Genomic DNA, 72,089 nt, shown 5'->3' on the forward strand with positions numbered 1-72,089 from the left:
ACTGCAAATAGTCAAATGGTAGAAATGGAGGCCTCTGGGACCTTTCAGGGTGTAAGGTAGAAGAATAACAATAAAACATATTATATAATAAAAAATTGCTTTATACCTGAATCAAAACTCTCACATAAAATTAAAATGAACTGAAGTTAATATGAATAATAAAATAGGTGGGATCTGTGTATGCAGTACACAGCTGATTTCAACAGCTTTCCTTCCACATGCAGTGCCACCACTGTGCTGCAAAGAGACAGACACCAGCAGTGACAGCGGAATTTCTTACCTGTCTGGCAGAAGATACTCTGAACTTGGATGAGCTTTACCAACATCAAGAAACAAGTTCTTCTATTCTTAGAGAGTAAGTTGACAGATGCCTTTTCAAAGTAAAATACATAGTTATGGCAGAAGGGAATGCATTAGTAAAGGGATAAATGAAAAGGAGCCTTTCAACATGAACAAAACAATAGTTGCTGGTATGCTTCTGTGTGTGTAGTATCTTTAAATCAAAGTTAGTCCAGAAGTCTTCAATATTTGTAAAACACATGTAAAAATGTCAGTAGAGGTTCATAAAGGTTGCCAGATCTGAGGTTCCCAAAGAGACACAACTTCAGGAGCCCAGCTCTGACCAGTGATGAGGCTGGAATGTATTCCCAGTAGGCAGGTGCCCAAAATGTGTGTACAGTACATGTGTATAAATAAACATATCTGTCCTACCACACAGATCAACGCAGGTGGACACACATAAATACAAATGGCATTTGTGACTTCATCCTGTTCTCTGTCTGATCAAGATGAAGGCTTGCTTGTGGGAAAATTACAGATATGTATGTAACATGAATCTCCAGTAGCTGGGCTTGGGCATGCCAGTAAATTGCCCCTGGATCCTCTTTTCTCCAGGTCTCTCATGTACACCCACACTCTCAGCCAGCCTGCAAGATCTGTCCAGCAGTTGGATAGGACTCTTGTGGTGTTTCTAGCTTTTCCCATGGTCTTATCCTTAGATACCCCTTGGATCCTGGCCCACTCTGCCTACTCACAAGCTGGTTCCTACCCCGACCATCCCACAGCAGGTTCTGAGAAATCCCAAACCACTCTTCCTTCGCATCCCATAGCATGCGCCATGTCCCTAGGAAGTGATTTCCCTCAGTCCAAAAGGTGTTCTGGACATCTGCTTCCCTTGACTGGTTGTGATGGTCTTCATCCCTGGAGCTGACATCTCTTCTGTGATGGGGCTGGAGGTTGCTATGCAGGGCTTTAGTTTGGTTACCCCAGCTTACTATTGCTCATTTGTGCACCTTTGTGCCTGTACAGATGTAGCACAGACTAGTACCTTGATGGGCCATATACTTACAGAATTTGAAGATAGAGACAGGACTTATAGGTAAAAATTGTGTGCATCCCAAAAAAAAAGAAAAGGAGACAAAGGATCAAAAATTCTCTTAAAACCATCTTAAAATGTAGTTGCAATCAGAAAGTGATTAATATATTTTTCCCTTTACTGAGGTGTAATGGAATAGATGCCTTCTTGATCTGTACTCTTCCTCCAATATTAGTGACATTTCATTATTTTTTATTCTCTGTTGCAGAAGAAATATAATTGCCAAAATTTGGAGGCAGGTTCTTCATCTTCAGTATCATCCATTGCAATTTAATTTGCATTATTGTTATAGGTACTTCATCTTGTAGCCTTACTCCTCAGATACATGGATCAGGGTATCAGTTCCCTGTGAACCAAAGAAATCAAACCCCAGCTACCTGTTCTTCAATAAGAGAAAGAGTTAATTTTCTTCATAGCAGCTCATGTAGTGCTGTGGTTTAGATTGGTGACCGAAACAGAGTAAATAACTCATTGATTTTTAAGAGGCTGCTGAGCCTCTTAGGCTTCAAAGGCTTTCAGCGTTTCTCACTGTCCCCTTCACCAGTGAGCTGGCTGGGAGTGGGTGAGAGGCTGGGAAGAGGTGATGCCTGAAGAAGGCTACCTGGAACAGAAGCTAGACAGAGTTAAAAGAGTAAGGCAGGTATATATTGCAAGGCCTTCACAGAGTACAGCTTGGGCAATGCAAGAGTCTCGCAGAGACTACACCCAAGATGGATGAGTAAGACTTGCTTTTCAGACAGATACAGGCTTGGTCCATCTGCATATCAGAAGCCAATTGTCCAATTGCAGCTTCAGGTAGCAAAGCCCCATTCTCCTGTTCATCCCCCTCTCTCCTCACTGCTATCCTTGGGTTTTACATTTTTTGGGGCCTAGAAAAACAGGGTGCCCTTGAAGTTAGAGCCTAGAGAGAAGTTTTTTTGTCTGAATAAAATCATAAGACAGTAGCGGACAGGCTATGGAGTTTTAGAATTACACACTAAAGCAGTACTGATCTGGAAAATATCAAAACTAAAATTTAAGGCATCAGAGACACAGCTGAAACAGCTGACCCCAATGGACCAGAGGGGTATTTTTACTGCTAAGCATGACACTAAATGTCATGTTTAGCAGTAAAACTGAGGAGTAATTCAAGGTTCCTCAGAAGCTGGCTGAGCATGGATCTGCTGGTGGAAGGTGATTGCCTTTGCATGACTTGTTTTGTGATTTTTTTCTTTCATTTATTAAACCATCTTTATTTTGAACCATGGTTGTCCTCTAGATTTTGCTTTTCCAATTCTCTCCCCTGTCCCACTTCAGGACAAGTGAATGAGTGAGCAGCTGGTGGATGCTTAGCTGGGCACCAGTAGATATGGCACACGCAATGTGTATATATATATATAAAGTAATATATGTATGTATGTATGTGTATGTGTATATATATATATATATCTGTGTGTGTATAATATATATGTATAATAATAAATATTATAATAATACATATAATGTATATATAATATACTGCCAAAATAAACATAACACTGAAGAATATATCTTAATGGACACATGTAAGTAGTTCTTAGTTTAGTTTTTAAAAAAAGATGAGGCAGTGATTTAACATATTCTACATAAACAGAAAGCCGTTCAAACTATTGGAGTAAATTTTAACAAGGATAATTTAGATAATAATTCATTGTTTTATGGCATTCTTAAATTAAGATTTGATGTCTTCTTAAGAACAAGGCTGAGCCAGTTCTCTCTCCAGTGAATGTCTGTGTCCATGCTTCTCTCTTGCACATTTTCAGCTCCTGAGCCTGCAGCTTTGCAACAACCTGCCTCACTGCCTGTTTTGGATTGAGAACATAAAAGGGCAGGATACATCCTCTTCCTGCAACTCTTTCCTAAGTGCTGCGCTCTAACTCAACCATAAATTACTACACATGATGCAGAAACTACTGACTGAAATTCTACAGCTGGTGTTAATATAGAGGTCAGAATAGATATGCTCATGCCACTCCTTACTAGCTTTGCAAACTCTGAATTTTTTAAAATAGATACTTATGTCTTGTACTGAAATAATAACTGAAGAAAACTGATGGCTGTTATTACCATACAAGTTTAGCTCTAGTTTCTCTATTACTCATGCATTGATATGAGTGCGTGCTTAAATGCATGTTTATTTGAAAAGGTCACACAATAATCATAGCACTAATGCCAGAACAGCCCTTTTGCAGTGAATAAAGATATTGCCTTATTTGTAACTGGCTGCAGCTCTACATTCTGGCTAGATAAAAAATCCATCTGTATACAGAAAATCATGGCTTGAAATTTGAATTTCATCACTGGAAGCAATTACAGTATCAGTGCAGTCTCTGCACGTAATCCCTTATTTAGTAATTTAATTAAAAACAAGTAGTACCATAAGTACCAGAACTAATGAAGCTTAGTTTCCAATAGAACTGTGTCACATGGTTGATGGACTTTCATCTGAGCTATGAGGAAGCTTCTGTGTGAGTGCCTCTTCTATTTCCATAATTCAGAAAAATTTCCTTTTTCTAGTTTAACAGCACTGTACATTTTGTATGTCTATTGCTCCTGATATTGCTCCTGACAGCATTGCAGGAAGGAAGCAAGTTTGGCTGGGGCAGCTGTAGCAAGAAAAGGATTCTCAGAACTGAGCACACAAAACCCAAACAACCACTGCTTCATGTATAACAAGCTTGCTTCCTTCTTGCAACTCTGAACCATGGGTTCTGTACAGCCTAAGCCCAGGCAAGAAAACAATCGGTCATTCAAAAAATTCCATTTAGAAGTGACAATTCTACAGAGCCCATATGCTGGGCTGCATATTCCCAGAGTTCATTAGTTTCCCAGCACTTGTGCACACGGAAGTGGTGAGCATACTTGCCTTATTTGTAAGGTTCTCTGGCTGCAGAAGCTCAGCTCTTTTAGGGAACTCAAATGTGGCTCTAGGAAACTTGGTTTAGGCCCCTGCTTTAAAAATGTATTACCATGCAAAGTTTCAGAGCTGTATTAGAAATGTAACACAAAAAGATTGACTTGCTGAAATGAGTCCAGAAAAAGCTGCTAAGTTTGATCACAAGGCTGGAGCACTTCACCTATGAAGACAGGCTGAGAGACTTGGGGCTTTTCAGCCTGGAGAAGTCTCCAGGGAGAGATGGAGCACATTCCAGTACCTGAATGTGACTTACAAGAAAGCCCAGGAGGGTCTTTACACGGGCACGTAAGTGCCAGAACAAGAGGGAATGGAAGGTGAAAGAGAGCAGGTTTAGACTAGATGTTGGGAAGAAATTCTTTACTGTGAGGGTGGTGAGATACTAAAACTAGTTTTCCAGAAAAACTGTGGATACCCCACCCCTGGAGGTGTTCAAAGCCAGGTTGGATGAGGCTTGGAGCAGTCTGGTCTAGTGGAAGGTGTCCCTGCCTATGTCAAGGGAATTGAACTATATGACCTTTAGAGCCCCTTCCAACTCAAAACTTTTTATGATTCTGTGATTCTAAATGTGAGATATGGGCTGTATGCTCAAAAGTTTCAGCAACAAAAGGGTCAGGAGGGGGCAGGTACGATGACCCTGGCTTTACTGCACACCTGAATGAATGTTAGCTAAAAAGTGTGTATTCTTCTCAAAAGTTAAACCAATTAAATAGCAGAACTGGGGCTGGTTCGTTACATTGTTCTTCATGAATTTTATGCAGAACAGGTATAAATTCTGTAGTGAATCCATGTGCAATTTCTTTCAACTCTTCTCCAAGTTCATGACAGTGCTGTGTATGTTCATGCACAATTGCAGCTCAGATAGATCACTATGTTTGACATTTCAAAGACTAAAAATGATCTAAAAAATAAACACACTGCAATAATTTTGAAGGCTGATCAGCCTTTTAATGTGGTGTCAGTTGACTGTATTTTGTAAATTAGGCAGTGATTTGATTTGTTATCAATTTTTAGTGGTGTTTAACATCCCCTAACTCATGAACAAGGCAGCATTTGTAGCCTGAAATGTAATGATGCTTTAATCTACTTGAGAAACAATGACAAGTCTTTTAAAAATTTGGGATGACTTATGAAAGAGATGCTAACACAGATACCATGCCAGGGTGCCTTGTGAGCTTCCAGGTAGTGCTCTGACAAGTCCCCTCCATCTGCCAGCAGCTGTTTTAGTAAGGGGTATCTGCTTGAGCAGTGAATCTTGTTGAATAAGGGGGAATTCAAAACCAAAGAGGTGATACAGATACAGAGTTCCCCTGGATTTGGGACTTACTTGTTTCGTGTCTCCAGCAATGGAAAGTAAGTAAACTCCCAAAACCACTTAACAGAGAAGTGGCTTTGGTGGTTTCAGTAGAGGGAAAGCCCTTAAGCATCAGTTTTGAGAAATTAGTATAGTTTTATTAAGGTGATTCAGCCAATGTTACTGGTAATCAGAATTGAAACAGGTGTTGTTTCATTGGGTTGAGGTTGTTTGTTTTTGGGGGTTTCTTTTGGGTTTTTTTTTTTATGATTTACGCATGCCACAGACTTTTTAGACGATTTTTTATTTTATTTTTGAGGGGTTCCAGATCCTAACACAAAAACATTAGAGGCATCATACTGTAGGATGTATCTACAGAAAGGAATTTTGCTTAGAAGAGATGTCTGGATCACAGAATCATAGGACATCCTGAATAGAAAGGTATCTACAAGGATCACTAAGTCCAGCTCCCAGCCCTCCAAATGACCATCCCAAGAATGACACCATGTGAATGAAAACATTGTCCAAACACTTCTGGAGCTCTGTCAGGTTCATGCTCTGACCACTTTCCTGGGAAGCTGTTCTAGAACCCAACCACTCTGGGTAAAGAATCTTTCCTGATAGCCAGCCTAAACCTCTCCTGACACAACTTCAGGCCATTCCTTTGTGTCCTGTCACTGCTCACCACAGAGAGGAGATCAGTGCCTGCTCCCCCTCTTCTCCTCCTAGGGAAGTTTTAACTTCAGTGAGGTCTCCCCTGAGTCTGATTTTCTCCTGGCTGAACAAACCAAGTGACCTCAGCAACTCCTCATGTGGCTTCCCCTCTAGGCCTTTCACCACCTCTGTAGCCCTCCTTTGCATGACATTACTAAACACAGTAAGAAATTGTAAAATATTCTGCAAAAGACCTTTGCTCACAGAGATATTGAATGCTTCAGTCAAGGCCACCCTTGGAATTATATTGTTTACTTCTAAATGGTTTTGTCAGAGACAAAAACAACTTCATAAATGGCTTTCAGCACAACACATAAACAGTGAAATTGCTGTCCTGGTATTTTTCTTTCCAGTCTTGTTTTCATGGAGGTAAATAGAGTGTTTTGGATTAATTTAATTTACAGTTAAATATGCCATTTAAATTACTTGACCATAAAAGAACAGCACTGTGTGTGGCAGACAGATCTGTGGTAGTGTGGAAACAATTTGAGTTGCCTGTATTGACTATAATTTGAAAGTGAAAAGGTGGATTTGAGGTCTCTGCAGTGGAAAAGCAAATAGAATATGCATTTGATTAGAAGTAAAGTACAGTCTACTCTGCATGTAAGTTACAGGAGATTACATGGCTGGTTATCCTCCAGTAAAATTATTAACACCAGCTATCACCAAGTGAGTTAGATTTTTCTAAAAAGGCAAGCTGACAATCCTCCTTATTTTTACAATATTTTCCAAAAAATAGGGCGTTTAAACTCTTTATACTTATGGCATCAAAATGGCTTCATGACCTGTCTTTCAGCCTTTGAGTTCTACCTTAAGACAGAAAATTTAGTCTTGTGGGAGTTCTTACCATATTAAGTAAGAGAATCAGTCTGACTGAAGAAGTCAGCTGCACCAAAACAGGTTTTATGAACCAAAAGCCTCACAGGTGTTTGATGGAGACATAGGGGCATTTAGGACAAAAATTCTGGCCTCTCTTACTCCTGTGTGAACCCAGAGCAAATGCAATGAGATTCATCATGGGTGAAGAAGCAACGCCATGCAGGCAAGGATCCTTCTGGATTGCAATGCTGAGACAATGGCTGGCTCATTTTGTATACAGCTCCTAAAAGTGATAGCTAATAGTTTCAAATATACTCTCTCTTTAAAATGGTGAAATAATTACCTGTGGGTAGTGACTATTAGGAAGTATATGAGCAGCAAATAATTTACTGCTGGCATTATCTAATAATTATCTCTAGATGAAATTGCAAGACTGCAGTGGGTTTAGAGCCCATTTGTGACCCATAAAATATGGGTTAAAACCTCACATTCCATCACTTGCTTTTGCAATTATTACTGCAAATGGTGGGAAAGTACAAAGCAATCAGCAGTAGAAGAGATCTTTTAACTACTATCATTTCTTAAACTATTAAAAAAGATAGAACTTACTCAAAAACTTGATCACTAATTTCATTATATTCACTAGCAAGACAACATAAATGTAACTTGTAGTATTAGTTTAGATAACTTTCCATATTAATCTTCTTCTAAGTGATAATATAATTTTTCTGTCATAAGAGACAATTAGATAGTCTAAGCCTACATTTAGAATGGAAATTAAGGCAGTAAAGCAAGGTCCAGAAGCCTATCAGGCCACTTATGGGGGAAATCAGAGAGTTTCAACCATGTCATAAAATAAGTTTTTCTCATAATAAACATACATGACAGATGACAATAGTTTCTTCTATTGATTACATCAACAATAAGAAAGTTTTCCCACATGAAAAATGGGGACACAGGCCCTGAAGGAACAGTTTTAATGTAGAGTATGTCAAATTCATGGCAGAGACAATATATTCTACCCAGTCTCATCAGTAATATTGAATTGGAGTTCTAAATTTTTGTAATGAAAATAAAAACTACAGTCAGAGAATATTATGCAAGGTAAACCTTATCACTAGCAGTGCCTCCTACAAGGGATATTCATGCTCTTGGAAAGCTCACAAAATGTAAAATTTAGAGAATGTATCTTGGGACTTGATACAATCAAGAGAAATTTAGGAGCCCAGTTCTTGTGCGCTAGTTCTGAGGCTAATTTTTATTTTATTAGATCAGATTCCACAATCTACATTTCAAGTCCAACTTTAAACACAGAATAGGCTGCAGGCAAAGCATGAGAGAGAGATGTCTGAAATGTTGAAGAGTATGTGTAAATATACAAGTGAAAGGCTCTCACCTTAGAGGCATGTTGACTTCAACCAGTAATAACCTTATAAACTCTGATGACTGGAAGCAAAAAGTTATTTCCAAACTATCTGTGTAAAAAACCAAACCAAACCCAGCTGAAACCAAAACAAATCCCTGTGCTCCCACCCCCAGCAGAGTGAAAATAAAGTTTAGGGCAGATGTCTGCCCTTCCATGGAGCCTGGGTTCCTCTCCCTCGCCATGCTGCATCCCTATCACTGAGTGGCACTGTGTTAAAGGAGATCCACGGCACACCACAAGTGTGTGCTTGCAAAGCTCCACAATCCAAAATGGTTACATGCCAGGGTCGATTTTCCCTGACTCCACACAAGAGTACTGACCTATTGATGTAAGAAAAGTTTCCCATGTCTCCACCTCTTGAGATCAAATGTATGTATAAATAAACTTGCTGTGAAGCACAGTGACTTTGCAAATGAATTCACGCTTCTTTCTTTTCTTTCACAGGAGTGTTTGGAAGAGGTGTTACTGGGAAGTACTGAAACAGTCGAAGCATCAAAATTACTTCTTGGAAGTTACTGTAACTCATACTGACTTCACTGGGAGCATATTTTATGATAGCATCCCAAGCTACTCAGGTAGGATGAGCCAGGCAGACTCAGCAGGGACCAACATAATCTGTGTAGCTGTGGCATCTGCAGAAGAGTCTTGAGCCAACTTGTGGTAGAAACCATCTCCCCAAGACTCTGAAGACAGCATGTTAGCATACAGCCAACGTTTCACTGGTGAGGTGTACTGGGATAGGTACAAGCCAAGGGTTTGGATTTTTTTTTTTTTAAAGGTACCTGACCCTCTCTATTAAGAAAGGAGCCCAGTTCTAATTGAAACATCCTTGAGTTTTCCACAATTTCTCATTTGATCTTTACTGCTGCATCCTTTCTCGAACCTCTTAGCTTTGAGCCATAGCTCAAAGAAAGACACTTTTGTCATACAGTTCAGTGAATGAAAGTTTGAGAGAGTAATGCCCATCTGCAGCATTAGATACCAGAAACAGTGGATACACTGTCTTCAACAAGGAATTTTGCTAGGCAGCAAAGAAGAGGGAAGAAGAAAGGAGAAGGAAGGAACTGGGATTCCACAGTTTTGTCTGAGCTATTGATGAATCATGAACAGGAATCTCCAGTGTGTCACCTCAGCATCACTCATGCTTTACAAAGATCCGTGCTGGGATAGACCTGTCCAAAACACATTACAAAAGACGCCGTCTCTAGTGTCATCAATTACTCAGTTCCTCTTAGAAGCATAAAAGGATTGATATTACCTACTTTAACTCTGTCAAAAGACAGTGAGATGAGTTCAGGTGTCCCTTATCTCTGACACTGTTATGATAAGTGCAATGAAAATACAGTATCATTATTCATGCATCATGGTCCTTGACTGCTGATTCTCAAAAGACAATTTCTGGTAATTTAAAAATTACTTCTTAGTGTCAATTTGCTAGCATTTTTCAACTTTCCTATCCATAAGTTCAATAAGATACTCCCACTTATGCTTTGCGAGCGAAATATAAACATTTAAAAACAACACAACCCAAGGACTGCTGAAACCTAAAACAAATAGAGAAAAAACAGAGAAAACGGGTGCTCTCTCTTTGCAAGTGAAAGTGACACTTGACTAAACCTGTTTCCATGGAGGAGATGGAGAGAGGAAATGACCCTGACATGTATAACAGGGTCTTCATAGACACCTATTCCACCCCCATCTCCTGCAATACTTTTTTGTCTTTCCCTGTCCAATCTAGCTCTCACAGGAGGAATGTGTTCTAGGATCTGAGTAACAGTTGCAGCAGCTCCCACAGCTATCAGGCACAAATTCCCAGAGATGCCGTTTGTCTCCACACTCACTTTGGGGAAGGGAAATGGGGAAAATCCTTTCTCCAGAAATGATGCTGCCTAGTCCATCTAATTGAGAGGACATTGGAAGGTTGCGTCTTCTGTTCCACCTCTCTGACAGAAAGGTATCCTGATCTCCCAGAGACGATAAGTGCCATAGACTGGAATGGGAGAGAGAAAATATTGTCTAGAAACCCACATCCATAGATAATGTTTTTATCTATAGATATTTATCTATAGATAATTTATCTATAGATAATTTATCTATAGATAATTTTTTTTTTCAGTAGGGAGGGTTTGAGTGTGTGGTTTTTTTCAGATTTACGTTTAATTTTTACACTGGAGTTCTGGAATGGGCTGAGAATACAAAGTTGGCACTACTAAGGTAGTCTTGCAAATACTTTGGGGAAAAAGAAAGTCTAAATATATTAAAATATCTAGCTAATTTCCAAAATTCTTCATTTATTACAACATTATTGCTGCTTTTCAAACAGCTAGAACTCTCAGGCTTTTCAAATAACAAACATAATTATTTTCTTTGGAATGAAATACTATAATTCATCTGGTTTCCCAAGGATATGAAACTCACATGATTGTGCTCTATCATTTATGTATGTTGACATTGTCAGATAGGTATGTATGGATACCTATCTGCACTCTTCATGATAATAGTTTACAAATATGTTACCCAATTTTAATGCTATTTGATAAGTTGCTATTTTTTACAAGTGTTGTAGAAAGTGGTTATAGAAATCTGCAGGAGTTCTATTCCTTCTCCAGAGGACTGAAATGCTGCAATGCAAGTGCTGACACTACAGGTAATTCTCACAGGAGTTGAGCCTGTAAATTCTTAACAAATGAGATAGCATCTTCTGTGCTGGTTTTGGAATGACAAGAAAACCAACTGATAGCTTCTTTGAGAAGCAAGTCCCTGTTATAAAGTATATTAAGACAATTCTGTCTTTCCTGAACCTGGCTGTCATTTCCATCCAGAACCCTGAATGGCACTTGGGTTTGGCTTCCTTTTAGAGCTAGTAACACATCCTTTAACATAGGACAAAAAGATCCCATTAGTAATGCTGAAGGGCTCACTCCTTCCATATTCCCCTAAGACCCTGTCTCTTACCCCAGTTCAACCCCCAGATGAACTTCTTAAGGGGCAGGGCTATTCATTTGCCAAGTGGTAGCATCAAAGAACATTAGTTCCTGGTGGAGTTCTATGCTGGAGCTCGGCCTCTTACTTCAGTTCCCCCTTTATCTGTAGCACTGGTTTTATCTGAAGCACTGCGTGCTCTGCAGCAATGTTCCCACACTGTGCATTTGCACGAGCACCGCAACATTGACTGTATTTTTCTGTGGCCACATCTCAGCAGAAAGCAGCTGGTGCTTCAGACTAGGGAGTCCTTGGGGGCAGAAAGGAGATTCATGGTACTGAAATAAATAGTTTATTTGGGGGGTGAGGGACAGTGTTGACCATAGATCTCTGTCTGAAAGGTTTCAGCATACTGTCTAGAGAGAAAAATTTTCTATACTTGTATTTCTGACATTTCTACCAATTCCTTTACTTCACATATTTTTCTCACCTTCCATCAGTTGACCTTTTCCCATTCACCTCCCTATTTAACAAATCTCTCTCCCTCCCTTTTGCCATCGTGGATGTACTGCCACTTGGCAAATTGTTTGACATCAAAGCTGTGCATGTGACTTAGGGAGGTCTGATTTTTGGCTCCATTAGGTCAGCACAGACCCCTTCAATATTCTTCAGATACCAAGCTGGCTCACTCTTCTGCATAGAGCTGGCAAAGAAATGTTCCCTCTCTCTCCTCTCCATTTTATGTGCACATTAAAAGTATCCATGACCAAATCAAAAATTGTGCAGCTGTTTCAATAGCTGCAAAACTGCTTAGAACAGAGAGCCCAGAGTATAGAGAAAGAGACCTTTGTGAATTGAACACTCTCTGAACTAACTTGTTTGTGAAAACCCATGTATAATTAAAGCCTCTCTTGTTAGTGAAATGGAGCCATACTTAAATACACACAATGTATATCTTTATTTCCAGCTCAAATTTTTTTATGGGACATTTTCCAGCAATGTGTATTATGTGGCTTTGGCAACTGCAGTGCATCATCATCATCATCATTCAAACAGTGGAGCTCTCTGCTTCATTATGAGCATCTTTCCCCTAAAATACTTTTTGATGGACTGCAGTATAGGCAGTCTAGACCTGAACTGCATAATAAATGGCTGCTATGATTCCTCTAATGGCAAGGTCCTTTTTCCCACTGCAAATGGAGATGTAATTCAGATGCACACTATCTCACCCTTTGCATGCTGAGAGACAAAATAAACAGCAGCATTCATTTGTCTGTTTCCATTTCCCTTACCAAAAAGTCAACTTCCAAAGAAAATGTTTACCAAAATATTTCCCTGAACAATCTGAATAATATTTTAATGGACCACTTACTTAGTTAGTATCTAATTAAATTTTGCATCATGAAGAGCATAGTCAAATCACTGTGGTATTGTGAATAAGGTTTCAATAAAAAATACAGAATAAAAGAAATCTGCAAAATAACCACCATTAAACTAATGAGTAAAAATTCAGCAGCTATAATAAAATCCACCAGAGAACAAATAAACTGCAAACAACCATATTACCAAACAATATTAGTCAGGTTTCATCTTGTTCCCTCATGCATCCCAGCACAGAACGGGAAAAAAAGAAATACTCAGAGGAGAACGTTTTGATGGAAGGGCCAAACACACGTACACAGGGAGATGCAGTAAACACTAGCAGCTGCATGGCTTAAGGTGCAAAATAGTATAACATCTCTTAATTAAAAAATGAATTAATTGTTGTGAGTATATTTCTCTTGACAAAGCATATTTTCTCTTCTGTAGAATGCAATTGTTAACACATTGAAAAAAATAAACTCAGTTATTTGGACAGTTATACTTGTAATGCAAGGGCATAAAATTAAGGAAGAAAGGAATCAGTCTTCCTCTTTCACTTGGACTTGGGCTTATCACACCCCACCTGGATCCTATAAATATTTTCCTAAAGGTTGCTTGGTTTCTGCTCCTCTCCACAACCCAATTCAGCAACAGACATCCATAATACTAAGCCTGAGCTGCGACACTGAAATCGATCCTCACGTGCCTAAGTGCTTTGCTGTGAAGGGGACTGCTATAAGACCATTGCCCTGTCACTCCACGCAGAGTGATTTCCCTGCTGTGCAGTATAACTCTGTAAATGTAATCTGTTCAGTGCTCCAAATAAATACCTCCACTGGAACATTCACCTAGGGCTTATTTGTGACGTGTGTGGGTGTTATTTATTAGAAAATTTAAACATTATTGCAGCCAATTAGAAAAGCACTTTTTATTACTTGCAGCCTTTGCTGCTGCCAGTGCCCCACGTCCTCCCCCTTGACACCACCATTATATACTGGCTCACTTAAAAGGCACAGCCAGCAAGTGTGCCCAGCTCTGCAGAGGACTTTTGTCACCTGAGCCCCAGGTGTGTTGGTAGCCTGATTTCAGCTGCGCTGCTGGTGATTAAAATCAAGCAGGCAAGAGCGCAGGTATTTGCAGGATCCAAATTTCTACAGATTTGTAAATTAGGAGTTCAACCAGCATAAGAGAGACATTCTCTCCTCTGAGCTGTAGTTCCAAATACAGAAGGTATTTCTGAAAGAGTAACCTGTACTCCATGCTCCCAAATTTTGGGATGCTTTCCAGTGCACTTCCTCTTGGCCAATGTTCGGGCAAAATCCAAACTACAGCTATCAGAAACCCCTTAATGTATATTGGTTTTGTGCATGTAAAGCAGAAAATTCTTCTTCCTGAAGAATTTCACTTTTATTGCTGTTTTCCCTAGTTTTCTTTAAATATCTGCTCATTGAGGAGGTAGGGGAGGCTGCCAGTTTGTAGAAGCACTGTTGCAAAGTCCCATAAAGAATATGGCAGATCATCCCTAAAATTCAAATACATAAAACATATGTTTTCTTTTGCACAGACATCCTTAGTTGTATAAACAAAGTGTATTTACATGGTGGATTTCTGAGAAAAAAAAAATCTCAAAATCAGGTAATTTGGATGAATGTTTGACCTAAAGAAGATAATTTTCATACCATCTTTATGTATATTTGTAGTCTCCTCTGGAAAGCATTGTGATAGCAAAATGCAGACAGCTTTGACTCCAGCTGTCAGCCCACAAAATCAAAAGTAATTATGTGGTAAAACTGTGTATATTTGTATCCTAGACTCTACCTGCAGAAGCTGTAGAGACAAAACATTTAAAAAAATCTGCTTAACATAGACACTTAACTTTGCCTGAAACCATAGTGCGAGCGGCTTAATCCTACAGCGACAGTACCTTCATTTCTCAGTAATGTCAGTGGAGATGCTTTCAAAGGATCCCAAAGGAAAGAACCTTAAATTTACCCAGATTTGGCCATAATCTTCTTTTTGAGACCTTGCAATACACCCACTGCTTTCCTCTGAGGAAACAGCGCACCTACCAGCTCCAACAGGCTGGGAACAGCTGCCTGACTTAAGGGAACTGCTTTCTCTGCACCCTACTATTAAATCAAGGCTAGGTGATTTCTGCCTCAGGATCTGAGTGAGGTTCTGAGCAACTTGCTCCTGTTTGGTTTTGAAGTCTCAGTGTCTGAGACAAAGGAGTCAAATGTAGTTTAGAGAAGTAGGAAGTAGGAGAAGGATTGCTGTGGGTACACTCAAACCAATTGATCACATCTGTTTGTAAGTCTAAATATGTTCATTACAATCCTGCTTGATAATGCAGAGTAGAATATGCTGCATATAAGAGAAAGACATTCTAAAACTAAAAATATTTTCTACTGGTGAAAAACTTATCAGAAAAAGGAAAATAACCATAGCTGAAAGCATATATGGGCCATAAAATAAATAGAAATATATACACACAGGTACACATATTTATACAGAAGAATGGATGAATGCCTATCATTCCTAAATTATGAATTAATAATGCTTTTAGTTATTTTGCCTGTATTCTGTCTAATTGAGTTTTTAAAAGAGATTTATTTAAATTTAACTGAGAGCTTTCCAACCCTTTTCAACTAATTTTCCATGAAACATACAGTACTAATTTGAATCTCAAAGGTGTTATTTTTGTTATAATATGTCTACACATCTCTTAAACATCTCCCTAGCAGTAATGAGCAATGGCAGAGGTAATGTGGTAAACCTTGTATATTATTTTTCATTAATTTTTTGTCAGATGTGTAGGTCTCATTCTTCAAGCATTCCCCTGACCTTTTAGCTTGCAGTAAACAAGGGTGAAGAAAGAGAGTTGGTAAACTTTGGTGGGATATGTCAGCAGAAAAGATGTCCCTCCTTTACTCAGTAACCTGACATTTAGGACCTGCCAGGGTATAAGAGCCCTAGGTTCAACTCACTCTTCTGTGTGGCAATATTTGACTGTCAGTCTCCCATTGCCCCAGGGTCTGTCTTGCCTCTGCAATCGTGCCAGGTTCTTAATTTCTCTTTAGCTGCTTTTTCCTTCTGTATAATTATTAAATATTAATGGAAGAAGGAGCTGGTGTCCAGATCTCTCACACTCTGGATGCGTGCCCTAATCAATAGGTTACCACAAAAAAGGAGACTCTTTCTCTGCAAGTGTATATTTTCATGTCCTTGTTTTTCTCCTAAGGTCCTAAAATCAAGGTATTTTATTGTATTCAGCATAAAATTGAGTTCTTGCAGTATTCTTTAATGGAAAGCTTAAATTAAACTTCAAGCTTAGTTTAATTTAAACTTTTATTCTTGCCACCACAAAGAACCTCACCTTCCCCCATACCTCAAATCAGGGTCAACTCAAGACGAGAGAGTAGACACAAACAGAATGGGAAATGAGGGGCAGCATCATAAATGAAGCACTGTGAACAGAGCTCCTGCCCAGACTTGTGTCTGCATGTATGATATTTCCTAATTAAAAAGTACAGTTTCTATCCTCTGCCACTCACACTAAGAGGAATGTTTCTCTGCCATTGGCTAACAGGAACTGACAGAAGGATTGCTGTCACTGTCACCAGAGCAAGGCATCCTTTGAGGAGTTCTACAGCCTCAGCTGAACACTCTTCTCAAGTAAACTCTGCTCCCAGGCTGGCATATATCCCTTTGACAACATGGCTGTTCCACTTTAATAAAAATCCGCTTACTCTTTAAGGCAAAATCAAGCACAAATAGTATCTGCCAAAAACAGTTGGAAAGAGTCCTGGGCAACAGTAAAAGAGGCAGAACTGCCACCAAACTAACTTTGCCATTATCATGTCAGATTTTCTGTATGCATGTATAACTGTTAGATTTGTGATCTTCTCTGGGTGATTTCCTTATTTGCTGTTCCATTGTTTTATGTTTTCATGTATGCAGCTAAAGAATTTTTCCACAAGGTGTGCCCTTGAGCATGTCACCCATCTTTGCTGGATAATAATCTCTGCAAAGACAAAGTGATAATTACGATATGGATGGTGGAATTCCAGTCATAGAAAATCTGAAATTTTTGAAATGCCAAAGCAAGTGAGTGGTAACAAGAAGATAACTTTAATAGAAATCACACTTACTGTACAGCCACCATTAGAGATTCATCTGTAATTAGGTGTTTGAGATATAAGCTGTTGAGAGGAGGATGTCACACAGTCCAACACAGTTTTTAAGTTCTGTTCATTGTCTTTGTGATGGAGGGGAAACAAAATTTTCAGACTCTCGCAGATTTGACTACACCAGCCCCAGCTGAAATCTTTTCCCCATTCTGAGTAAAACTCTGCCAGCGTCTTTAAGGACTAAGTGGCTTCTTCATCATCCACTTTGCCCCCAGTAGGCTACACAGTCCGACCCAGTAGTGGGAACCCTGCATATCACCAATACTGAAATTGGCAAAAAAGGTATTTGGGGCCTTTTTCTACACTTGCCTAAGTTTTGAAGGCTTAAAATGTATTCACCTATGTCTGAAGATATTTTGGCATGAATTCAAAATCATATAAAGTTTAATTTGCAATGTAAGTTGATATAATACATGAGCAACAGCCAAACTGAGGAGTTAACATAATTTTTGCTCAATACAGTTTTTAGGGACATATATACGGATTGTTTCCTCAGAAAGGTGTTTCAGTGGGAAGACAGAAAATGTAGTGGATCTGTTTAAGCCCTTACAGTTTTTCTCATGCAAGAAAAGAATCTCAGTTTTAAAGTGCATCAACAAAAACTCCTACTTTTTATTTCCACTTAGCGACCATATTGTAATTAGAAAGATGTAAAATCCTAATAAAGATAAAAAGGAGAACTTGCCATTTTCACATACTAGCAGATAAAACCTTTCTGGAACATGGCCGATTTATCTCAGTGTGCTCCAAGACCAGAGAAGCTAAGATCTTGTCCCAAACAATTAATGTATTTTATAAATAGAAACATATATTCTACTGGAGTTGAAAATAAATTAACTTGTGGTGACCAGTCATGGATTTGCATTGCTTCACACAGAAGAAAAGAGCACTAAGAATTTGTTTCCCCACTTAGATCCTAGTCACAGAAGAGAGCTAGTATCTCTCAGTAAGCAAAATTGTATTAAGAGCAATTGATGGAAATGCTTACTCTCTGTTTTTGAAAATGCACTAATATCCATCAACACTGATACCGTTTTGTAGCCTAGATGACATGTACATGCTTTGCAGCATTTAATTTAAAATATTCTCACCCTAATGGTGGGAAGAAGGCCCTAATTTATAGAAGGACCTCCAGGGGGTACTTGATTGTTCATCTAAAGAAATGAATTTAACTACTTACTGATTTAGAAGGAACCTCAAAATATTGAATTGATTAGAACAAAATGGAACCACCTATAAAAGGGTATTTAGCTATGTGAAGAAAAAATCTGACAACTTACAAAGAAATATTGAAATACTTATGAGTTAGAACATTTTATTTTTAAATGGCTCTTCAGAAGGTTTGATCCTGCATCAGAATATTTTAATCTGCAATTATTTTAAAATATGAAATAGCTCTCTCTCATATACACATACACAAATCAGCCATCACAGTAAACCACCAAATTATTGCCTACTTGGTAAGACCTCAGACTTCTCCCTTCCAAGCCACCCCAGTGGATAAAGATAACTTTTCCTCTGTTCTTTATAAGCATTAGCAATTTTGGAAAGTTATTTTCAAATGGAGCATTTTCAAGAACAACCTGTCATAACTGCCTGGCTTTGAAGCTCACCTTACCCTTTTAACATCATTTTAGATGAGAATTTGCACAAATCTTTGCTTCCTGCTTTTAATATGTCTACACTAACCAGGTAAAAGCTGTAATAAACAGCAGCTGCACGTTCATACTGCCATCACACCTTCTCTTACTGCACAATGAGAGACCTAATGAATCCAGCTTAAATAACTGCTTCTGCAGTTCATGATAACCAAAGGGATCAGTTCATGTGTCAAGGTGAACTATCTATAAAATACAAAAGAGACTCAACCCAGAAAAATCCTCCCCAATGTATATCCTTAGTAACAATAGTATGAAATTAGGAAATAATAATGTGCAGGACATTTAAAATAAGATGATAAAACTTGCTTTGATAAACTACTACCACCCAGGCTACATCATGAATTTGCCAGGTTGAGATCCATTTTGTCTATTAAAAACTGAAAACTTATAAAGCAATACTAATATACTCCAACACAGATTAAGATTTTTAAACATTGAAAGAAGTTGAAAACTACTGAGACACAAATGAGTCAGCAGCTGAGAACATGCTTGTTTTTCCACAGAAATAGGTCCCTTTTGGAAAGGGTAAAAACCTTATAGACAAGATTGACTTTGCAATACTTAACAGTATGCATACTCCAAGAAAAGAAAGAATTTGAAAGAATTTTTATGATTTATTAGTTACTTTGTGAACACTATAATGAAAATGTATCCAGTGAGATCTTTTGAATCTTATCAATCTTTGTTAAAAATTATTAGATTTTTTAGAATAACATATATGCCTCACATAATCTATAATTAAATGAATTCCATTAGTTAAATGAAATTTCATACATAAATTGAATTTGAAAAATTATGAGCCAATTATAATGAAACAGTTAGTAATACCCACTCTATTAAGTGGTTACAATCACCAGATTCAGGTAACTCAAAAATGAATCTTTGAGACATGAGCAGTAACACAGTAAAATATTGTCTTCCCTTGTAGTTAACATAGATAGAAGTACTTTACTAAACTCAGTCAGCACAGACTCAACTTGTTTGCCCAGTACTTTCATTTTCTCCCCTCTTTCTGCTCTTTAATGATCTGCTTACAGGGATACTGGCAATTAAAGACATATTTAAGGCACTCTCAGGTTGTTTTTCCCAGGAAACAGCGCAGGTGGGTGAAAAGAGAAAGAGCCAAAAGTAGTCAAGGAAACAGCGCAGGTGGGTGAAAAGAGAAAGAGCCAAAAGTGGTCAATGTGAAAAAAGTTAGTGTGTTTTCAGACTCCCACTGCTAAGAGCACTGGTTTTGGAACATTGTCTCCCAGAAAAAAGAGTACAGTGAAAAGTGAAGCCTAAAGGTATTACTTTTTTTGGCAGAATGCACCAATGCAGTGTCACAGGTGCTTTTTGATTGGCCAATATACTCCAGATGCTCGTTGATGATATTTTGAGATCCAAAAGAATCCTTTAAGGCACTGCTTGATTCCCAGGCCGCTGGCTCTCAAGCTAAAGTGTGAGGTGACTCTTTTTTGTTATCACTCAGAAAAATTCAATTACAAAAGAAGGTCTTGCAACTAGAAATAGGAAGATGCTGCTGGACATTCAGTAATTTCCAAAACACGAGGCAATGATTTCAGAAATTGCTTCCCTAACACTGTATGGTGTGTCTCACTCACACTATCACTATTTCACAGTGCTCCTTTGCATTAACTGTATACTCATCCTCTATATTCAGGAAAGTTCTCTAGGAGTTTCCCTCACATATATTTTTGGCTGTTTTTCCCATAGTTCTTAGATTTGCCTATATAAACACAGCTCACTTTAGAATCAAAATTAAAAGTTATGTGCAGGGTTTCCCTGGTGAAAAGTTGTCATTTCCCTCACATCTCTGAACCCACAATGAGAAAGAGAGAGAAAAGTCCTTCCTTCCATTCAGAAGCCTCACCAGAGACCCTGGCCCAAAATCATCACTAGTGCATTCAGCTAGGACAGGGGGAACTTCATTCACTAATTTTGATCAGGTGGGTCGTAACCTTTTCTTCCCTCAGAAGAGTTTTTGATTGCTGTGGAAACTCCCACAGCAGCTTTCAACATCTGATTGTGATCCACTGACTGCAGTGGATAGGTTTGCAAGGAAAAGAAAATTCAGTAGTTATTTATTCCCAAACTTAGAGGGAAGTTTTCCTTTTCCATTTTACTTTTTGCAAGGCGAGTGCTCTTGCTGTAGTAGTGAGCTGTGCGGGCTTGTGTTTGAGTTAAAAAGCCTGGCAAGGATGGAGGGGGAACCTGCACGTCTGCCTCTTCCTCCTGTTGCTGCTGCAGCCAGGCGTGTGCTGATTTAATCAAATTACAGCGGACGATCAGCAGTGAGCCACTAATGGAGTAATTTACGTCTCCCTTCATTCCCCTGATGTTTGTAGCAGGAGAAAGCATTGAGACAATGCAATGAAAAAGAAAAGAAGTGGGGGAAGCAGAAAAGCAAATGGAAAGTGAAATCCTGACTGAGGAATAGACTGACTCCTCTAGTATGTGTACCAAAACTTCTGATATATTTTCTGGGCTTCTGAGAGGAACAGAATGTATGTTGTTCCTAATGCAAACATCATTCCGAGGCTGTTCGTTTTCATATTTAGTCATATCAGAGCAAAGCTAAGGGGGTGTCAATCACACTGGGTACATCTGACTGGGAGAGCACTCCCTTCACAGCTGCATCTGGCAGAATACACTCCATATTTATTATATTTTTAGTAAGGCATGCTATCTTGTTCATGTGTGAGAAACTGTAATGCATCTTTCACATTTAAAGTGCCCTCTGAAGCTTTCTGCCTCACAACCTCCTGCCTACTTTCACTGTTACCACTAAATTTTTTATATTGTCTTGAGCATCTCTGAAAGAATTGCAAATTCCAGCTAGAACATGATTAATTTAGCACAATCGTCTCCTACAATATAGTGTACAGCCGTCCATCCTGGTTCTGTGTGGCTGTGTCTTATCTTGGCTCTTAGTGAGAAACTAAATTAAGGCAAAGGCTGAAGTCACTCATGTGTACTACTTTTAAAATTAATTTTTGCTGACAGCACCACAGAGTCAAAAGCATGTAGTTGCATTATGAAAGCCAGAAGAGAGATTAAAATATATGTGTATTTTTGTTATTCCAGGAAAGAGAGTCTTTTGCTCCTTCTACATTAGTCATTTTCCCAAAGGACTCCACATCCCTCCTTATTTGGGAAGTAAAAGTTGAAACATCACTCTTCTTTCCATTTGCTAAAGATTTTTTGCTTTTTATTGTGTTTAACTCCTTATACTTGCTATCTTCTCTGTAAGATACAAGTGAAGTTTTATGATGGGCAATTTGGGTGAGGGAGATGGAGGAGAATTTGAAGGTACTAAAATTGTTTGCAATGTGTCTCATTTTCAAAAAATGATTTAATTTGAGCGGAATCCTCCTTGGTCTCTAAAAGCTTAAAGTGTTCACTTCCATGTTCTTGAAACAATCTTCTCCCTAAAATTGACTTTTATTTTAACTTTAGAGTTGTAATATGTTCAGAAATGAAACACTGACTTTCTAACTGAACTTTACATTTTCTCAACTTTTTGACTATCTGGAATAGTCAGAAAGCAATTGTCTCTTATCTTGTCCTAAAGCAAGTCCAGTACTGTAGTTTTTAAAACTGTGTCAAACCCCAAATCTGTATTTATCTGGATTTATTTCCTTTCTCTTCTCTGCTATTACCAGAAGCCACTTTTCACCTCTGTGATGCAGAGATGAAACTGAAAGAAAAGCAATGGGGAAGCTAATATGTTTTCTATGCTGCAGCTGCTTCCCCGAACCTACATCATCCCTGTTCCAGATGACATGAAGAGCAGCACAGGAAGACTCTGCCATTCCTTGTTTATTGCTCTCTGAAGCAGGGTGAAGTGTACGTTCACTATTTTCCGGCTTACCAGTGAGGTTTAGTTGGCGCTTCTTAGATCAAAGATGGAGAGAATGGAGACAAGCGTAGCAGCAACCTTGCTCATCTAGCACTCCCTGACAACACAACTAACAACAATTAGACAACAGTGTGGCCTTTCTCACAGTGACCACACTTACAGCAAGCCTTTGCAACAGCTCTGAAGAGTGTCTCTTCCAGGATGGTACAGCAGGAACAGCCCCTTTGAACACGTGTTTGAGAGCAGAGAGTGATGTGCCATCAAGCTGAGCTCCTCACAATCCAGGCATCAAAGGGAGCAGTTAGAGCAGCAAGAAGACAGCGTTGTGAAGGCTTAACATGACTGCATGGCCTCCCCATGCTGCAGTTGCACTTGTCAAGGGACATTAAAAATTGTATCCTGGTATATGAGACCCTGCCTGTGACTCAACTGCAGAAAAAGCCTTTCAGGAATGAGTAAGGAATCAGAATTATTTTGATGAATAAGGGCAACATTCTGCATAAGATCTAGAAAACTACACAGAAACTAGGATTTGTAATAGATCACAAAGTAAATGTGATTGAAAATATCTTTCAGAGAGACGAAACTCACAATGTGATATATCAATGGGAACACAGCCTTCAAGACACATCAGTACATCCTGCTCGTCTTGACAGCCTTTATAAGGCCTCTACTGTAAACTTTTTCTATTTCCAGGCACTGTATTGCAAGGCAGATGTGGGCTAAGGCAAGAAGTAGAGTGTCAAGAATTAAAGGAGATTTAGAGAGCTTTTTGACTTCTGTTCAGGCTAAAGAAGAGAAATTCAAGTAGGGACATGGTAGGAATTCCCAAGAACATGAATTTTATTCTCATATCATTATTTTCCAGAAAGAAAAAAGATTTGTTTTCACATTCATGTGACCAGGAAAAGAAGGAATGCATTGCATTCATAACAGAAGGAGCTTTTAATGGTAAGGGATTTTGAAGCCCTGGGATAGTCTGTGTGCATCTGTTGTGGATTATTTCTCATTGCCGAACATATTAGAGAAAAAGTGGTCAGGATTGATGTGAACAGAGCTGATCTTGTACTGCAACGATGCAGTGGACAAGATAAAGTCTCCAGACCTTTTCCTATCTACTTTTTCTTATATTAGTCCCTGAGAGACAGACTGTGAATATTAGGGTTTAATATTACATTGAGCCACTTCCAGTGGGTACATGTACAGGTCAAAAGTGACCAGGAAAGTCTGCTGACAGAGAGCTTATAGTGGTATTCTGGAGATTCTTTTGTGTAGGGGGATAGAACATAGGTAAATAAAGGTAGTATAGAAAGTAATCATACCCCCTAAAGAGGTTCTGAGAGGTTCTTTAGGTTCTACCCTAAAGAGTTGCAGCTGAGTCAATTATTAAAGATTAGGAGCAGGCCTGATGTTAACAGGCCGCAGCTGTAGCAAATTAGAAGAGTGCTATAAAAGAGTGGATTGGTTGGTCAAGGGGAACAGGGGTCAGTTGGCCACTGTGAGGACAAGGAAGAGTCAGTGCCTAGAGGAGATGCCTATGAGAAACATCAAGGAGGTATGGAACTCTAGCAATATGGAACCCTTGTAATGTAATGACAATAGAACTCTTGCAATATAACGACAACACTTTTGCACTTTGTTCTAAAATGTGAATCAAAATATGTCCTGGACCCTAATGGATAAAACCATTACCCTTGGATAACAGATGGTTAAAAAGCTTCCCTGGGAAAGGAAATTTTTTCCATCTATTAGAACAGTAAGACATTAGGTAACATGCAGAGAAGCACAGATCAGTGACAAAGGCCTAGATTTTTCTTTTAATAAAACCCAGAAATCCTTGAGCAAAGCATGCAGGTAGCTTGAAGCAACCAAGACGCTGAAAGCCCTGTGTGACAAAGGGCTCATCCTGGCAGATGCCTACCCCTGCACACCCACTTGGCTTCAGCTGAAGTCTATGAATGGATGTCTTCCAGACGTAGACATAAAGGAAAGAAACAACTCAAGCCAGAATTATTAAGGCTGAAACCTTGCATTGAATAGGAATGGGCAAGAGGTGCTCAACTCTGTGGCAACTGGAATATGTTTGGAATACACAAGAATCAAAACAAGACAGAAGACTATTTGGGAAAAAAAAAAACCACTAAATTTTTTACTAATTAATCTTTGGGAACTCCCTAAAGGATGGTTCTTTATTGACTTCTAATATCTCAGTGGAAGACTGAAAATACTGAAATAAACAGAATATCAGAGCGTTCATTAAACTAATTCCATCAAAAGTATGATTTGGAACTGTAGCACTATTTTGTGGACTTTTTTTTTCTATTAAAAATAATCCACAAAAATCTGTTGGATTCTTTTGCAATAATTGGACAATTTTGCCAAGATACCTACATGATTTAGGAGTCAAACTCTCACCTTCAAATGCAGTGAAGCAATAATTCAAAAAAATAGTCTCAGCTTCTTATTAGCTCATCAGGCCATATTTATATCTACTTGATTAAGACTCAGAGGAGTGATCAAATATTTTGCTTATGGAAAGGAATTTGGTATTGTAGTTAGGATTTAGGAGATCTGTTTCAGCTCTTAATTTTACCTCCAAATTGACAGTAAGACAAGAAGTACATAATGAAACTTAAGGGTCCACAGTTGACTTTTACATGCCTGAGGGGTCATTTTCCATGAGGAAACAGACTCACATAATTACTTGGAATAACCATGTTGCTGCAGTGGTTATAGTTTCAACATTGGATGTACAAATATTGGGAAAAAGAGAAGTGATTGAGAAAATAAAATCACAGCAAAATTAATGGAATAAGTGTGAATGACAGGGTTTTAGTATGCCAAATAAGTGGGAAGGGGGAAAAAAAGAGCTAAAAAACCTCTTATTTTTCTTCAGGTTGAAAGATAAAACCAAGACATTTCCTTTCAGGTAGACTTGAAAAGATTTTTCACTAAAAAGATTTAAATTAAGAAGCCAAAATATCTCATCCCAAAAAACATTGAAACTGTCGTGGTTTGACCAGGAAGGAGTGGGAATTCTGGGAAGCTGTGGTCAAACCAATGAAGGTTTTGGGTTTGAGACTGGCGTCCGGTGTGGCCAGTGGGGTTTGGACACACCTCCGAGAATACACAGGGGTTAAAAGCAGGGCACTGCCCTTGGAACTCCCTCTTTGGGACATCGTCGGGCGAAGAGGTCAGATCTCTTCCCCCGCCCAGCCCGCTGCTGCTGGGCGGGGGAGGGGCCGGCCATGCGGTAGGCCCGGGGCCTGGACAGAGATGGGGTTGAGGGGGCTTCGGGGGGCTTCGAGGATGGAAGGGTGGAAGATCCCAGAGAGTCAGCCCTCGGGCAGCCAGCCCCCCCAGGAGAGCAGCCAGCCAGGAGGAGAAGGAGGGAGAGTGCCCGGCCGGAGCGGCAGCGTGTGGGCAGCGTGCGTGGGAGTCGCTCCGGACCGACAGAGACTGAAAACTTTTAACCCTTTCTTGCATGATTGGGGCCTTGCAAAAATGCTAATCCTCCTCGAAGCTGAATAAGAAGGGAGATAAGAAATGAGATGTGGAGATGATTGGATGGGGAGAGATGATTTGGAGTGGCCTTTTGGCTGGACTTTTCTCGTGGCTATGGACTCAGTTGTTCCTGTGACACAGACTGCATTTAGGGGGAGGCAGTGCCTCAAAACCAGGAAGGTTCTTCGTGAGGACCCCCCGGCCCCAGGGGGTTGGAAAAATATGGGGGGGACAGATGTCCCAAAAGCAGAGACTGTGCCTTTTTGGAGTGAGACAAGGCATCCTTGAAAGACAACCCTAAAAGCAGCTCTGGTCCATGTCTCAGTGGTGAGAGCACTGGGCATGGAAGGACGATGTTACAAGCGGCAGAAGGACTTTTTTTTTCCCGGGCGGTGCCGAAGTAACAGAGAAGCACACGAGGTTTCAGTGTGTTTCCAGGAGAAGCCTATGGAACGAGAAGGACTCCTTTCCTCTTCATGAACTGATGTTTGAGTATACTAAAGTGTCGTACCGGGTGTTTTGGGAGAATGTATTGGATTGGGAAAGTCAGGTGGTGGGGAGGAGGAAAGTTTTTTTTGTAAGGTTTTCAATTTCTTTTTTTTTCTTTCCCTATTTTCCTGTAGTTTAGGTAATAAAGTGTTCTTTATGTTTAAGTTGGAGCCTGTTTTGCTTATTCCTGGTCACATCTCACAGCAGACACCAGGGTGAGGCATTTTCATGGGGGGCACTGGCTCTGTGCCAGGCTCAAACCATGACAGAAACAAAAACTTCTCACTCGATAATTTATTTACTGACTGCCTCATTTTTCTGTTTATTTACATCACAGCTGTTTGTCAAATTCACAACCCTGCTATACTGTCTATTGAACTACATCTTTTGTTGGTGTTTTACAAAGTCACAAATTAAGGTAACTTATTTCTAAATTTCTGGCCGTATATTTTCTAGCTCTAATGTGCACAGCTTTCATTACCTCCCAAAAAAAACCCTTTATCCATCAATTTCCTTGGAAAAAATAGCTTAAAATATACCTTCCCTGAAAGTCAATAAGACTTAAAGAGTCTATGTCACTTCATCATTTTAGTAAATTGCCCTCCAAACTCCTACACATACATGTGTGTACAGATTTCTCTATACTGAATTTATTATAAAGGTATTAATATTAAAACAACATTATGGGGAAAAGGAAAATAGAAGAAATTTTTGAAATTTACCTATCATATATATGAGCTTTAAAAGGAATTAAATATGCAAATGAAAGGAAAATGCTACCATTAGTACCTCAATGTTAACTTTTAGGGTTCCAGATAGTTTTTAATTAGCTCACTACAACCCCCTGCCCATGTTCCCATTCTCCTCCCCGAGCAAGCAGCTAAACAAGAGAAATAGCAGCAGTTTACCCCCCAAGTTTGTGATTTCACAGACTCTAAAGAAAATATTATAAACGACAAATTGTCTGGAGTGAATTAAGAGTAGTATTTGCACATTTTTCTGCTTGGCTGAGCTCATACTGTTTCTTTGGGAATAAGCTATCAGTTTTTAACATTTCCTTTGCCTCATTCCCCCAGCACAGCATCACTCGCCTTTTACATTTTCTGCTGTTTTATCTCTGTGAGAAAGAGGTGTAAGTTAATTTTGCTCTTGGGATAGAGATGTGTAAGAAGCAAAATTTCCAAACTTCTGATTAATGGCTGGAGGCAACCAAAGGATCGTCTTTGTCCCAAGATTAAAGGACTGTTTCATGCTGAGTGAGGCTTTCAGGCACTTGGAGTTTGCACCCAAAGCTTATAATTTAAATTACTGGCACCAAATAGGTTGCTTGAAAGAGAAAGGCCTGCACTGCTTCCCCACCCTTTACTTAAATCTGTAAAGAAATCCCTCAGTGTCTGCAGAAAAGTGCTGTGCCACTGGTTTCACTGTTCTGATCTTTTCCTGTATAGGGCAGTTGCAATGTCCAGTCCTGTAAGTATGTGAAAGCTGTTTGGCACCTCCTAAATTTACAGAATCCTTTCCCTTCTGTCTTGCTTTCCACTAATAATAGTGGTTTTGGATGACATAGAAGAAATTGTAGCACACATGTGATAATCTCCACAGAGCAGGGGATCACTTGGGAAGACCACAATGCCTTTTTGCTTCTCTGCTTATAGAATCAAGCACTTTCCTAAGAAGTTTTCCTTTTTGGGAACTTCACATGAGTAGTGCAGTAAGGCATGAGATGTTTCCCAAGCTCAAGCACGAATTATTTCCCAAGTTCTTTCTTTCAGCACACCTTTTGTTTGAAGTGAGGGATGAAAGGGTCCAAAGTCTTTGTGCTCTTCCTCCATTCTCACACCAGCAAAAGCATCCAGCCTTTTCAGGCCCTGGGTAGCCAGCAGAGATACTAAGGCAAAGCCACATCAGGTCTTGGCATGACTCTAGCACAGCCAAATGTCAGAGGAGGACTTTTGTGCTAAATTCCAGTCACAGGGACTTGTCCAGGTTTAGAGCAAATTTGGGGAAGAATCCCCCCAAAGGAGCTCCGGTGGGAAAAGCAGATCCAATCGGCCCCTCCCCCCAACTGGTCCGGGAGGAAAGAAAAATACCTCCTTGGAGAAAGGTGGAAAAAAAAACCCTGTTTATTAAACAATAAGACCAAAACAGTATCAAAACAATGAGACCCCTTGCCACTCTAAAAGAGATGACAAACTGAGAAAAACCCCGGGTTCAAGCAGCAGCTCACTCAGTCTCTGATCAGTCTCTCAGTGCTGGAATTGTCGCAGGCCAGGCCTGGCCTGGTGGGCCACAGCTGCAGCTGCTGGTGCTCTCCTGGGTGTTCAGTCCAGAGCAGTTCCAAGAGGTCCAAAGAAAAAGGGAAAAAACAGTCCAGGGAACTTCTTTGCCTCAGCTAGCTAACACTAACTAAAAAGCAAAAGAAGAGCTCTCTGTCCCGCTGTCTGTCCGCAGACAACACAGTCAGGAGCAGGAATGTGGAGGAGTGCAGTGTCTGAAGAACAAAACTGCGCGCTTCTTCTCCCTCCCCCTTCACTCTCTGTAACACTCTTAAAGGTACAAAACTTATTATTATTCAGCATAAACAGAATGAGACGATTGGGGATAAAAGCATCATATAGTCAACCCAGGACAGGACTGAAACTCTCACACAAGGTATCATCACATGCTCTTCCTGAGCAACAGCAAGATAGCACACAGAGATGATTTTGCTCAGCTATTGTTTTAAAAATTAACCTGTATGTAATAGCTTTCAGCTTACTGTTGGAGGAAATGCAGGGTCCTTGGCTGGATAGGCACAAGAAGCCAAACCCTCAACAAACTTGAGGCGTTGTGTCAGAGAGGATGCCTCTCTCAGCACAGGTCCATTATTACCACAGCAGGTTCTGAAAGCCCTTGTTCAACTCCAAGCAGCAAAATGTAAAGTATTTTAAGGACTTCTTCACTCTGTCCTGTCGTGCAGGAGCAGCCTGTGCCTTTTGACCCTCTAGCAGAGTTTGTGGGTGACAATGTCAGGATTTTGGCTGAGGGTCCTTGTGAGAAACATGCTAGAAAAGCAACCCTCTGATACCCAGGTTGCTCCCCTTATCACTCACCAGTTTCTCAACATTTTATGCCTCCGAAGTCTTCAGGTCTGTAACAGGACCTGTTGTGAAGGCAACGTCTAACAAATCCTCTTAAAAATCTCACAAAAACAATTGGTGCCATGAAAAGTTTACTGTCAGCCTAATGACAAAGCAACAGATGTGTGAGACAGCCACACGTAAGAATGATGACAAAACTACAGCTCCCACAGTAACAAACAGACATTTCTCTGCGGGCAACCCCAAAAGAAACTCCATAAGCCTTAGACTGTGTAAGTGAAAATGCTAACAGAATTTTTTCAATGGCTTTCAATGGGACATGCATGGAGAATACAGAAATGCATAGGTGGTATTTAGGTCAGTGAGCAGTATAGGATGAGCATTCAGTGATGCTGCCTGTGAGGTTGTGGTAATGGCCAATAAAACCCCACCACATTAAAACTTAGAATTTTCATATGAACATAAACTTAAAAATTTTAGGAAAGAAATCAAGAAAAATAAGTATATCCCTGTCACTTAAATTAACACTACAAGGCACTTCCTATAAAACTTAATGTTTGCTGAAACACTGTATTTAATTTTACATGGTTATGTGTCTTTTTAAGAGAAAAAAGAAACCCATCTCTCTATGATGTAAAGAAAACCATTTCAGTAACTGCAAACACCAAGTTGTACTTTCAATACAAATACTACCAGATGTAAAACTGCTTGGAAGCACATAGTGGGGGTTTACTGCAGTTAAAGCTTATATGTACTGTTTAATTTGCCTAGTAAAATTTTGGCCAATTGAAGATGCTGTGTAGTGACTAATGCGATAATACAAAGGAATTTTTATTATCTGTTTAAAATAGTCTGCAGGAAGATGATTGATTTATACAGACAAAAATGTAGAGTTGTCTGCAAGCAGCCAACTTTTCACAGTTGTTCTCCACTGACAAGGTCTTCTTTCTATAGCTTCTGGAAGTCTATGCAGCAAAAGGAAGTCTGTTACACCACCATCTAATCCCTCCTTTCCCCTAGGATCTACAGATTAAAAGCTCATGGTTTCAGTAAAACCTAAACTGTGCATCCCCAAAATAGGTTTGGCCTCTTTGAAATGAAGGAGTTTGTTCAGAAATTTCTTCCCCAAATTCGGAAAGCATGATAAGATTTTTGTGTTACAAATGCAATCACACAAGGAAATCATTAATGACATATTGTACAGAACACATGTTCTTTCAGCCTGAGAAGTTCAAGTAATCTTATTTGAGCTGGCTGTAGGTTCCCAGAAGGGAGAAGTGTAGAGCTTTAACTGTACAGGGATTTGATAAGACTTTTTAAAATCAGTCTCTCCATAGGAGGAAGTATAGTGTTGCCTGTTAGACCAAGGGGACAGATGTAGAAAGATTCACCTCATTGTTAACGGGAAGAAGTGATCACCTTAGCTGCACCTTGTGTGCCCAAATCTGGGGTCTTCAGCACAAGAAAGACATGGACCTGTTGAAGTGTTGCCATCTTATTGTAAAAGTTCCATACCTTCTCAGTGATTCCTCATGGACAGCTCCTCACAGCACAGCCAACAAACTCTAGCTTTCCCCTCTCCCAGCTACCCCATTCTTTTATAGCACTCATCCTCATTGCACACAGCTGTGGCCTGTTAAGGGCAGGCCTGTTCCTAATCTTTGGTGATTAATACAGCTGCAACTCCTCAGGGGTGAGACTGCCTTCTGCACTATATTTTCTTACATTCTGTCCCTCCACATTGGAGCAAATCCAGAGGAGGACCACCAAGATGATTAGAGGGATGGAGTACTTCTTGTAAGACTGAGACAATTGTGATTGTTCAGCCTGGAAAACAGAAGGCTTCAGGGAGACATAACTGCAGCCTTCCAGGACCTGAAGGGAGCCCACAGGAAGGCAGACACTTTTTACAAGAATGACAGGACAAGAGACAATGGATTCAAATTAAAAGAAAGTAGGTTTAGATTAGGAGGAAGCTCTTGACTGTGAGGGTGGTGAGACACTGGCACAAGTTCTCTGGAGACATTGTGGATTCCTCATCCCCCAAGGTGTTTAAAGGCCAGGCTGGATGGATCTCTGACTTACCTGCTCTAGTAAAGGTCTTTCTGCCCATGTCAAGGGAGTTGATTTAGATGATCTTTAAGGTCACTCCAAAATCCAACCATTCTGTGACTCTGTGTTCTGTACATCAGATGCTGCTAAGATGCACAGTGATGTTGTCACCCCAAAAGCAGGTGATTTGAGGCCTTCTAGGTGAACACACATCTAGCTTGGGCACTAAAGGTTAGTTCTCTTTGTGGAACTTTCAGTTGCATTCTTGCATGGACTAGATATGGAACTCCTGCATCTCTGAAGTCCTGCTTCTCTGAGTGAGGACAACTGAGATGCAGATCAGGTATCCCAGTTCATCCAGAGAGTCCACACCATGGGCTATTCCTCTTGCAACATGTATGAAATGCTTTGGGACCTGTCACTGCCAAGTACAGTAAAAAGCAGGAGACCTTACCAGGATTGACTGCCAACCTGAATGTCATCTGTGCTGGCAACCTGCTGATTCTTCTTTGATTTAAGGATAGCCTTCCAAGGCCTGTTTCTCCAGTTAAGCAGAAATCCCAGTCTAGCATTCTAAATTAAATTTCTTTCAAAATATATTGCTTTTACAACCCAATTAAAATACTATTCAAACACCACTTATGCATTATGTTATACTTTTGAGGCAGCTAATCATCATTCCTTGAGTCAGGTGATTCATGAAAGAGCAGATGGATCCTTTGTCTAACATTTCTCGCTGAGAGAATGTCATAACCTTGATTACACCCCAGAGCTTCTAACCTCACAACTGCCAATATTTAGCATCCTCATGCCCACTCTCCCATCACTCGTACTGCTCAGCTGTATCACATGCACTTGGTTTTATAACCTTACAAAAGGTTGTAAAGCCAACCAAGGGCAAAATCAGTTTTTCTTTGTGCATAGCAAAGGCTTTCCAAACCAAAGTAGCCCACAGAGGAAGCATCAAGGTTGATGATTTACTGAATACTCATGACCCCACCAAAAAAGGAGAGATGTCCTGACCAGCCAACAGTGAGAAAACTTTAAAATGGGGTTATATTTAGCAAAATACCTGAATTCAAATCTACTGTCCCATTTGGTAGCAAGCCTGGATTTCTTTTTAGGAGTCCCCATAGAAAAGATTATTTTTTCTTAAAAATAAGTTTAAAAATTAATTGACTGATTATGCTTGGAAAGAAAAGTTGGAACAACTAAGTCTGAAAGTTAAAAAGCCATGAAGGAAACAAAAGGCACTTTTTTTTTTGGTGAGAAAACCCTTACAATCTGTATGCCTGTTTTACAGTTTTATCTGCTTTCTTGAAAAAACTTGGACTGCCAGCACAATGTCATGGATCATTTCTCATACTACTTCTTAATTACATTAAATGAAATACAAAGTAATTTGCTTTGCCCCTGTTGCAGTACTGAAGAGGACTTTTGTGTAGATTCATTGAGAAGAGGTACAGATCATCCTCAATTTTTTTCCTGAAACCTAAAGTTCAAACTCTTGCTAGCACATTTCTAGACCAGGCCCTAATTTCTGGGGAAATTAAAGACATTTGGATGTTTCTAGAAGTCTCTTGAAATTTTTTCATGCATTTTCGACTCTACAAGTAAATTGATTTTAGGCATGAGTAAGATTAAGATATGGCCCTTTGTATATGCCAATAATTTCTAGTGTAAATAAAGTTTATATCCTCAATTCACACTATTCAGGGCTGAAAACAAGAGAGAGAAAGAGAGCTAAGGCTATTACACTTTTAGAAGTAAAAAACTGCCAAACTACTTTATAATAAAGTTATAGGGTATCAGAAATGTTGTCATCCTATTGCAGGGGTTCCATACTGTTGTCTCCTTATCACAAAAGTTTCATACCTTCTTGGTGTTTTTTCATGGGCTCTTTCTCTGAGCACTACCTCTTTCCTCTTCACAAAGTCACCAACTGGCCCCAGTTCCCTTCTCAACTAGCCAAGCCTCTCTTTTATAGCACTCTGCTTCTCATAGGCTACAGCTGTGGCCTGTTCAAGTCAGGCCTGCTCCTAATCTTTGATAATTGGTCCAGCTGCAACTCCTTAGGGCTAAGATTACTTTCTACAGTGTCTTTATTTTCTTATATTCTATCCCCCTACAAAGAAATAACTGCTCAGCAAGCATGTCAAGTCCACAATGATTTTTACCTCAGAGTGATTCCCCACAGACTTCTTATCTATTTATCTTTAAATGCTTAAAGAAATTTTTCACAGTTTTAAATTCTTTCCACTGTGAAACGTGTCACCAGTGGTCATAACTTTACCCTAGCATGTGAGGTCCCACTGCAATAACCATGGCAGAATTTTTTTAGAACATGTTATTACTACATCCTAGAAATATTTTGTTGATCAAGCATCTTTTATAGTGAATAGTGTTTTGAATGGTGTTTTGCAGGGAAACAAGAATCAGAATATCTTAGGCTAGTTTTGGAAAGAAAATATCACCAATGACCACATGGCTTTTACATAACTTTCGGATTCCTCAGAAATCAAATCTAACAAACAAAATATATGCAAATCTTAAAATTAATTGTTTTAGGGAATCCATGCATTTGCAGCCATTGTTAGTTCTGGCTCAGCAGAATTGATTTCAAACTAAATGTTCAGTTTGTTTTTATTGGTATTGCTCTTGTGCTGACAATAGGTATTTGATTTCAGTTGTCTTTTCCTTTGTTTTTGTTCATGAATACCTGTCACAAGTAACTCCCCAGGCACTTTGTTTATCTGTCTTCTGCTGATTAAATGTACCATTACTCTAGATTTTAAAAGATCACTTTCCAAGCAGAGGTCAGCAGCAAGACAGAGAATTTTCTTCTAGCATCTTTCTGCCTGTTTTAAAAATCAGAGTTGGATGTCTTTATAAGGGATGTGCTATCCCCCACAGGAGTCATCTACTCTTTATAGAGTTTAATGAGTAAAGCACTCAAGCCTGTATTAATCCAAATTCCATTACATGGTTATAATAGTCTTTTTTTCAAGTTTGAAGGTGTGCAGTTCGATTTTCAGTAGCAAAGAAAGGTCTCTCAGTCTTCACTCTCAGGCTGATTTTGCCTCAGTTTCACCAAAAGAAGTCCAGCAGTGCAGTCTGTGTCAGCAGGTGAGTCCAGACCACAACGTTCCCTCCTTAGCTGTGTGTCCATCACTCAATTATAAATGAAAGTGACCCCAGAAAGGTGTTGCCAAACATTTAATGTAAAGCTATTTCCTGTTTAATGCAAAATCACTTCTTAAAAAGTGTGAATTTCTACATCTGGTTTGAATCTCAATAGACAGAGATGAAGAGTTTAGTAGATAAAAGAGCATTTACCTGGGTGGTTATTTAACTTTTCAGGCTCATTAATCAAGTCAGACAAATCTCATTCAACAAACAGGTGTTTAATTGAATGGGTTTTTTCATCCATCTAATTTATGTTAAAATACCCTGTAGTAATTAGTTCACAGTTACTCCCAAGTTGATTCACAATCAATTCATGTTCTTCACAAACATTGCTTCTGTTTTTAGGTGAGAAGTAGTATTTTGAACAGACCTAAGTTATTGCCAGGGTGCTGGAAATGTTGAGGCAAAATGCTAATCACATAGTGACAGCAGAGAGCAAAACCAGGCAGAATGAGCAATACAGATTCAATTGCAGAAGGGGAAATGTCCTGCTTCACTGATTCCTCTCTAAAACCATGTGGGCTTTTAGCAGGAGGCAAGGAAATTAATTTGCATGGTCTGTGAGAAGAAAGGGAATGAAAAGGGATTTTGAGATGAAAGATGAACACAATCATAGTGTTCAGTACATAAATCCCAAGCTATCAGTGAGGGTGTCATGGTTTGAGCCTGGCACAGAGCCAGTGCCCCCATGAAAATGCCTTCACCCTGGTGTCTGCTGTGAGATGTGACCAGGAATAAGCAAAACAGGCTCTAACTTAAACATAAAGAACACTTTATTACCTAAACTACAGGAAAATAGGGAAAGACTATAAGGAAAAGAAAAAAAAATTGAAAACCTTACAAAAAAAACTTTCCTCCTCCCCACTCCCTGACTTTCCCAATCCGATACATTCTCCCAAATCAACTGCCCAGCCCGGCACGACACTTTAGTATACTCAAACTTCAGTTCATGAAGAGGAAAGGAGTCCTTCTCGTTCCATAGGCTTCTCCTGGAAACACACTGAAACCTCATGTGCTTCTCTGTCACTTCGGCACCGCCCGGAAAAAAAAGTCCTTTTGCCGCTTGTGACATCTTCCTTTCCATGCCCAGTGCTCTCACCACTGAGACATGGCCAGAGCTGCTTTTAGGGTTGTCTTTCAAGGATGCCTTGTCTCACTCCAAAAAAGCACAGTCTCTGCTTTTGGGACATCTGTCCCCCCCATATTTTTCCAACCCCCTGGGGCCGGGGGGTCCTCACGAAGAACCTTCCTGGTTTTGAGGCACTGCCTCCCCCTAAATGCAGTCTGTGTCACAGGAACAACTGAGTCCATAGCCACGAGAAAAGTCCAGCCAAAAGGCCACTCCAAATCATCTCTCCCCATCCAATCATCTCCACATTCTCCGGGCCAGGTCCTTGTCCCATCTCATCTCTCATCTCCCTTCTTATTCAGCTTCGAGGAGGATTAGCATTTTTGCAAGGCCCCAATCATGCAAGAAAGGGTTAAAAGTTTTCAGTCTCTGTCGGTCCCGGCCGGGCACTCTCCCTCCTTCTCCTCCTGGCTGGCTGCTCTCCTGGGGGGGGCGCTGGCTGCCCGAGGGCTGACTCTCTGGGATCTTCCACCCTTCCATCCTCGAAGCCCCCCGAAGCCCCCTCAACCCCATCTCTGTCCAGGCCCCGGGCCTACCGCATGGGCCGCCCCTCCCCCCGCCCAGCAGCAGCGGGCTGGGCGGGGGAAGAGATCTGACCTCCTCGCCGCCGATGTCCCAAGAGGGAGTGCCAAGGGCAGTGCCCTGCTTTTAACCCCTGTGTATTCTCGGAGGTGTGTCCAAACCCCACTGGCTACACCGGGTGTCAGTCTCAAACCCAAAACCTTCATTGGTTTGACCACAGCTTCCCAGAATTCCCACTCCTTCCTGGTCAAACCACGACAGAGGGGACAGAAACATTATAGAAGACCCTGGAAAGACTGAAGTTTAGCAATCAAAGGACAAATGAAAAAAGGCTGGCATGTGTATAAAGGACACATAAGTGACTAGCTTTTGGGGATTTGTATTGCAGGTGGGGGTACTCAGCATTCTTGCCACCTCATCCAAACCACCATCACTCAAATTCCGTTCTTTGTTTTTGGTTTTGGGAAGGTTGCTATGAGCTCTGCTGTGAAAATATTCCTGCTATTGGCATATCTCTCATATCTTAGAGTTTTTAGAGGAAAATCAATGAGCTTTTCAGGGAAAGGCCAGCTGCCTCTGTATTCTGGTTTTGAGGGTTTGATGGGTGGTAGCTCACTGCTAATGGTTTCTGGCTGAACACAGCAAAACTCACTATACTTCCTTTCAAAATGGTTTTGAGTACAAGCTTTTGGAAAGAATATATTATTGCAGCAACTTGATGAGGGTTCATCAGGGTGAGAGAGATGGATGAGAATCTTGCTTCATGATCAGAAGGCTGGATTTATTGATATATGATATATAATACATTATGACTATACTAAAAAGAATAGAGAGAGAAGTTGCAGAAGCTGCTAAGCTAAGAATAGAATAGAATGAATAACAAAGTTCTGTGTCCAGCAGAAAGCAAGGACAAACTCTCCAGTGAGTGGTCAGCAAATCCAAACACACAGAAGACCAATCACAGATGCACCTGTTACATTCCACATCAGCAGATAATTATTATTTACATTTTTCTTCTGGGGCCCCAGCTTCCCAGAAAGGACAAATCCTAAAAGAAAGGATTTTTATGAATAGATGTCTGTGACAATATATTTTTGGACCTTTATTCCTTTAAGATGCCAGCCTCTGATTTAACCATGGTAGAAAAATCTGTAAGTATGGAATAAGTCAGTTTCCTGCTTGTGGGAATGGCAGCTGAATCCCAGGTACATAACCACTCTTTAGAGGTGAACTGTAGAGGAAGTGCATACTAAAGAACACTGTGCAAAAATAAGGAATATGAAACCCTGGTGTGGTGGATGGGGAGGATCTGGAACATCAGAATGAGTGGTTTTTAACTTTTAACTTGATTTTAATTTAATTTAATAACTATGTTTTAAATACTTTGAGATATCATCTGCCTTAGTGTGTTAGGTGAGCAGAGAAGGGAAGCCAGGAGGATGAGTTTTCAATGTCAGCTTTATCTTGTTTGTGACACAGCCCTTCAAGAGTGAACATATATGATGAGGATTTCTGAACTCTAAAGTGGAAAATAAAACTGAGAGATGTTGTTTTAAGATACTAAAGGCCTCAGCTTAACAGAGGCTTTTGGAGTTGCTTTTTCAACTCTGTAAATAAGAAATTATCTATGCCAAGAGACAAGGAGACGTCTTCTTTTCAAAGGAGCAGATGGCAGAAGCATTGGAGGCATCCTACTTCTTTCTTCTTCTGTGCAAATAAATAAATTTTAAAATGCTGAACCTGATATGAAGTTTATTTCAATAATTAATGTAAGTGGTATGCACTTGGAGTCTAGGAATTCCCATCACTTCTGGGCAGTGTCCACAGAGAGCTCTTAGAACAGAAGAATCCTGTGTCCTTCAAACTGTCACAGATTTTTTTTTCCACACAGAATGCATTCATTTGTTCTATCAGCATATTTGTGGAGATGTTAGAAAAATGTTTAATAAAAAAAAAAAAGTATAAAAGCAACCTTTTCTATTTTGAAACATAAGAATCCCCTCAAGTTTTGGCTGTTGCTTTAATCCCCCCACCCCCAACCCAGCTGCTCTTTGATCTGTCTCTTCCTAAGCAGATAAATATATTTTAATTATTGCTAGCCCAAGGAGACCTGAACTGGTGTTAGCTAGCAACAAGATGCTTTTAGGAAATGTCACTAATGTAGGTGGCAAAAATTGCAAGGAACTGCTCAGGATGCAACATCTCAGCTAGTTGTGAGCCAAAATTAGGCTGAAATAAATGAGTGAAATGTTTGGTGTCTTCTTTGGGATATTCAGCCACTAAACATCTCCGAAATTTCCTGATTGTTCTGTCTTCTCATTAGGAAATGAAGAACAGGAGCTTCTAAGGAGAGCATTTTACTCTCATATTCAACTTTTGTTTGAAATATGCCAGGCTCACTGAAAGCTGGGGTCTGTGGAAATGTACAGAGTTCGAGTTTCATTTTCTACTGCTTTTGTCACCCATAAAATAGCAGTAAGCTGTGATCATTCTAATTTGTTGAGTATTCCTGCCAATTATGCTAGTTATGCCTAATTAGTGCCAAAGTTTTAAAAGAAATCAAACAATTCCTTGGGTTGGAGGCATAGGGACATCTTCAGTGGCCTGTGTATAAACATATGCACCACATTACAGACATGAAGAGTGAATTTTTGGTCTTTGTACTGATTAAGACCTCCTGAATGAAAACTCTAGGTAGCTTATAGGGTTAAAAGAGGGAGTTAATCTTTATGAAAACTAGTTAAGGGGCAGCAAGCCAGAAGTCTACTCCTTTGCATCAGCCACAGAGGGATGTATAGCACCTCGGCAAGAGGGAGTCAGTGTCAGGAGGCTGAGTCTGGAACAGCCTGGACGTAACTTTCAGGCATGAGCAGATCAAAGACCAATCTGGATGCCTCTCACAGAGGCATCCTCACCTGCTGGGATGCAGAAAGTTGATGGAAGATGCCTCTCAAGATGGAGAGAAGATGTTCCTTCCTCCACATAAAGTTCATTTCCAGAAAACAAGCTTGTTTCTCCTGCTTCAGTTTTTGAATCTAGAAGCAGTGGCCAGCTCAGTGCTCTTTGAGGAAGCTTGCTATCAGGCTATAGTCTCACTGTTTTTGGTCTTCTCACTTAGCTTTTTAAATCCCATATGCCATTCTGCACATCAGAATCAGAATGAAGACTGAAGATGCATCCTTTTAAGGTGACATTCATCTTGTCCTGCAGTTGTATGCAGCTTGGTGAGTGAGGTATAGTCCTGGTATGCAGAGACAAGGGCTGAAAAAATCCCCTGGACAGGAACAAAAAGTGAACCATAGCACTGGTTACACTTTCTGAGATCAACACAGTACAATTTCCCTAATTTACACAGAATCTAATTATAGTGAATGGATCAAACCCTCCTGTAAACTGAAGTTTCCCTCTTCCCAACTGCAGGCATTAATGAGATTGCACAACAACCTTTTTCAACAATATGTAAAAATTTTTAAAACTATCTTAAATATAAGGTGAGCAACATTTTTCATTTTACTTCCAGTTTGCCCAGTTTTACCAGCAAAAGTGGTAAAAACTTTAACATGCCCTAGCTTCCCCGTGGGAAGAGACTGCATAGATTGAGGCTGGCAGTGTGTAGGACTGCTTATTTGATATACAAAATGTTCTATGGTATACACAGCTATGCCTCAATTCTGGAGAACTGCTGTAGATTTTTGCTAAAAATAAATAGTTTATCTCCCTTGCAAATTTTATTTTGGCTATATGAACAGCTTTCTAATTCTCTGTGGAGTACTTCACTGGTTTTCTTGAAAATATATATGGCTGGTGGTGATTCATCTTGCAGAGGATAATTAATTGGCATCTTCAAGTGATCAATCTAGAATGATGTGATTGGAATTATTTGCTTAAAATAGTATTTCACTTATTGACTAATGATCTATGAGAAGAACCATTGTGTGGTTTCTGTTGTTATTTTGATCTGTAGTGGCAGAATCTCCAAATAAATACAGCTGAAGCTGCCTTACAGACAATAGGAAAAATCTGTATTCTTTTGAAATCATGGGATGGTTTTCATTGAGGTCACACAATGGAGTCCTGGACATAATTAAACAACATGTGGAATTCATAAGCTCACAAAGCTCCCTTCACAAAGCCATTGCCCTAAAATGTGTAGTCTTAAACCTCTATAATGAAATCCTTAGAGCAACAAGTAACTCCCTCTCCCTACAAGTGGATTATTACAGTCTTCACAGCCTTGTGGAAGTTTTAATTGAAGGGCACTACTTAAAGAGATGGTGTGGGATGACTCTAAGGTAAGATTGATCAGTACAGGCAGAATTTTATTACAAGTGTCAATTAGATTGAAAAGTGTTATAAAAAAAGATCATTTGCATAGCTTTAGGGGACAAGGAGACACATTATTCTGAAATCTCCTTTGCTGATTGTTTAGTGATTCTCTAAGGGTAACAGGGAGGAAATATTCCCTCCTGCAAGTGGAGATAGTAGCCACTTTCTGACTGGCTTTGATTTAAAGCTCATTAATGAGATATGTGCAGCTAATTAAGAGCAGGGAGAATTTAGCTATATGCCACAGTGGAGAAGAGCATTTATCAGAGAGGATTGGACTATTGCCCTATGGAAGTTCAGGGCTGTGCTACCGGGAACAATTCAGTTCCAGTGCTGCAGAGAAGGGCAATATAGCAAATAGCTGAAACTGGTTTAAGATATGTTTTTTCCCCCTAGAAAAATAAAAAGTTGCACTGACAATGCATTCTTTTAGTGAAAACCCTCATTTTTATTAATTCAACATAGTAAGAACAAGATCTTTCTTTTCATTTTCACCCTTTTTTACCTCTGGGGGGGAGGGACAAATTAGAAGACAAAAAGCCTTTGGCTGCTGCAAGTAGATATTTTTTGGAACTTGAGATAGATAACATGAGTATCTACTGCAGCATTTTAGTTAGAGCATCCTACCAAATCAAAGCTTGCTACAGCCCCACACTTTCTATACTTCTGTTTCCATCACAAAAAATGTAATCACAGAAATGATTGTGCATGAATTAGATTTCTTTTCAGATTGAAACGTGTCTGAAAGATGAGCTCCAGACATGTACCTTGTCTGCTCCAGCTGCTAGTGAGCATCCAGGCCCTTCAATATATAAACATAGTCATCTGTGTGTATTTGTAAGCTTGTTATTTATATTGCACTAAAGTCAGTGGAAATAGATGACCTAAATATTGTGCCATTTCTGGACATCCTGAGCCTCCAGGACACCTGTTCTGTCAGCTAGTACACATGGTATAGAGATCACACATGGTACAAAGTAAATGAAGGTGCTGAATCCCACCTTGACACAATAGAGCCAGTGGAGCCCAGAGAGCCATTGAAAGTAGGCATGTGAGAGGCTGGGATGAACTGAGACCTGTGTTAGGCAATGGTCACAGGCAGGGCAGCACAGTGTGGAAACAAGAATAATCCATTTTGTCATTTGTTCTGTCACTTCCTGCTTCACTTCAAACCCAGCCATCCAAAATTTTCCTGATTCTGGGAAAGTTAGTGAATATTCATTGCCAGATGGAAATCATGAGAAAGTGAAATATTCTGGGGAAAGTATTCACAACATATCAAATTATCAAACCTCTGCCTTCAGATCCTTTTCTTTCTCTGAGTTTTCCAACAGATGACTTCCCATCAAGACCAAAATGTGTGTTAAGAACAAGTAAGTTTTTCAGTATTATGTGACTTTAGAACTCCTCTATGCAAGGGAGAGCTGGCACATCACATCCTCCCAGTCTAGAATATGAATATCATCTCCTGGCTGTATTTTTGTCCATAGATTTGGCATAGTGTTTCTTTAGGAGGATGAGATAATCTTGAGGGAAATTAAAACTAGAGATATAGATTAAAACTTTTCCAATACAGTGCATATTTGATTTATTCAATTAAAAATTTTATTTTATTCATTTTTCTGTGATAATATTGTGGCTTTTGGAAAATAACTTTTTGTCAGAAGAAATTGATTTGTTATGAATATTTGCAGTTTCTAAATCATTCTTTTGGCTGCTTACCTTATCTCAGTCATTCCTTTTTCATGTGAACTTGAAACTCTAAAACTTCATTAAAAAATAAACTGAGGTTAATTTGAAATAGTACATTTGATATTTGTAGGTAATAGAGTGATATAGTCACAATGTGGGCAGTTGCTACATGTATGTGTCTCACTTCTGCCATATCTAGGTACCAAATTTATAAGTGTTAGAGCAGTTCTTGGCATTCACCTCTCAGTGCATCACTTTGCACTTCGTTAAAATAATTTTTAAACAATTTTCTTTTATTAAAATATCCACAATAATTTACCTATTTCTAGAAAAAATTTCAGCATTTCTTTTTATTGATGTGTTATGTGAATTCATGTCACCAGCAAATGTCTTCTCAATGCTAGTAAATATTTTGTCTAACTCAGACATTATAATATTAAATAAGTTTGGTCTCAAAATTTTGGGAAAGCCTAGAAAGATTCCCCTTCTATTCCAGTAAAAGTCCTTGTAGCAAAATCCTAGACTTGTCAGTATTTTATCAAATACAATACGTACATTTTGTTTTCTGTGGAAAGGTACCTTTTTGTCAATTTTTTCCCCTAGTAATGAACATAGTACAAAAATAAACAGCTACTCAATGACGTATTTACCTCTTAAAATGCAAGAATTTGTATTGCTTTTCTCTCAAACATGGCAACTTCTTCAATTGCCAAAATAATGGAAAAATATTTTTCTGATGTCACAGCTTATGTAGGTAGCTCAGAGTGACTTGCTAGTGGTCAAACTAAGTGTGCTGTTCTGAGAAATTTAGCTATGCATATTCCCCTGCTGTTGGCTTTGATCATTGACTACAATGTAGCATAGAGATCAGTGTTGGGTTTTGTGGATGTGGATTTGCATACTTTCTTGTGTGGAAATCAGCTGCAGAACCACAGAATCATGCAACCATAAAAATGTTGGTTGGGAGACGATCTGGGCCAGCTCCCTGCTTGAAATGGGAATATGGTCAGTGCTGGATTGGGTCAGATGTCTCTGCCTGGCCTTTGGTGGTTACAATTCCACATGTATTTGCTTGAGTGCTTTAACGTTCAAGGAAAGCAAAAACAAATGGGTCATGAGAAAGGGTGATGTGGAATTCAGATTTGCATTTGAATGAATATTCTCAGATCTCTTTCATATTATTCCCTTGGGCCATGAAAAGTACAGACACAGATTGCTGAGAAGTCTCTAGACTGACTGATTGATATGGTTTGTATTTGCCATGTAAATGTATAATGCTTAATACTGTATCTATACAAATATAATGCTGATTGACAAACTTGCCCAGAAACAGTCATCTCCTAGGAGGAGGAAGTCATTAACATTTTAAAAGGCAAAATCCTAAAGGAAGGCTGTTCAGGCACTGCAAAGGAAGGTGCTACTTTGAAATGTGCAAAGGTATGAGCAGTCAATATTAAGGATTCCTTTGTTTTTATTGGAACAAAATTCAAGGATTTTTTTTCCAGTAGGAGAAACACTTGATATGCAAACTAGAAGAATTCAAAAAGGATTGTGGAATAATTAATTTTATGATATATATTGGAACATAAAAACAGAATTGTAAATTGCATATTTAAATTTTTAAAAATGAGAAAATGTACATCATGTTAAAGAAGCCTTTAGCATTCAAGTTCCACAGAGGACTTCTAAAGGGGAAGGACACTAGCTCTAAACATAGCCTACTTGCTCACAAGTTTCCAGAGAGCAATCCTTTAAGTCAAACAGTATGCTGCTGTTCAGTGGAAAAAAGCTAGGCACAATTATTAGGTAAGGGATTTTTTGGCCAAGATAACTTACAGCACATGAGTAAAATACCAGCTGAGATAGTCACCATTTATCCTAGTGCTCTGCCTTGAAAAATGGGAAACTAGTTTCCATTTTAATGAGGACAGATGTAAAGGAGGATGTTTATTCATACAGCATCACGGACAGAATTGCTGATGCCATGAGCAAGAAGTACAATGAGTTTTGTTTTTATCAGCTAAGTTTGCTGCATCCTTCAGTTTCCTTTTCAGTTCCAGCACATCATCTTTTCAGAAAGGGTTGTGGAACTTTTCTGGATGTACTCAATCTACCTTGCGCCTTTTGATCCTATGTACCATCTTTTTGCTTTGGCTTTTTGATTCCCTTCAACATTTGTCTTTTTTCTGTTTGCCTTCCCACTCACTGCTTCCTCTCCTGATGGCTAAAATGGTCTTTTTGACCAAGTCTTATGACAGGAGGTCTTATGATGAGTGGCTGAGGGAGCTGGGATTGTTTATCCTGGAGAAAAGGAGGCTCAGGGAAGACCTTATTGCTCTTTACTACCTGAAAACAAGCTATAGTGGGGTGAGGACTGGTCTTTTCTCCTCGGTAACAAGTTATAGGACAAGAAGAACTGACCCCATCTTGCACCAGAGGGTATTTAGACTGAATATTAGGAAGAAATTCTTCACTGAAATGGTGGTCAAGCACTGGAACAGGCTGTGCAGAGAAGTGGTGAAATCCCAATCCCTGGAAATTTTCAAAAGGTGTGTGGATGTACCATGGTTTCATGGCAGACCTGCCAGTGTTAGGTTAGTGGTCAGATCCTATGATCTTAAAGGTCTTTTACAAATTTAATGAGTCTATGATTCTATGAAAATGAAAAGACCAGCCCAACTGTTTCAATCAACTGTACAGAACACTTTCATCTTCCTCAAAACACTGAGGAGGATGATCAATAGCACATCAAAAGCTGTGCTTGATTTAATCTGCTGCATGATCACACAAACCTATAACACACATCATTTATTGCAGGACTTGTAATTAGCTTTTAAAATTGCAACTTTGTGAGACTGTATGAGCCAGACATGGAGCTCCAACAGAGGTACAAAGTTGATCAAGTGATGGGAGCATCTCTTTTAGGAGGAAAGGCTGAGGGAACCGGGCCTGTTCAGCCTCAAGAAGAGATGACTGAGAGAGGACCTCATCAATTTATGCAAGTATCTGAAGGGACGGTGCTAAGACAATGGACCCAGGCTCTTCTCAGTGCTGCCAAGCAATAGGACAAGCAACAGGGAGAAACTGGAATACAGGAAGTTCCACCTGAATGTGAGGAGGAACTTCTTTATGCTGCAGTTGAACCTGCTCTGGAAGACACTGCCTAGAGTGGTTATGGTTATTCAAGAACCCTCTGAACACAGTCCTGTGACTTGTGCTCTAGGGTGGCCCTCCTTGAGCAGAGAGGTTGGACCAGGTGCCCCACTGTGGTCCTTTTGAACCTTACTCATTCTGTGTTTCTGTGATAAGTCAGTTCCTCCCTTTGCTGTGGCACGTCTCAAAGAGAGCACAAATGCCCTGCAACTGATCTGCTACATATGATGCCTGCACGATCTGTTTCCTTTCCAAAAGCAGGAGATGGGCCTGTGAGCCTGCCACACTAGATCTCTGCAGGGTGGCCAGCAACAGGTAGCACGTGGCATCAAAGGTCACATAGGCTGTGCTTGAAGGCAAGCTGCTGTCCTTGTAGTTTAGTAACAGCTAAAAGTTGTTTTGAAATGCACCAACCCAGGAAACTGGAAATGCAGTGTCTAGAAGGCAACATCATCACTTTTTCGCTCTAGAAGCAGTAGCATTATCTGTAGCACAAGGACTTTATTTTCGGTATAATCAGTGTGATGACAAGATTGATAACTCTGCTTCTCAGTCGATAAATTTCCTAAAAATTTTAGCCTTCTTACCAGGAAATCACTGAAGGTGCAGTTTTGCTTCCTGATTTCTCTGATAAATACAGTGTTTCCAGAGGCAATCCATTTGCTCTTCTTCTGCACTTGCTATGAGTTATGGCATAAGCAGTAGTATTTTTTCAGCTGCTTGTGCAGTTATGATTTAAAAGGGGTCACTGTAGTGAACACGTTTTACAAGCCTTCTGAAAGAATGGGGCATGATGCCAAAGCAAGTTTCTCAGTATTGGTGATTAGTACATTTATTCAAAGCCCATTCATTCAATATTATTTGATACTTGCAATATTCTAGGCCTAATGCCAACCACCTGCTTGCTGGTTCCAGACTCTCATAAATACTTGTAAAGTTTTTTGCTCTACTCCTGCTTAATCCTTCAGCCTCCTGCCCTTATCTTCTCATCTTATGCCCTTCTCCTTATCTTCTCATCTGCTTTTAATACACATATTACCTCTCCTTCTTGAATTTCAGGTCCTCTACTTTACACTCTTTGGTCAATTATATGAGGCTGGCACAGGAAAAACAAGCAAAATACTTTCCTGCAGGCAAGGCTGAATTCACAAAGTAGAGTGCAACTTCTTTTTCCACCAGGATGTTGGTCTTTGACAGCTGACATCCTTACTCATTTCTTACATATGGCAGACTGTTGTTTAAGATTGGCATTTACTGTTACATGTAGAGCAATTGATCAGGATGCAAATCAGTGAAATATCCCACTGGTTTAAGACCGACAGAGCTCCCCAGTGATCTGTGGGAGGAACATGAAGTTTCTCCAAGGACCACTTTGTGCCTGGCTCCACGTCCACTGGGGGCAGCTGGAATCTTTCAATAGGTGTGGGATCAGTTATGGCAGAGGACAAACCTTTGCTCCCCGCGGTCCATCTGCTCTACTTACACATACAATTCCAGAAACAAAGGGATGGCCTTGCAGTGTTTGATTACTTATTGCAAAGATAGGTATTTTAAATCTGTGGGTGAAAAGTATTAATCTCATACCAAGTAATCTTGTTTATTGTGATTCAAAATTACAGGAAGTAAAAAGAAATAACTAATTTAGTTGATATTTATTCTGCAATAATGAATTACCTAGAGACAGAAGTTTTCTTAGTATCTATTTGCTGCAAGAAGCTTAGTATAGCAGGTCTAATGCTGTTTAATGGGACACCCACAGATATACCTAATATATTTTAAATACAAATTGAGTACCAACAGAAATACGAAATCTATTGCTTCTTCCTTGCAGTTTCAATCAATCATACAATTGAATATCAATATCTGTATTTATAACAGCATTGTGGGTTTTGTCTCAGTCCCTCCCTAAGAGTACTGGCATTATAGGTGCTTTGACAAAAAAAAAATCTTAATAGATTTTGGTGGCACCAATTAATATAATTGAATTTTGCATAAAAATAAATTAATATTTACCTTATTTAAGTCAGCTCCCAATGAATTTTATCTGTTATGAGCAGAATACACATTTGTTTATACGCTAGAATCATCACATTTTTCAGGGATGAAAAGTGCTTAACAAATACTTTTAATTATTTTTTAAAGAAAAATTTGATTTTGCATTTTTGCTTGCTGCCTTAGAATATTATGCTCATTTCTATGAGGCAGATATTGTAACAGCTCTTCCCTAATAAGGTGAAAGTTGTAAAAAACATGCATTTGAGATTTTGTAATTAAGTACTCAATTTGAGCACACTTACAAGTGCCAGAGGTAATGATTCTTTGAAGTTTATCGTTCATAGTAATCTTTTCATACTACAAAAAAAAGCAAGTAATACTGTGACCAAACAAAATTAGAACCATAAATCAGATCAGCCCCTTGCTTAGTTTTTCACCAAACAACCAGTTCAATAAATCACTCTGCATGCTCTATACATTATGCTTACTGCTTTTCCTGTATCTACATCAGCACGACAGTGGGCCACAGTTATTTGATATCTGCAAAGTGAGTTAATGGGTATTTTTAAGAGAAAAAAAAAAGATTAGAGAGAGACTATTTTTCACTATTTTAAAAGCAGCACAGTTTTCAGATGATACTGAGCTGGAGAATATGAACTGGCTGTAGCTGTGCAGCAGGAGCATGCAGTAAGTCTCTTCACTGCCATGCTTCTGCAGATATGGTCAGTGACTGGCTTTACTCTAAGCAACAGGGCCAACTTCACCTCTCTGTGAAGGTTACATTCTGTCATTCCTATAGGTACACCTGGAATGAAATACCTACATATTCCTTTAGGGATTTTTGTATGTGGAATGTTCCTGTCCATCTTTGGTTCCACTGGTAGAGCCTGTCCATGACTATACACCCCTTCTTCCATTCTGCAGTCTTTTACAAATTATTAGCATTTCCCCTGTCCTTTGAACACAGCCCTACATAAAATCCTGCATATTTCAGCTCACACTTTTTACAAAATGCAGTACATCTATGCATGTGTTTTCCTGGTATGGTCTAGACACAGCAGGAGGGATCTGCAAAGCTCAGTGAAAGAGGGAGGTTGGTTAGTGTTGGAAATTGTAGCTGGTATTTGCAGTGCAAAATTGAAGATCCGTTTTCTATTCTCTGTGCTTGTAACAGTAAACAAATTGCAAAGACTCAAATTCAACTGGCAATGAGGAGAGTTGAAAAATTAGTCTTTCTACCATCCCAAGGTAATATTAATGGATAAACAAATGAATAAAGAAATAAGAATCGGTCCTTGATGCATTGTTGATTAGATTCCTTGTCTCCTGACTATCCCTATGCTTTTTATGTTATCTAGTTGGCATCTCTAAATGGTTAGAAACAACAGTAGACACAATTCAAGTCCAAACTGAACTGATGAATACCTCGGTGTTGCAAATTTACATTCCTGCTTTTTGAAGCTGAGTTATTAAAACTTCTTAGCATGGAATACTTTATTTATTTATAAGTACTGATTTTTATGGGGGTACTTTTTTGAAATCAAAACTCTTCTTATGAACAATGACTGTGACATGGCTTTTTTTGGAAGGGTACCAAGGTGGAGCCTGGGACTGTGCAGCAGCTTAGCACTTGCAGGCTAGCAAATAGTAATGATATGAGCTATAGCTCACCACTATCAATCACTACTAAGGACAATGGTAAATTTTTATTTAGATCACAGGAGACCCTTAATCTGCATTTGTCAAAGCAAGGATTTACATGGTGATTTTACTTGTCTTGGCTTAAGTTCTTTGGATTACAGAAGATTTTTTGTCTCATGTGCTTTCACAAATGTTTGTGAACAGATCTAGTTTTCATTCTGTATAATTTTTTTAAACATTTAATTCTGGAAATACTTCACAGAATTCAGCTTATATTTTCCTGTTACATTTATCTGTAAAGTGTCTCAAGAAAGAGACATTATAGACCCTGTGAGAAAATTAAACATAAACTCCTCTCCAATGTGCATTTTACTTATTGAAGATATTTATAACCAGAGATTAGAATATCAAAGAGCTTGAACACTCTCCCTTTTGTTAACTACACTACTTTTATAACTAAGCCTTTTTATGAACTACTCTGTTGTCTTCACTTGGTTTAGAAATGAGGCAGCCAGGAAGTCACTTACTCTTGGTTTGGTCCTGGCTGGAAATAGAAGCCAAGACTGTGAAAGAGCTGACCTGTGCTTCATAATGAGTCTTCTTGTGTTATGCTGGGTGTGCTACATCTTGATATTATTGATAAACATATTTAACCTTGAACTTCAGAATGCTCTAACAGATTCTTCTTCTGTCTCACAGCAGTTTCCCATAAACTGATTTCTTAAAGACTACATGATCCCAGTCAACAGCTGTCCTGTGATATTCTTTGCTAAAGTGGAAGAGCTGAACCTATCAACAATCATCACTTGCATTACATTATTTTAACCTTTTTAATACAACACATAATATAAATGTTCATTTATAAGACTCCTTGTTGGTGCTTACTTGGGAAACATGGATTTGTTGACATTTACTGATTGATGTAAACTAATTTTTACAGTCCTTTTGTTCCTTCATGACCAGAAGGTAACTCAGTCATTTGAGATTTGAAATTAATCATTTCTAATGAGACTTGATCACTGTGACCTCTTCAGGAAAAAATTTGCTGGCTTTAGATTTTAGGTCTGTGTCCTAAATGCACTGCTGTGGCTGAGATGTTTGGCACAGTGCTGCTCCATACAAAACCAATCAAGTTCATTTACCAGGGTGTCCGTCTCACCTCTTTCTCTAGTGTTAGATTATTTTCTTTAAATATTAGGTGTTTCTAGGCAGGGTTTTTTTAAATGTAGTACAATATTTAACAATGAGAGCCCCAAAATCTGTGAGCCATGGGAATGAACAAATCACAAATTTACAGTGTAGCAAATTCTTAGTGGCATGGTATATTCCTGCTAGGATTGTAATGTACTAGGTGGGTTGGGCATAAAAATGTCTGAATATGGAAAGGATTATTTATCCTTATTTTCATGTTTTTGTCTATTTGTATAAGGCAAAAGACTATCAATTATATAATAATTGGAATATATATATGTGTGTATATATATGTGTGTATATATATGTATATATATGTATATATATATATATATGAATATTGTTAGTGAAATAATTTTATAATTTTAAAACCAAGAGATTTTGTTGTCTAATATTGCCTAGATTCCTAGGTACTTGACTTTTTATCTCCCAGTCAGTCAACATGAGCCAAAAGTGGCCTAAAGGCTTAGATGTTCCAGTGGTTACTCCAGCACAATCTAATCTATGACCTCTATCCCTTTGGTTTTTATAATGTCCTTATAAAAACATAATACATTTAAGTATGCTTAAAGTGCTACTGGCTATAATTAAAGTTCTGTCAGCCTTTCCATTATAAATCCCTCTTTTCAAGGTTTAATATCTCAGCGGTTTCAATTCCCACTGGGCTAAACTTGATACAGAAGCTGTCAGCATGAATGCAAATCCCTCCTACCTTCAAAAATATTTTCAATTCATAAAGTTGCTGGTTTTTATTGTTGGAATCCTACAGATTGCAAGAGCATTTCTGATAAGATCCCCTCCCAAAATCTCTCACACTGCCCTGTCTCATCTCACACAAATCAAGACAGAAATGCGTCCTAACTTTGAAATGCACGAACAGAATGATGGAGTTTCCTTTTTCCATGTTTCAGGCCATAGGTTGAATGCAGTTTCTACCCATTTTGAAAACTATCGACTTCAGGTTAAGTCCCCAGACTCTTCCAGACTCCTCCAGACTGTGTCTGCTAGGAAAGCAAAGTTTATGATCTTGGCCATAAAGCAGTATATCACACGTCTACCATTCCCATCTTTATTTCTAAATACTAGACTGCATTTGCTAAACTGTTGATTAAAGGGAAATAGGTGGCTGTTGAAGAAATTAGCATATATCCTCTTTAATGAACTTTTCAGTCTGGGGATAAGTCTCGAGCTTCAACATTATATTGCAAGTTCCATTTCTGGATAAGAATCATGATTATTGATCTTCAGTATCTTTGAAACGGAAGTACCTCATGCAGAGTACCTTGCAACTGGCTTGGACCAGAAATAAAACAATTGTCAACAATTCAATGATCTTCTAATTTTATTGATGTCCACTTGTCAAGCTGTTGTAGAATACTATAAATAAAAAGCACTGGAGTTTCCCAGTTCCTTGGACATGAAGCATATTCGTTCTCTTTTAGGTTTGAACTCCTCCACAAGCTCTCAAACAATTGATGCTATAATCAAAAAATATTGCATCATAATTATTTTCTTCCATTTTGGATCCATGAATATTGCATTTCTGAACAACAAATCAGCTTCTCTCCTTCTCCACTCCAGGCTTGTGACTAGAGTATATTTCTAGTAGTGGAGGTGATTTATGGGACTAAAGACCTCAGAAATAGGAGAATTTTGGTCATCCTGTTTTGGATGACTGCTCAAATTTTGGGATCTTAAAAGAAAGGATGTGTCACTGTGGAGGAAATCAGGGTTTGGAGCTGAGTTTCACAAGCAGAAATCTCTCACTATCTGCAGTATGTCATCACACACACAGATTTTGAAATTGTATTTTTCTCTTGTGTCTAATTGGTCTCCCTTGGCATGCCAGTCATCCCGAGCTCTGCTGCTCTGAACCCCATTCTAGGCAGTGTGTCCAGAGACACACCAAAGAACAGTAGTAATGGCTATCCTTTAAAATTTAAATTTTAACATTGCAAAAGATAGAAAAATCCCCTTTTTTTTGATGTGTGTGTATGTATATATATAAATATATATACTTGTGAATGCACCTTGATATGCACTTACATGCTTATACATACGTACTTTCAAGCATACTTTGCTTTAGAGTTTTTTTTTATGCTGTGGCAGATTTGAAAAGGGAAAACTCAGTCAAAATAACTCAAATGTTATCATGTTTCTTTTTTATGGCTGTCTTAGATCTAATAAGGACCTGCAACTTCGACTAAAACTATGGACTAAAATGAAATGACTACTTGTTTGCAAAAGAACCCCTAAATTTTCTTGCATTGCAAGTCAGGGTATTTTCACCAATTATAATTTACTGGCCAAAGTCATGTACATTGTGTATTGTAGTAAAAATAATCTCTGAAAAATAATAGAATATTCTGTTAGAACCCAAAGATACCTGACATTCCCAAATAAGATCTTGAACTAGGCTCATACGTGGAGCCCAAATTAGCTGGGGAGTAGCAGTGGTAAGAGAAAAAGATGCAAGAGATGAAAAGGCATGCACCATAAAATAGTAAGGAGTGAAAATGAGTCAGAGAGACGGTCAGGCCAGTTAGAACTAATGCTTGTTAAATCTCAAATAAAATATGCAATCAAAAAAAGTTCAGCGTCCTACTTTTGTGAAAGAAAAGTTGAATGCAAAGTGCTGCTTTTGGTGGAGCACAGCCCAGTGCCAGAATACACAGGCACATTGTCTGCTCAGAAGCCTACAGCTGTTGTGCTTTTCACTTTGGTTCACTTGAGTTCCTTTGTCATTCAGGTGCATTGCCTTATTGAACTAAATCCCCATGTATTTGGAAGTCACTGAAAAGAGGCTACATTTGTAGGCATTCTAACTGTGCTTGTTATTGTTTGTGACTTGAAATGGGTTCATAAGATGGTGGAATAAAATATTAATGAAAATGCATTGGAAATGTGTTAAAGCAACCATTTCTGAAATATCTAAAAAGAGAGCTTTTTTGAGGGGAAGGAAGCAATTTAGTTTCAGTTTTTAAATATATTTATATACATATAAATATGAACGTAGACACATACAAACAGATGCACAGTCTTCTAAACAATTATACTTTTTAATGTATCCTTAGAAATCCAGCTGCAATCATAAATATTTGTTAAAAATGATATAATTTTATTTGATGGATAGAATAATTTTCTGATCTGAAAATAATTTAATAATCATCATAATAGTGTAAGGAATATACTACACCAAACACATTGGATTTTTGTAAATCTCTTTCATATTGGCAAGAACTAACAAAGATGCATGCTCCTATTACAGGATTTACACAATGTTAAATATTTTTAGATTGATTTCAGTAGAAGTACTCAGAAACAACTCTTGAAAGAGTCTCAAGAGGATCTAGTTTAGCAGTAATTTTACACAAGTGAAAAAATACAAGAAATGTAATAGAATTTGAGGATTTAATCTCTTTGCCTTTTAACCTTAATGAAATGTTAGACCTTGCATTTTCAGTGTGTAATAAATAATTTGAAGGAAGGTAAATCTAATATTTTTTCTTATAACAATTGATTCCCCTTTAGTCATTTTGAATTCCCCTCATACAAATGGTGGAAAGAGGAGCAACATGAAGGAAATGATCAAATGATTGTGCACATATTATTGTAGCAACAAGTTTTTCTGTTACTTGCAAATAGAAGTGTGTTAAACTAGAATAATGCACATCAAAGTGACCCAGAGCTCAGCTCTATTCAGCCTTTTTACTTCAGCAAAGATCTAAACATTTGTCTCCTATGAGATAAAATACACAGTAAGACAAGGACACGCCAGCTCATACAAAACCTAGCAGGAGAAGCTCTCTTTTATTTTATGAGGCTTTTGTATTTGAAGGAAAGTAGCTGGTAGCCAGTAAATGTTATATTTCTCCCATGCTGTCTTTTCTCATATCTGTATTTTCACAGTGCAATCTTCATTTACCAGAAAATACAACAGAAAGTTGTTTTGCAGGGAGCAGGCAATGAGGCTAAGAACTTAATTTTTTAGCTTGGATCTAAACTCAGATGTGTTCCCCAACTCAGCTCCTACCCATATTAATAAATGTCTTTGCCAAGGCTGTGTGATGCCCATCTGGGCTCCTGGCCCTCCTGTGGGCAGAGAAAAGCTGGGCTAAAGTTGTGGCTGTAAACTTTATTCTTTCTGGAGCATAACTAGATCAATGTGGAGTCAAGGGCTCTGGTGTTTCAAGAAATAGGAAAGAGAATAAAGTTTTTAGTTCTCCTGTTTCAGGTCTCTTTGAGCTGCTGGGGACAGATGAATTAGCTCACAATTGCTGAGAGGATAAAGTTACCAACTGAGATAAAGCTGTTTGCTCAAAGCTTTTCACTCAGCTGTGCTTTTTCTGTGGGCACACATGATTGCTCTGCAAGGACGTCTATGTACCTTACCCCCTCTAGTCCTTTCATATCTGTACTTTATATGTGGCTGAAGAGGCTCTGATATTATGACATTTCTACGAGTAAACCTGTCACATCAAGTCATGAGCTTACATGGTCTGTATAGAAATTTATCATGATTAGGATTTTTTTAGACAATACAGTTTGTAGGACTGTGCTTCTAATATTTCATTTCTGCTGATTCTGTGCAGTGTGGGAAACTTGAATGCTACTTGATTTCCAAATAACCTGAAAGTGTATCCAGTGCTCTTAAATCCAGTGCTCTTAAATCTTGCAGCAGTCGTGTCTATCAGCGTGATGGCACTTTTGTTACCAGCGTGTGTGTCCAGAAGATCACTGTGATCATAATTCTAGATCAGATGTTTATTTGTTCCCAAGGGTTTTGAGATTTTCCAGATAAGATAAGATAAGGTAAGAGATAATAAACTTTCTTTATATATCCTCTGAAGGCAATTTGGTTTTTCAAGCGACATTTATGATAACACTGAATAAAAAAAGGACATGATAAATTTTAGCGCTGTTACTAGAAACAGTAAACAATTTTTTGTTGTTCTAACTCCATGATGGAAAAGAATCAGCCAACTTGTTTTGTTTGCCCTTAGGTCATGGTAAAGTGTTTAAAGGCTCACAATATAAAACCAGCAATGAATAAAAACTGAGCCGTTTCTTTCATATTTCCAGAAATTAAAAGTGGTTTATTTTCACCAGGCTAAATTTACTCTCCATTTGTTCACTTAAATTACTCTCTGAAAGAGAGTGCTTCATAGCTTCATAGATGTGGCTGCATTTTCTGAGAGACTATAGAAAACTGCATCTGCAATTTTTATTGTAAACTGCTGTGGAGCATAAGGTTTGGCTTACTAATGAGACTGCTCACAGTTTGCTAAGACATAAAGAGGCAAAAAGCACAAGGAAAAACAAAGTTGTCTGGAGACAGACTCTGTGCCTGGATTGAAAAAAAAAAAGAGCAATAAAAGAATAAGAGAATGTTTTCAAGAGAAAACAAAGGAAAAAAGCAAAAAAATCAAAGGAAATTCTAAGGTATAAGTTATCACACAAAAGAGAAGGGCTCAGGTCATTTTTTCAAACAAGTAAACACTTTATAGAGTGGAACCATCTTTCATCACACAAAAATTTTCTCAAAACAAAAGATATTTTTCCTTAAATCAAAAGATAGTCTGCTCCAAGTTAAAGTTACCTCTTGTGATTCTGTTGGATTCCAGAGAAGAACAAGGATTTAATGTAAAACTAGATATAATTAAATAAGACCTTTTCTACAAATTTGCTTTTCAGGTAGGAAAATCACACTGGCATTATTTGGCCACCAAGATTGCACAGATTTACACTGCATTTCACAACAAAATAATTAAAAAATACAATAGTTTAAAGAGTCAGATTTCTTGGGTATTTTGTAAAACATTTTGCAGCTCCTTTCAAGTCTATATTAAATGCTTAAGATCAATTGTACATTGTCTGAAAATTAGGAAAAAATATTTTTTTGGCATAAAATTCCTTATTCTCTACATCACAGCCTTGATGTAGTACCTGGGCTCTCCAATTCCATTCTCTCTAGACCAGCTGATCTTCCCAGATGAAGCAGCAGTAGATAGAAGAATTAAAGTTTTTTTTCCCCTGCATTTAATGTTCTTACCTTGACCTTGCTGCAATTTTGAGGGTATGAACAGAAATGCAAATTATCACAGAGTTACAAATGCATTTATGGCACCTCCACTTTCCCATGGTGCACAGGTTATGTACATTCTGTCACAGATAAGGTGCTATACCCTTAGCTCACTAAGCTGTGCTTACTGCTGAGAGAAGGTACAAGCATAAAGTTACCATGAAGTATCTGATGCATGGAGAGACATTTGCATTCTATCATTTTTCACTGGATTGTTATGTGTAAGCACTTACAATGGAGGCATCTCTGCCACTGCTCCTTTGAAAGGGATTAACCAAAGATCCAGGGTCTTTCAGGTTGCTCTTACAAGAAGGCTGTTAATCTTGGAGTCTTGTTTCTCTATCATGTTTCTATCCTTTCCATCTTTGAAGTGGAAAGAAACAGCAAACCCCATCTCCTAACTTTCAATTTATTTTGGTTAGCAGACTCCAAAATATTTTATCTCTAGGCTTTTCCTTCTAGGGTTTCCTCCAGCTCTCTCTGGACCCATGCTCTCTTTCAGCACCTGAATCAAGGTCTTCATGTATGTTTCAACTGGTGACTCCCAGCACAATTTCCCACATTGACAGATTGAATTCTTGAGCAGACCTGGTGAAATGGCTTGTGGGCAGGTGAGAGAGAGAAAGGGAAGTAATCAGTGACATGAATCTGTCTCCAGCAGCTGTGTACAAGGAAGCTTGGTCTGCATGACCCCAGAATGTTGGAGTGAGAGCAGGTCAGTGGAGAGGCCAGCAGCTCCTCCAGCCCCAGACTACAGTGATGTGCAGATGCTCTCCTGGCCTCAAGGCAAGCACACTGCCACGGGGACTCTGCAGATGTTAGCCATGGACTAGTGAGGCACCACTTCAGCTCCTTTGGATTCCAGGAGTGTAAGTCTGTGGGTTTAGTGAGGAAGGACAGAATTTCCTTCTCTTGCTGGTGGTTCGCAAAGCCACTGTGCACACCTAGGGAGAATTGGATTTTGCATTTAAAAAACAGGGAAGGAATTATGAGTTTTAGCATACTTTTGACCATTCTGTTCAAAATGAGTTAATTAAACTCCAGAGATGAGGAAGACCTATTGAAATGTTGGGAACATTGACCTTTTCCTTTGACTGTCACCTTATTTAAATAATTCCAGGTTTAATTAACTGACTTGGAATGAATTGATAAAGGGTTACTGTCACTTATAATTTCTCCTCTTTGAAATGCAACAGTTCTGTACAATTACTGTAGTCTCTTATAGTAACCCTAGATATTAAAGAGAATAGTTTTAAAAGTTGCAATTTTACTTTTAAATGTCTAATAATTCGCTTAGAAATACTGCTGGAAACATATAGTGGGATAAATAATACTTAAAATATACATAAACACACATACACCTGCAATACATGACAGCCTAAAACTTTTATCTAGATTGGTCACTCTTAAAATTTAGGATTTTTGTTGAATTTGTTCATAAATATACAGAACAGATGTTGGAATTTTAGTGACATAAAGATGAAGAAGTCCAAGCTTCTCCATTTAGGTAAGAATCCTAGCTTGAGATCCTGTCAGTTGAGAAATGCCTTTAAAATACTTAAGAAAACAATTCAGATATGTTGATCAAAATAGTCCATAAGTTGAGGTTACAACTTTATTTGAAAAAACAAAAATTTTTCTTTTTAACTTTCTCATTTTAATATATTTATGGTAATCTTTAGCTGGTAAGCCAAGGAATGACAAAGAAAAATTCATTACTCTTGAGAAGTGGAGGAATATCATTCCAGAACTGATGAATGATGCAGCCTTGGGGTATTGTGCACTGACTGGCACAGTTCTGCTGGCAAAGACCTCTGGGGTAGTAGTGGCAGCACAACTGCCCATATTCTAGTTTGATGTGGTTGACTTTCTTAATGAAAGACTAAAATCCTGTTAAGCTGATTTCACTGGTATAAATAATATTCACAGGCCAACTCTTCCCAGGTAGAGATCTACTGTCCTGGTACTGCCTAAGAAACCTTAATGCTGACTTGGCCTAAGGTACCAGACTAAAATATACATCATTTAAGTCATGTGCTACTGCAATCCACACTAGAAGCTCTGTAGTCTTTGTCTGAGTCTCTGAGGTCAAGCTGTACAGTAATTTTGTGGGTCATAAATAACATCGCTGCAAAAGATGTATCCAGAAGCAAGACATGAAAAGGATCCCAAACATGTAGCCACTCTTAAAGGTAGTTGGTCCATCCAGGGTGGAATTCTGTGGCCTTGTGTGAAATGGGATGGCACATACCTCTTCTCATATTTACAGTAGACATTTCATTGGGATGCCTGTCAGCTCAGGGGCATTCAAGCTAGCTAAAATGGTTCTTATGCATATGCAAGTAATTTACAGAAAGCCACAACTGAATGAGTCAAATCTATTGCATTTTTACTGAGCACACTGCTAGTGCAGAGCCATGAACTGGGCTCTTTTGGTGCACATTCTGTAAAAAGCTGTCTAAATATCCTTCTGTGATTTGCTTATGCTGCTAAAAAAAAAAAAAAAACTAAAAAAACCAAAAAATGACCAAAAAACCCATTTCTCATAATTAAAACTGAATGTCACTCATATGGTTCACCAATAGCAGCCTGTAGAGCAGCTGATGTGGCTATGGCCACATTATACCTACCTGTGTTTTCCCTTGGCTTCACATGCTGCCCCTTGGGCCACAAACCAAAATATTTTGTTTATATCTTGATTTCTAGATAAATTATTTCCCAAATTGTGGTTGGAAGAGAAGTAGTTTGAGTAGTTGAAAATGTCACTGGGAGGCAGACAGCTAAACTGGACAATTATTGGGAGGTGACACTTACGCTGTGTGGTCAGCTAGAACAAAGTGCCACGAAACCTCTGTTCCTGAGGCCTCTTTTATTTAGCTGTACTGGCTAAGATTATCAGCACAGTATTCAAGATTTCAAAAACAAAAAAGAAGAAATTCCCCTCACTTTCTTTCACTCTCTTGCTCTTTTTGAATACACATACATGACAGTGTATGTGTACATGTAGATAACTATGTTGTATGTTATTTGTAAGGAATAACATCTATGTGCATGCTACTCTGTGTGTAAGTGCTGATGCATATGCATGCACACATGTGTAATTTGCTAGATTACTTTGAACTGTCAAATAAAGGTGCTTGTGTTTATTATTCATGACTCAGAAAGGCAAAGAAATAGCCTAAGGAAGAGCAAAGAGAAATGCAGAGCTTACAGAAAACACATCTCAGTTTTATAGATGGGGATTTCAAAACATGCTACTTTCTTTATAGTATATCCATATCATGAACCATCAATTACTATAGTCAGGAAAATGATACTGCAGCTTAATGACATAGCACATTATTATCTGACCTAAAGAGCTGTGAGACATAACCTCCATCAAACCTGCTATTATTATCACTTTGTACTTTCTGATCATGTGGAATGGATTCTCTGCCTCCTTGTATATCTTGAAGGGGTTAGTTTGTAATTTTCTGGTGTCATTTGCTGTACCTCATCATTTGCCTCATGAAAGAAAATAGAAAACCAACTTCATTAAACAGTAAATAAAACCAAGGATGAAGACAAAACATCTAGGATGGATAATAATTAGTTTCTTGGTACAAATTAATGTTTTGAAGGAATGGCTTGATAGTTATGTTTTGGGTTGTTGGGTTTTTTTTCCTTTCTCTCTAATATTTTTCTGGATTTGAATAATGATGGGGTTTGAGGTTATTAGAACTTCCATTCTGCATCTTTGGACTGTGTTGCAAGTAATAATATTTTTTTTTCCTGCAGTGCTTACCACCTTTGTTTGCAACACATCACAGAATGTCTTAGTGCACAATACAAATTAAGTTCTGACCATGACAGGAATTTATGACTATAGAAATGGGATTTAGTTGCCTAAATATAGATGTTCAATGACGTACTATGTACACAGGGTAGGGCATCTTCCTTGACCCCCACAGAGTCTTGTGGGTCTTGTGTAAAATGAGAAAAGTAAAGCTTCATCTCTAATGCAATGGTGCAAAATATTAATCTACAGTGTTAATGTACAAAACTCCAACTGACTTGGAACAAAAGGAGCTATTCTGGACAGTGAGATTATCTCCTTCACGGAAGTCTGAATCCAAAGAGAAGCTGGCTATAGCTACATTTCAAAGTCCACCTAAGCTACCCAGCACCATGGGAGATCAGCTGCAGTATGAGCTGGCAGCCAAACTGCATAGGTTAATTGTGGATGGGCACCAAGAGTGAGGAAGACAGGAGTAAATTCTGCTGTGAAAACACATTCACAACTGGCCAGTGCTGTGTCCTCTTCTGAAGGAGACCATTCTTGTGTCCTTGACTCCAGAGTCAGATCTCCTCATCTGCTCTGTGTCTATTCCCTCCGGCCCAAGGAAAGTAAGTTATTTCTGGATTTTCAGCTTTATTTTATGAATAAAAGCTTCCTTGGTGTGAACTGAAGTGTTCAAAGGCACGGCATCAGGCAAAAGGCTGCAGGAAAGCACAATATCTGGAGCAGTTGCAATGCTGTTAGAGCTGTATGAAACTTTGTTTCTTAAGCTTGACAGAAAAAAAATGAGTAATTTAAAGATTTAAAGTATATTTTTGGGTCTGTACTGTATCAAGTTTATATATATTTAATTTTTTTTTTTTTTTGTGGCCAGAGGAAGCCCTCTGCTGCAGTAATTTTCCCTCAAACTAAAATAGTCCATGCATTTCTAAATAAAGGGATTGGGTAATTTTAAGGAAGATCTTCACTCTCAACGGTTTCTTGGACAGAAACAGTGCTGCCAGCAGGAGATGAGATTCCCAATGGGTTCCTGGTGACCTGGCCTTATTAACCAAGTTGTAAAATACTGTGATGGGGGAAAAGAGTCTCTCCTGCAGAGGCAGATCTGTTCTGTTGGCTAATTAGTCATTCACCAGGGAGGAGCTGAGGCACCCAGCCTTCCTCACAGGCACCCCAATAATTAGTCTGATAGGTTCATTCTTATTCTTTCAGATCTCTCAGTCAAACTGTTGGATAGCAGGTTAAGTACATACTCCCTCTGCAAAACTTTTTTGCTGCGTTTTAACTCATCATTTTAAAAGGATAAGAATGATGTTTTTACATTCTTTAACCTGTACACAGGTAGCAGGTTCCATAGACTAGAAAAAGAAGTAATTTTAACTTCCATTTCACTGCATTAGTAGATGATGATGATGATGATGATGATTTTTACTACACTACTACTATTAATGTAATTATTACTATTGCTTTTTATACCGACTGGATAACTGAATTCCATTTCAAGAATAAGCACTTGAAGAATAGTATAAGGTATAATAGTATAAGCTTTCCAATGAACTTTAATACTGTTGTATAATTGTTCCCTATTTTGTGATTTTCTTTTTCCAATTCTTTACGAAAGAACTATCAGTAATTTATATGTTCACACTGGCAGCTTGTTTATGTAAGCTACAACTTCTATAGAAGTCTCTGAATAGCCTTATATACTTTTAATATGTCTGATCTTCAACCAAAAGTCCTTTTTTGATTGTGATCTCTGTAGTCCTGTTCAAGCTGAACAAATGACTGACAAGACCTTTTTCCTCTTGGACAACTCATATTCTACTCTTACCCCACAGGAACTGGAGTGACTGCCTTGCATTCTGTCAGGAGGAGGAATTTTTCCACAGTTCTTTGGCTCTGGAATGCACAGGGTCACACAGCAGCATCTGTTTGTGTGCATGAGGCAGAATACAGAACTAGTTAAACTAGCGACGACTCTGTAGGGCTTAGGAGATCAATTGCCATTTTCATTTGGGACAGCACTTGAAATCCTAATGAGAACAACAACACTTGTAATTAGGAGTCTACAAAATCCTCTAAAATAATCACTTAAATTTAAAATGTAAATGTGGCTATAATTAATTAGTCTATTTAGAATAAAGCTTTCTAATTAACAAATGTAAATTGGGAATTTTTTGTAGATTTCATAAGGACAAAAGTGTTTCTCATGGGAACTGAAAGATGTGTTTCTGTCTGAATGCGTATTAAACCCTTGTGACTCACACCTCTGCACGGGCCTGTGGCAGTAAGAGGACTGTCTGTGATGGGATCATACTAACACCTGAGCCACAGAGATTTTCTTAAGACCCATGATATGAAACATTAGTTTTTTAAATAGGAATGCTTTAAACTAAGGGTTATGTTTTTTCAAAGAGTTATGTTTTTCAGTTTTTCAATTGAATTCTAATCTGTAAGGATGACTGACCACCACTTCCCTACTGAAGACCATGACTGATTATGAAAGTTAAAAAAAATCATCAGGAAATTTAAACTTTTAAAATCTGATTTCATTGCACATCAGGATAATACAAAAAAAAAAGCCGAAAAAACCAGAGTGATTTTGGTACTTGCTGCATGACAGAACCCCAAAATTTTACTTAGAGTTTAATATATTCTCATTTCTTTTTCTATTCTATTATATTTAAATTCTTTCATGATATTTCAGTAATACTGAATTAGTGGTTACCGTTTTTCATTCCAACACAGGCAGGAGAGCTGAATGGCTGAAAAGTCAGGTAAATTATGTGCAGCTCCACACTGCCATGGCATTAGGTATATTCAGGCTGCACTAGATATCCACAGGTAGTGGAGCAGCCAATACAGCCTATGTTAATTTTCATATGAGCTGCTGGACAGCTTTCCAGATCCCTCTGACTGTGACTTGCTCCCAGCTGACTCCAGTAAGAGCTCAGATGCCCATCTCTCCTTGAACACATGCTTGTAGTGCCTAGATGTGTCTAAATGCAGATGTCTGCAGCTGCGTCTCGGTCTCTGACTGTCCATGAAATAACGTCAACATGAAAAAGAGATAAAGCCCAAAATCTCCAAACTGAAATAGGTCTGAAGCATTCTCCTCCTGTAGTTTTTAGCATCAATATGAGTGCCTTGTTGCTTCATCTGTTTATGCTGAAACAACATAGAAAAAAAGAGGGGGACAAAGGGGACAGTGAGAGGGAGGGAGAGAGGGAAGAAAGAAGGAAAGAAAGAGAAAGAGTGAATGCCAAGACAATTTTTCCACCACGTATGATGAGTATGCACCATCTATAACGATGATATTGTTTCAGTGTAGATTCTATGTGTCCTTTAATAAATAATTTTCTCTGTTTATTTGAATTAGGCAGACAACTGCCTTTCAGAAAGGGATGGTTCCCAGTTGTAACTGTCCAGAACCAAATCAAAACTGTCCTATAGAGATAATGGCACATCTCCCACTATCATTGCCCTTAGTTCTAGCACGCCCACCCACATATTAATAGATACCTTTTCAAGATGTATTTGTCACAAATTAGTGTTTTAAGGACACTCCTCAAATCATAGGAGGATCCAAATACACCACCACAGCATCATACTAGTGATTCCAATATAAAACAAACAGATACACATCAGTTAGAGGGAGATCAAAAAAGGCAAATGAAATAATCTTACATAGATGAAAATTCATTCTTTGAATGTGTGCCTCATTTTAACTCTGATGCAGATGAACACTTTTCCCCTTTCTCATGCAATAGGAACATTCTATGGCATTTCTGAAGTTATCCAACAGTACAGCCTATTGTCTTGTGACTGACTGCTATAGCAGGGGTCTTGCATTAATTCTTTAAAAATAAGTCACAACATAGAAAAATTTTACTCTTTTTCAATATTGTCTAATTGTGACTTGAGCAGTATAAGAAATTTAGATTCTTGAACACATTGAAGGTATGATTGTGATATGTCTGCAAATCTCAAAAATTCCCATGTGAAAAGCAAAGATTAATTGTACAGTATTTACACCTTTTCATTGATAACTAACACCATAAAAGTGTACAAATTGCAATTTGTTTCTTTTTCCCACAATCCCTTTGGCTTTTAAGGGATGTTCCTCAATTAGTTGAACTGTGTTTCCTCTTGCTTGCTAAGCACTTTTGGTCAAACAAGGAATGGCAGAGGTCCACAATTAGATCAAAAGATCAATCCTAATGTACCATTTTCTCCTCACCCTCCTGCTTTAATAAAGTGGCTGCAGTTCTCCAGGGGACAACTCAAAATCCAAGTACTGATATTTCTAAATTAGCTGACTCTGTGACCTTGCTAGTAATTGCGTTAGTTTATCAATGTTCAACACAATTTATTACTCTCCAATATGTACCAAAACGTTTATCTCTCAACACTAACAATATTAAAAACCTAAACAATCTGTTGAGAAACAAAGGACTATTCAATAAGAATGATGCATAATAAACTGGAAGAGACTACACTGATGGGTAAGGGGATTAATCTGGGAAGTAGTCATAAGTGAAGTAAGGAAAGAGTGTTTATGTGGCATTCCATTCAGGGCATTTTTAAAATCTGTAAATAGCAGATAACTTAAACAAAATCTTTATTTTTGTTCCATTCATCCTGTCTCACTCTCTTTTTATTTTTTTCCTTTATTTTAAAACCAGGAATGAGCTACTGATTTTTTATAACACTGAGCATATTACCCAGGCTCCAGTGAGAAAAATGAAGACTGATAAAACCTTATCTAAGCATTTAAAAGTCATTTGGGCACATTGATCAAAACTCACTCTGAAATTAAACATATTAAATTTAGATGGAGGGAAAAAGGCATTAAGTTGATGGAACCCAATTTTTGTATGAAGCAAACAAATGGCATCATTTCACCAACCTTCTCATCTTGATCACACTGCTATGCATTATTTAAAATAGGCACTTGATTTGGGTAGTTAATAAGCTATCTGTAAACTTGGAGTAAATTTGATCGTGGGCAGTGCTCTGCTAGTTCCTACAGAAGGATTATTGATTTGTTTTTACTTCTGTGAGATGTCAGTTTGTGGCATTGTGCCACCAGCCATGAATCAGTGTAACTATCTCTGCTCATGGTGAGATAAGAACGATAAAGAGCAGAAATGTACAGAGTATGTGCAATCTTTTAAATTATCCCATTTACTTAGAGCTGTCAGCAGCTCAGCACTTCTCTTTGCCAGCAGCAGACATACACGATTCTGCTGTTCTGGGCATTGAATCTCCTCTCCTTTGGGGATTTCACCTGAACCCCCAAGTCAAATGGAAGAAAACAACTAAAATTTATGCTAATCCACAAGTTAAAACAGTGAAAATGACCAACGTGATGTTTTAATTTCTGCTGTAGAGAAACAGTGACCAGGTCTGCTAAAAATGTAGAATCATAAAATCATACTTGCAAGCTTCTGCATTCCTCTACAAATCAGCCACCTTAATTTACTTTAATAAAATCAGTACTTAGTCCTTTTTGTATTCTTTGGGACTACGCCTAATTTGGAAGAGGTGTGGGGCAGCAGGAAAAATGGTTGTGAGTGACCCACCTGCAGTGACAGCCACACTGACCTTTTGTGGTTGGAGGTGACTTTAGAATGGTTCTGTTTCCATTCTGAAGGTTGCCCCCCTCAGCCCTCAAAGGATGTAAGGTGGTTCCTGAAGAACATCTCCTTCAGAAAACGATGTGACTCCCTGCAGTCACACCACAGGGTGAATCAAGACAGCAGGTGAGGATGACCAGGGAGTTCACTTCAGCAATACATTCCTGTTCTGGCATAAAACGGTAAAATAGATGAGCTTGCTAAATACTACCAGGGAATTCCTAAAACTCCTTTGAATTAAATTGTTAACCACATACCACACAATCTTCATAAAGAACAAAGGTGTTGGGTGTTTTTTTGCAACCTTCCTAATACTTTCCCAGAAAAACCATAGTCTGAAAAATGTTTTAAAAGTGATATTTTATTCATCTGTTTATTACCAGAGGGGGGTCTTAGAATAAGAGTAAAGCTTCTCCATATTCACATGATTCTGTACTTTCCCTTTTCTGAAGGAAATTGCAAAGAGAACAGAGTGTTATGAGGAGCAGTGGTGAGCATATAATCACAGTTTTGAGTGTTGTTGTCAGCTCAGAGAGATCTGAATCCATATTTAGTAAAAAGCAAAATTAGTTGTAATGGCACAGAACTAATTTGTATGGTGAAATTAACATCAAATACCTTAAGGTTTCTAACATGGGTGGCACAAACTAAACCCCAGAGGTGTTCACTTTCCTTCTTGGACAGAATCTTATGCAATTGGCTTAGAAGTCAATAAATAGATTTTAAATAGTGAGATAAATCCTATACTACAGGGAAGTGTAAAAACCTTCACAACAGGCACAGTTATTCCTTCTTTCAGTGCACTACCTCAGAGACCTTTGCGCACATCAGTTCCTGTGCACAAACATGTCCTTGTTTCTCCATACTGTTTTAAAACGAATTTATTTTGAAGAGTATGGGTTTTTTAAGATGCAATACTTCTCTATAAAACAGATTTGCACAACTCCAAGGTGCTCCAATAAATTGTTTTACATGTGTGCTAGAGAATATTTTTACTTTTACTCTGAACAGTTTTTTTGCTCATTGTATGTATCTTATTTCTGTGAGCGAATATTATTTCTTTTCTAGAACTCTGTTCTACTTACAGTCTTCTTCATGCATCATCTTTTTATTTTGCATCTGGCTTAAGATTAGGCTTTTTCTCCATCCTGCTTAGAGTCAGTTGGTTACATTATGTTACTGAGACTGGATATAATAGGATATGACATATTTGAGACACATGACACATTTGAGAAACACACTGAAAGCAAATGTGTTGTGGGGTTGGATTTTTTTTTGAGATAAAAGCCTCATGCTCTGTAATTTCAGTCTATTATTTACTTGCATTGCCATACTCTGTGATCTGGTTTGGGTTGGAAAGGACCTTGTCAAGCTTGCTAAGGTCTTTGTGCATGTCATCCCTTCCCTCCAGCGTGTCAGCCACACCACATATTTTGGCAAAGTTGATGGAAAACTTGCTGGCAGTGAGTCAGTCCCACTGTCCTTGTTACTGGCAAAGATGTTACACAGAGATGGTCCCAATACCTGCCCCTGGGGATTGAGAGTAGTCTCTGGTCTCTTCCTGGACATAAGTCATTTGCTGCAGTACTTCAAGTGTGACCTCCAACCAATACCTTATCCACTGAGTGTTTCCTCCATCAAATCCATGTCTCTCTTTTGTAGAGAAAAGAATGTTATGCAGGACAGCATCAGATGCTTTGAACAAGTCCAGCCACCAGAACACCAATGAGAGAACAAAAAAGGGAACAAAATCATATATCCTGCTACATATACCTCTAGTAAAGAGTACTGTGCAGGATTCACTTTACCAAACTTTAGGCAATCAGATGAAGTACTTGTGTTTCTAATCACCCCAATGTCCTTAAATAATTTCTGTCAAAGAGACACGAATTGTCATTTTTGGAGAGCAGCTAGGACGTGGTCTACCTCTTTCTTTTAGTAATGGAACTAAATACTCTGGCTTTGTGCAAGCACTGCATAATCTTGAACAGCTCTTGAGAAAACCAATTCTTTTATTCCTAAACTGAGTTGCTGAGATGTCAGCTGAAGTGGTCTTTGAAAATAGATGTTTGGCAGGTAAAACTGCTTCAGGATGATTTGTGCAAGCAGAGAAGTTCCTGAGTGCACAGTGCTTGTGTCCCACTATGTCCTGTTAACCAGCAGGATTTTAAGTGGTACATTCAAGGTCACACAACAGCTTCATACATCTAGTTGGTTTGGATGGTGATAAGATCACTAGAAAGTATGAAAGAACCAGAGTAATTGTTAACTGGCATATATTGTTTGGGGAATTCATGAAATCTTCATCTCTGACATTTTTAAAAGCTGTCTGGACTAATGACTGTAAGGAGGGATTGAGCAAAATTCTTTCAGCCCTGCCTTCAGTCATATCTGTGGATCTACAAACACATTGACTCACTATGTTGGAGCTCATTCTAAAACTTGTCTCTTATTAATAGTAAAATAAATTGCACCCTGGATAACCTAAAGCTTGACTTGGGGAGTTAACATCATATTTGTGAAAGAGATTGAAAAATAAAGTAGAGCTTTGTAGATATATATGAAAGCAAGTCTGTTATTCTTTTTATGCAGAAAGTGTAGCAGACAGGGTAGGTAGATTTATATTACTGTACCCTTGCCCAAAGCATGGGTAACAGAGACTGATTTGTGTTACAGTGCTGAAAGCCAGCTACCTCTGGAACTAATCTGAACATCCACATCACATAGTGTTTTTCCTGGATCTCCTTTGGGCTTCTGTGGTGTCTCACTTCAATAAATCTTGTGGGCTTTGGGTTTTTTGCAGGTGAGAGAGTGTTGAGTTCCAGTTTCCAGGAGAAGTGTGAAACTGCATGCACTGGGACTGTGTGGGGTGTAATATCACATGAGGTATCTAGGACTGCACAACTGGGGTCATGCTGTAGGGGAAGAAAGAAGCCAAACCTCTCCTCCATTCTGCAATCCATGTGGAGCAATAGATCTCTTTGAAGACAATTCGGACAAGGAACTCAGACATTCTTGTGTTCCTCTTTCATCTTCTGCCATCCACTGTGCATGACTGGAAAAGGGCTGGTCATTCCTAGAAGATATTGGAGAAGACTGATTATGTTCATTGTGTCCAAAATCAGCAAGTCAGTCACGGAGCAGTAGATTTTTTCAGATGCTGTGCAGTGCTGTTCATCGGGAATCACTTCCTAACCACAGATGCTACTTCTGTTTTCTTTCTTCTGGTTCTTGTTTGCAAGAATCACTAAGTGTTTCTCCATTATGTTCCACTCATGTCAGATCTACTGGATGTGTCTCACCAAGACCTAAATGCATTTCAGGATTTACAGGTGGAATTGCTGGCTGCATGGATGAGGCCGTGGCTCTGCTCCTGTGGAAGTCAGTACCAGTTTCACAGTAGACTTAATTTGAAAGAGGGCTCAGAGCAAAGCTCAGTGCTTTTGAAATCCACACCCTACATATTTAAATTCCTCCACTCCTTCTTCATGAACTTGATTTTCACAATAGTTTTCTTTTTCAGTTGGGAAGACATACTTATTATGTCCATGAAACTTTATAACAAAACAATTTAAAAAACAATGACTTCTGTGTTCTTTTATCAGTACTACAATTTATAAATAATTTCTGTTATTACTTGAAATCTGTACTGTCTCATAATGTTATGTCTAGCCATTGGTTTATTTTGTCACTTTCCTGACTGTATAAACATATATATATATATAATAAACTTCATATTTTGGAGTGCTTACTACTGAGCTATTGTAAATCAAACCAGTATAAAATCAGGATGAATCAACTACTTAAGAACAATCTTTGATACACTAAAATACTAGTCCTGCAAAACTCATTCACTTGTCTTGTAGCATCATATTAAACACAAGATGACATGCAGCATTCATTTCCTTATGATGGAAATAAAACTGTAATACTGCCACATTGGTGGCATTAGTGATTAAAATAATAAGGGCTGAAAGCTGTATTACTTTTTGTGTTAATTGATAAATAGCTAAACGCAGTTCAGGTACATTCACATTTCTTCCTCCCAAAGAAAATATTGTGTCATAGCCTGTAAGTTTGTTTTATTGGACTCCTGAGAATCAGTAAGAACAGTTTGAATATAGCCAGAGCTGAACTGCCAGAGAAATCTTATAAGTAAGTGCTCTGTGCTGCTGTCTGTTGGTCAAATTGTAGGATAAGACTGAAACAGTTGAATTTATGCCCATGGTGGGTACACAAGCTTTCTCCTCTTCACCATCCTAGCAGCTCATTCCCCACGGTTAAGCTGTTTAATTTCAGATGCATTGTTATGGAGGTTACAGCTGCTGAAATTTAACTGGAAAGCAATTTGATTATTTACTTCATATTTGATACTTAATACATTACTCAACATATTGTGAGTATCTCACCACAGCTGGACCTGTCTGGATGGTGAAATCAAGGCAGAAAAAGTATCAGAAGAAGTACCAGAAGGTCTTTGATGGGTTGGGGGTGGTTGTGTTCACTTCAGGCTCAATGTGCCCCAAGGACTCAACCTCCTGTATGTGCTGACATCAGGCATCTGTCACCTTGGTGTCACAAGACACAAATTCTTCCAGTGATTTGCAAGAGATGAGTTCACAGACCCAGAATCAAATTCCTTTCTATTTATCTTAAAATCTTTGTGACAAATAGAATGGTTAACTTGAGGATGGAGACAGCATTGCCTTGTCCCAGGCAAGAACAGAAATTCAGCTCTCATGGATGGAATCACTGAGGTCTTTGGACTGGTCCAGGCTAAGAAGGAAATGGTATAGGTTATGACAGAGTTTCTCTAATGTAGAATTTAGCAACATTCTCCCTTCTTCAAATTAAGATTAACATATTTTAGAGGATTCATGGGCTCCAGGGCTCCAATGTGCTTTAAGAGCAAGCCCCGAGATTCACACATGTGACAGTAAAAGGAAGATAAAGGGGCCCAAAGTGCCAAGGATGCTGCACTTTTCAGTTGGTTCTGCCTCCATGTCCAGTTCACCCATTATTTTCCAGATAGTGGTTTAAAATGCAGCCTTCATGCAGGAGGTTCACGCTTTTATTTTTGTATATTTAATTGCTGGTTCAAATATTCAACATCAGGATCTGTGATTTACTCCCTAGTCCAGTGAATCTATCTGTCTATGTATCTATCTATGTATCTATCTATCTATCTATCTATCTATCTATCTATCTATCTATCTATCTATCTATCTATCTATCTATCTATTTACACAAATAACATGAGGCAGGACAATTTGAAAAGGTGAAATTGGGAGAAAATATCTGAAAATATGTCAGAAAAGTGCACAGTATGCTCCCTTAGAAAGGACTAAAATCACTGTTTCTGATCAGAGGAAGAATATGGACTTGACTATCCCTGAAATACTGAATAGGATAGCAGCATTTCACCTCAGTTTACTTCCAAAAATGACTGATTTCATGCCTCAGCCAAATTGAGAGCTCAGGATTATGAATAAGAGATAGAAATAGATCTCTCTTTTCACCTTAGAATTAGGCATAAATTTTTCAGGCCTGATGCATCCTTCTCTTCAGTAGTTCTTGACTACTTTAGTCCTCCCCTTTTTTCATACAACAACCTTCTTCATATTCTGCCTTAAACTCCTTGTATGTTGAGCAGAGTGGCCCAATTTAGTGGTACAAATATCAACTGGTGTAAAGGCAAATACCTGCCCAGATGTTTGAGTTAGCCCCTAGCATCACTGTTTTTCAGGTGGAGAGCAGGATTCAAGGAAACTGTTAGCAAACAAAATACTGTCCAGGAAAATCTCAAGACTTCCAGGAGGAATCTCTGCTCAGAATCCAAAAACCTCACCCATCCCTCTGATGATCAAGTTTTTTATAAGTGGTAGCTAAACAAGAGATTTCAGATGGACTTACAAATAACTTAATTTTTTTAATGGATGTGCTATCTCAGCCACTATGCAAACGGTTGCAGAGGCACTGGAAACTCCCAGTTACTGCATCTCAGAGTGGTCATTCTAAACCAGAAGAAATTTGGACCTAAATTTTTTTGGTTAATCAGTCTTCTGTCTCTGAA

Source organism: Zonotrichia leucophrys, chromosome 1 (assembly GCF_028769735.1).
Source record: "Zonotrichia leucophrys gambelii isolate GWCS_2022_RI chromosome 1, RI_Zleu_2.0, whole genome shotgun sequence".
NCBI lineage: Eukaryota > Metazoa > Chordata > Aves > Passeriformes > Passerellidae > Zonotrichia > Zonotrichia leucophrys.